Raw genomic sequence first — 72,089 nt, forward strand, 5'->3', positions numbered from 1 at the left:
TACAAGGCCGAGCTCTTCTTCGGCCCGCTCCAGACTCAGCTTTAGTCCGGAGACCTCCGCTGCTTGCGAGGTTGCAGCCAGCAACGACGCCTGCTTATTCATATAAGACACATTTAGTTAGTTTACTGCAAAGATGAATTGATCCTCTGTCCCGCTTTTCGCTCCGAACATCGGACAGTGTCTCAGGGGCTACTGTCTATATTGGGATTTTCTCTTTTGCGTTGCTTACCTCAAAACCTGTCTGCAGGTTGCTGCAGGCTTCGGTTAGTCCGCTCTTGACGGACTGAACCCTCTCAATCACCGTACCCATAAGGATACGGTGTTCATCCACAATGGAAGCGCCGTGTAGCGCTTCCAGCAGATTATCCGGTGCCTCTGGTTGGACAGAGGTCACCGACGGAATAGGCACGCCTCCTTCTCTCGAAGGAGGCTGCACGCTGGATTCCGAAGCCGTGTAGGTCTCCGGAACTTTATCCGGTTGGGGGCCGAATTGAACACGGCCCCCATCGCCAGTCTCCATGGGGATCTACTCCCCCATGTGTCCGGCGGCCAAGGTTTCGCCCTCTGGCACCACCCTGACGGCCTCCTGAGATTCTCCCTGGCCTGGGAAGGTCCTTCGTGACAGCACCTCGGCGTCGCCCTTGGTCGTGGAAGAGTAAGCGCCCGGCGGTGACTCGCTGGCCATCGCCTTTGAATCCAACGAACCTCTTGATGAGGATCGCTGGGAGCTATCATGGGTCGGACTGCAATAACATGATTAACCATATTAATACCATAAAGAGGAGAGGCCGGATACATGGACGTATACGGGTTTCTAGTACTTACGATGCAGCCAGGGGCTTGCTTCGGGGGCATCGCTCTAGGCTGCGGTCGATGTCCCACGCGGAGTTATCCGCGAGGGGGCCCTTGCCCCTCTTGGGCGCCTCCGCCTCCAGATTTGTGGAGGCCGCCCTCTTCTTCCTCCCCCTGTCAGGGGGAGAGTTGCTTTCCTCCTCCTCCTCCTCGTCATCTTTGGCGGCAGAGGAGTGAGTCTTGTCTTCGGACCTCACGTCCGAAGCGCCCTTGCGGCGAGGGCCACCTTTGGCCCCCTTGGCCTTCTTCTTGTCCTTCTTATCCGGCGCCTTGTAGGGCACCGGAACCAGCATCTTCGCCAGGAGCAGGATGAATGGCTCCTCGGGCAATGGAGCCGGACACCGAATCCGCTCCGCCTTCTTCGTCCAGTCCTGAAAAATGAATGGTGAAGCCTAAGTATCTTTGCTAAACAAGCCCGTAAAAGGATGCATCTTAAAACGGGAAAAACTTACCGGACTGGCAGGACGGGCTAGGGCATGCCCGCAGTCCTTGATCGTCGCTGGTGGCGTCTCCTTGCTTGTGAAGAGCACCTTCCAGATGTCCTCATGCGTAGTTCCGAAGAACTGTTGCAGAGTGTGGTGCTTGGCCGGATCGAACTCCCATAAATGGCAAGTCCGGCTTTGGCATGGAAGGATCCGGCGAACTAGCATCACCTGGATCACGTTGACGAGCTTGCCGTTCTTGTCCGCCATGCTTTGAATGCGCGCTTGCAGCGCTATTAGCTCGTCTGACGAAGACCAGTCCAGGCCCTTCTTTAGCCAGGAGGTGATCCGCATTGGGGCACCGGACTTGAATTCGGGAGCCGCGGCCCAAGTGGCGTCGCGAGGCTCTGTGATATAAAACCACAGCTTCTGTCACTCCTTGACAGTCTCCACGAAGGTACCTTTGGGCCATGTGACATTGGGCATCTTGCTCACCATGGCACCTCCGCAATCCGTGTGTTGGCCATCCACCACCTTCGCCTTCACGTTAAAGATCTTAAGCCATAGTCCGAAATGGGGTGGAATGAGGAGGAAGGCCTCGCACACGATAATAAATGCCGAGATGTTGAGGATGGAGTTCGGGGCTAGATCATGGAAATCTAGCCCGTAATAGAACATCAGTCTGGGGATAAAAGGGTGGAGTGGAAACCCTAACCTGCGGACGAAATGGGGGATGAACACCACCCTCTCGTTGGGCTTTGAGGAGGGGATGACTTGCCCCTTTGCCGGAAGACGGTGGGCAATTTCCTTCACCAGATACCCGGCTGCCCGAAGCTCAGTAATGTCCTTGTCCTTGATGGAGGAGGCCATTCACTTGCCTTGACCTCCGGATCCGGACATGGTTGGGTGCTTCCTTGAGATGGAGAAGATGAGGACTCGGGCACTGGAGCTCGAGAATGGAAGGGCAGAGAAAGAGAGAAGGCGTGGGTGAAGAAAGGGAATCCGTATCTCCTTATAAAGGCCGTGAATGTCAAGCGCCTCCCCACTCGCTTTAAAACTCGCCTGTTCCCAAGGGGTGTGTAAACGTCACGGTTGGATTACCCACGCCCGTATTGATGAGAATCCCGCAATAAGGGGACACGTTCTCTGCTTCGACAAGACGTGCCAATGAAAACCGCGTCTCGAAACATGGAACAGCAGACGAAAACGGTTCGAAATAATGACCGGACAGACTGATGTCACATTACAAAAAGTTGTCAGCGGATTGGACTCGTAAAATATTATACTCTCCGCATTGGTGTGTGGTACTTGTGTTGCAGATCCGGACACGATCATTGCGTCCGAAGACAATCTTGGAGTTCAGAAAGGGGAACCCGCCTTGTAATGCCGAAGACAATCTGCACGCCGGACACCTCGCCATTGAAGCCTGGTTCAGTGGCTACTGAGGGAGTCCTGGACTAAGGGGTCCTCGGGTGTCCGGCCTGTTAGCTATGGGCCGAACTGATGGGCTGTGAAGATACGAAGACCGAAGAATCTCACCTGTGTCCAGATGGGACTCTCATTGGCGTGGAAAGCAAGCTTGGCGACCAAATATGAAGATTCGTTTCTCTGTAACTGACTTTGTGTAACCCTAGATCCCTCCGGTGTCTATATAAACCGGAGGGCCATGTCCGTAGGACCGAAAACTGATAATCATAGTCATACAGGCTAGACTTCTAGGGTCTTAGCCATTACAATCTCGTGGTAGATCAACTCTTGTAACACTCATATTCATCAAGATCAATCAAGCAGGAAGTAGGGTATTACATCCTTAGAGAGGGCCCGTACCTGGGTAAACATTGTGTCCCCTGTCTCCTGTTACCATCGACCCTAGACGCACAGTTCGGCACCCCCTACCCGGGATCCGCCGGTTTTCACACCGACACCTGCCGTTCGCTAACGCAACCATGTAGCGCTGGACGTGCACATTCTCCTCCGTGACACGGTGCTGTACCACCTGCGCTGGGGACTCAAGCCTCTGCACCGATGCAGGCCCACGTGACCGCCACCAAAGAAGCTCTGGGTCGAGGACGGGCTAGCTCCTCACTAAGCTGCGCTCACTAGAAAGTAGCACAGCCCAGTACCAGCCCGGCGGAGCCCAGTCCCAGACATGGCCCCTCGGCTCAAGCAGGAGTCCTCCGCCGAGTCGACGACGAGGATGCGGGATAGGCATCGTCGACATCGAGAACAAAATGCTTAATGATGAAAACAAAATTAATAAACACTTAGAAATATTTGGCATGACCTTTGCTAAAAGTAGGACATATCGAGCGCCTGAAATTTGCCAGAACGTAAACGAATCGACATTTCTGGCAAAACATAGGCCACTCGGTTAAACAACTAAGATTGTAACATGTTCAAAATATGACATATATCCACTTCAAATTTGCATATAACAGGAATAATTGTTTTTACTAAAAAATAACAACAAATGTGATAGTTCAAAATATGATCCTAAGATTAACTAGCTAGGGTTCATACTACATTATCCTAAGATTCATACTACATTATCCTAAGATTAACCAGCTAGGGTTCATACTACATTATCCTAAGATTAAACAACTAAGATTAAACACCTAAGATTAAACAACTAAGATTAAAAACCTACATTATCCTAAGATTCATACTGCATTATCCTAAGATTAAACAACTAAGATTAAAAACCTACATTATCCTAAGATTCATACTACATCATCCTAAGATTAACTAGCAAGGTTTCATACTACATTTTCCTATGATTAAACAACTAAGATTAAAAACCTAAATTTTTCAACTTGCTAGGGTTCAAAAGAAACTAGGGAGGAGGAGGAAGGAGGGACGAGGATGTACCTCTCAGTGGAGGAGGGCCGCCGTGGGGGGGGGCAACCGGCGCGGGAGGAGAGCCGGCGCGGTGGTCGAGGTTGCCGGCGGGGGAGGAGGCCGGTGCGGGGAGGGCGGCCAGCGGGGAGGAAGGCCGGCGTGGGCGAGGGCGGCCGACGCAGGGAGGAGGGTCGGCGCCGGGGACGGCAGCGTGCGGGGATCGACGGCGGAGTGCGGGGGATTGTGGGAGGAGTGTGGAGTGTGTGAGTGAGCTGAGTGATGAGGCCGGGTGGCGCGAGTAGGCCGGTCGGCGCGCAGGGGAGGGAGTGGGCTTAACAGCAGCGCGGGTAATGGGCCAGCGCTCCTGCTAAGCCCACTAGCTGTAGCGCCGGCGCACATCACAGGCTACAGCTAAGTGGCCTGCCCTTTTGGCCCCGGCGGCCCGCTAAACAGCAGCGCGGCCCGCGCCAACCAGCGTTGCTGCTCTTCAGTAGCAGTAGCGCCCGATTTGGCCAGCGCTACTGGTACATACCAGTAGAGTGGGCGCCCAAACAGGCGCTACTGCTAAAATTCTATGTATATGCATTTTCCTAGTAGTGAGAGGAGGCAACGGGAGGGGGATTTCTGTGACATACAGAGATTAGAGGGGGGAAGTTAGATTTCAGAAGAAAGAAAGTGACATTCATCTACAGTACAAATATAAATTTGTATTGGCTATATACAACGTGAAGATTGGGCCATCAAATTACATGGTTACATACTAGATCATAGATGTATAGATCATTATATCATGCAAGCAGCAAGCATTTATGCTTGCACGTACGTAGACTATGTACAATATGCACATATGATACGAATAAGTCGATTCCTGCGTCCAAAGAATAGGCAGATGTTTTGGAAACGAATCTTGTACTAGTTAGGGCATCTCCAAGAGCGACCCGCATATTTTCTCCCGCATCCATCCGCGGACAGAACATGACCTGTCCGTGGACATGGATGTGTGAGGCCGCCATCCAGCACGGTCCGCATACATTTCAAACACTTTTTCAACAAACCGGATGAGATTCATGTAAACACGGCGGATTTCATACAAACTGGACGACATTCATGCAAACACAACGGATTTTTATTAGATTTTGAACATTCAAAACAAAAAAAACCGACCCGACCCTAAACCTATCCTACTGTGGCGGCGCCCGAAGTCCAAACCCTCATCCTCCATACACCGTCTCCATGAGCACCGGAGATTAGACCGATGAAGTGAAGCTGTGGTCTCTGGCAAGGAAGAGTGGAACACGAGAGATGGATTGGCCCACATGGGACACAAGGCCCTGCCGCCTCCCATGCCCTGCTCATTCTCGGAGGAGTCCGTGCCTTGTCCATCGCCGGTGGACGTTGTGGCCCGCGCTGTCGTCATCCCACCGGGCCGCTAGATAGTTCGTCGGTGGGCGTAGGACGCGCAACAGGCGTTGTTCTCCTCCACGATTGCCTGGAGCTGCGCCTCGGCGGCCGCCGCTTCCTGGTGAGCGACGGCTTGAGCACGGACTACATCGTAGATGGCACGCTGCTCCGCGACGAAGTTGGGGTTCGCCGCGACAATGGCCGCAACGACTTCCTGGCTCGCACGACCGCCGTAGATCTAGCCCTCCACCACCCGGTGCTGTTCCAGGAGGAACATCGGTACTTGTTCCTCCTGCATCTACTGGAACACCGACAAATGCGTCGGCGCAGGCTGCACCTCCGCCATGGCGGCATTGTAGTGTGTCGGTACTAAAACCAACAGATCTCGGTTACGGGGCTGTTAGAAATATGACATAGAGGCAATAATATTGTATTATTATTTTTCCATTATTCATAATTAAGAGTTTATATTTCATGCTATAACTGTTATGATCCTCGAATATGAAGTGGAAAACTCATATGCACGTGTGAATTGATAAATGGTTAAACAATAGGTTCCCGGTCTCGCCCCTAAGACTGGCTCAAATGTTGTTCGTGATCACATTTTTCGGATCTTAGGATATCGTTAAGTGTAATGGTAGTTCTAAAAAAACATTGAGGGCATGACGTTAGAAGAACGATCATATTGAATTGACCCAATACTTGTCTATTATACTTTGTGATTATATCGTCTGAAATCATCTATTATAACACGAAGTGTTAGCATGTGTTTTAGTTCCTCAGACCATAAGAGTGTCTCGGTCACTTCCTACTCGACGGTGGGCTTTGGGGTTTCTCAAACATCATCTGTAACAAGGTGGTCATAAAGGCAAATTTTAGGTTCACCGGGAAGTTTGACAAGTAACCGGATAGCTCGAGAGTGGGATTTCCTCCTCTGACGATGTAGAGATATTCTTAGGGCCCTCTCGGTGTGACGGCATCCATCATCGTCTGGCCATACATAGGTGACTACGTCACAGGGATGCCCGAACACGTTAACGAGAAAGAAGAACAAATTCAGTAACAGGAGCAATGGTATAGTGAGCATGGTGATGACTGAGGAGGATACGATGCACACTGGGTTTTGTACAGTATCACAAAGCAAAGATAACATCACATGATAACCAAAGGTTCACTCGAACATCATTCGTGTAATCATAGGTACCAATATGGATGTCCACGGTTCCGCTATTGGTCATTGAACGAAGAGGTTTTGTTCATGTCTATGATTTACCGAACCTACGGTGTCACAAGCTTAAGGTAATCATGATTTTTTGAGTGTTAGTGGTATGGGAATAATGAGAATATATTTGTGGAATTGTTTTATTAATATCCAGAATAGTTCCGAGAGGTTCCGGAAGCGTTTCGGGGTCACTCGAAGGGTTTCAGTGAATATCGGGTATTAAGAATTAACTATATATAGGTGAAAAATGTTTCTGGGGATGTTAAATTATAATTCTATGAAAATGTTTGGAACGAATAAATATTTAATTTAATATCAATGGGCCTAATTAGTCCAAGAGGTGGAGAAGGAATTGAGCTACAAGGCCCAATAGGGAGGCGCCCCCCTTCCCACAATAGGAGGTCGAATCCTACTAGGGTGGGAGTCCAACTCCCCCCTAGGCCGGCGCACCAAGGGGGACTCCTTCTGCCTTAGTGGATGCCCCCTACTCTCCCCTAAACCTATATATACTAAACAATTTCCACCCTATGTGGACACAAGTTTTGGAGCCTCCTCTAGTTGATCTAGCTCTAGTTCTAGTTGGTCCTAGTTGATTAATTAGAGCTAGCCCTAGCCACCTCTAATCCTCATAATTAGAAGCCCTGTGTGGTTCTAATCTCCTCCCTCTAATTCTTCGGTGACAATTAGCTCTGGACGGTGAAGCGCTGCCGGATCGTGAAGACCGTACGCTTACAACCAAGTAGAGAGGTCGTGCTTTCGGTCTTCCGTTCGAGGGATCGTTTGAGGGCGGTTCGCATGATTTTCATCGATGTTCGGGGGACTCCAAGTACGATCTACACTGACTCGTCTACTTCCGCTGCACTTCGGAGTCAGTAACGATCGTTGATCCAAACCCGATATGTATCTTCATATTGTTCCTCGGTGTTTGTAGGGCGGTTTTTTTGTTTTCTACTACGTTTCCCAATAGTGGCATCATGAGCGGTTCTATGAGTAGATGCAGGTTTCGATCTAGATCACATGTGATTGTGAGGGTGATGTTCTTGCTACGCTTCCCTCGAGTGTTGCTTCGATTCAGTTCATTGACGGCATGGTGTCGCTTTTCACAAGGTTCTGACAATCGCTCGGCTCTGGCTGTTGATGATCTGCTAATAGTTCCTTGGGCTTCACCATAGTCAAGAATAGTGAATCATCGCGTACGGAAGAGGGCGATGAAGATGGATGATCTTCTAAGGGGTCACGTGTATTAGACGAAGTTTAGTGTGGGGGAACAAGATTATTTTAATTAAGTCTCTTCTTTCACACAACCCGAAAGTTAATCTAACAACAAGAATTATCACTTTATGTTGTGCACGTAGGTTTCTATGTTTATCCGAAAACCCTAGAAGCCACGTAATTAAAATTTTCCAAATTGATTAGAGCACGTCTAACTTGGTTTTGCAGGGTTTACATATGATGTGGTATAGCCTTCGTCATGATAATGAGTTTATGTATGAGATGGTTATATTTGGTAATGTTAAGAGGTATGCACTCACGACATGATGGCTGGAGCCACGAGATTGCCATCGTAGAGATAGGTTACAAGTAACGGTGGCAAGATGTACACGGAGGACCCCGACGAGGAAAACGTGTACCAGGCGCGGATGAAGAGCTATAATTTCGTGCCATGGCGGAATTTCATATTTTGTTGCCACGGCAACGGTTTCTGAAACGGCCGCCACGGCAACATTTTTGAAGATTGCCGCCATGACAACGTTTTTGAAACGGTTCCATGGCAACGAAATATTGGCCATCACGTTGCTTCAACTGGAGATTGAAGACTATCATGGAGAACTCCCGGTGCCTACGTCTATACCATATCATGCTATTATGAATTGCATGACATGTTTATCCCTTTGTTTTTTTGCACACTTTGATTGTGCAGTAGTTAATTATTAGGGTGATCTCTCACAGTAAATATCAAGTTAAAAGGTGCTCTTCCCAATGTTGTAACACGTAGCGTTCCGGAGTGTGCACTAGTGCAGAACTAGGCTTTAGCACCGGTTCATTGGGCCCTTTAGTGCCGGTTCTGTAACTGGCACTAAAGTGTGGGGACTAAAGCCTCCCCCCCCCCTTTAGTACCGGTTCAACACGAACCGCCACTAAAGGACCACCACATGGCACGAGCCAGCGCCGGGGGCAGGGAGACCTTTAGTACCGGTTGGTAACACCAACCGGTACTAAAAGGTTTAGGGGTTTTGGTTTTATAATTTATTTTTCGTTTAATTTTGTGTTTTCCATTTAATTTTTTTATTTGCTGGTATTTTACGATAGTACATATTGTACACGTTATGCATATATATAAATAGAATTTCTCGTAGAACCGGTTGGTAACGCCAGCCGGTTTATTCTGCTAATATTAGCAGAATAACTATTCTGATAACACTTCCGCACTGCACGCTTAACGCAAGTGCACGTCATTGTTTGAACCAAGTGTGCTGCACTACTCACACGAGCGAACTTCCCGTCGCAAAAAAACTGCACGCTGTGTTTTCCGTTACCTTTTTTGCTCTAGTTTTTTAACCGTTTATTGGAACGAGGCGTGTAATTTACCGTTGAGAAGGTATGGATTTGGCGCAACTTCGTCATATTGAACACTTTTCGAGATTCCTCATGGTTTAATAGCAGATTTGAAATTGGTGCGGCGTACGATGAGTGGCAGCGAGCATTTTTCGCGTTTTTTTTCTAAACCGCTCGTCGGAATGAAGCAAATGATACACCGTTGGAAAGATAGCGCCGAGGCGTATCTTTTTCATATGTATTTTTCTCTAATTCGTTACAGTTTAAGAGCATTTTCAAATTTACTAAATCGCGGAATTCTGTTTTTAAATGTTTTTCAAATTTTCGGTACTGTTTTCGCTCCAGTTTTTTAACCGTTTGTCGAAAAGAGACGTGTAATATACCGTTGAAAAGATATGGACGAGGCGCAACTTTCATATGTTGAAATGTTTTTGACATTCCTTATGGTTTTTAGCTAATTTTGAAAATCATGCGGCTGACGGCGAGAGGCAGCGGCCGTTTTTCGCGAAATTTTTACAAAGCGCTGATCGAAATGATTCAAATTATACACCATTGGAAAGATATTAATGAGGCGCAACTTTTTCATGTAGAACATGCTCTCTAATTTTTTACAGTTTAAGAGCAATTTTGAATTTACCGAAACGTGGACACTTTTTTCGCGACACCCAAATCGTCATGTATGCTGCATCTGATAGCAAACCGCACTGCGTTAGACTGAAAACCGCACTGCATCAGACAGTCAAGTGAACTTCATGATTTTCTTTTGTCGGATGTAAATTTTCTTAGACGGAAAGTGGGGTGCGCTTCACATCGGGCGTAAGTGGACCTCAACACTTCCGAAAGTGAACCGCGACGCCACCGAAAGGGAACCGCATGACATTTTTGTTGACCTTTTTCATACTTAATATTTTTCTACGAACGTAGACCAAACGCATGGACCGTATGGACGAAGCGAGTGAACTGTAGTGCATCAAGAAGTGAACCACATTAATTTTTCTACCCTTTCACATTTGGGAGTAAGTGAATCACATTGCAATGTCGACCAAATCGAAAACAACATATCACACGCACTGCTTCAAATCAAAAACCGCACTGCAATGTTGACCAAGTAACTGCATGCAGGGAACCGCATGACATTTTTGTTGACCTTTTTCATACTTAATATTTTTCTATGAGTGTAGACAAAACGCATGGACCGTATGGACGCAGCGAGTGAACCATAGTCCATCAAGAAGTGAACCGCATTAAATTTTCGGCCCTTTCACATTTGGGAGTAAGTGAATCACATCGCAATGTTGACCAAATTGAAAACAACATATCACAGGCACTGCTTCAAATCAAAAACCGCACTGCAATGTTGACCAAGTAACTGCACGCGGATTTGACTGTACTGCTTTTTGCTATGATTCTTAAACGAGGCATGTGATACATGCGTTTGTTCTTGAGCCCGAGTGAGCTTCCAGAGAGTTCAAAGCGAACTCCCACACACATAAAAAGTGTACTGTGTTTTTTTGGCCATCATTCTTTTTAGTTATCTACGGAAGGAGACAACATGAGGTGAAACAATAAATTCAGCACCACCCATGAAATCCTACTACAGATCCTTCAAATAGATTTCAAGGTGAAGCTCTCCATCTCCAGCAATGATATGCTCACCAGACTCTTCAATGCTACAGAGAACCATAGGGTCAGACTTCACCAGCCGCTTCAAACCCTCAACAAGCTTAGGAAGATCAGAGGCCACCTTGCATTGAACAGCAACACGCACAACAGGGGACACAGAGAACTTCATTGCCCTGATTGGGCAGGCATCAACTTCCTTCTCATTTGTCAGGGTTGCATTCTTGGTGATGAACTGATCCAAACCAACCAAAGCAATAGTGTTACCACAGGGAACATCCTCAACCGATTATTGCTTCTTTCCCATCTAGATAACAGTACGCTGGACACTCTTCACATACAAATCCTTCTTCTGGCCAGGAATAAAGTTGAACATATTAACCACTGAGAGATGTAAGTATGGCACAACATTACAGTGCATTGAAACAAACCATGATTAAAATAAGTTCAAAAAGGACAAACCGGGTATTTAGTAACATGGTTAACAAAATCGGGTGGGACATTGCAAACAATATTAATACAAGGACATGTATTTTTGTGCTACTAAGTACAACCGTGTAAATTGTAATACATTCAACAACATGAGCGTACACCAAACTGGGGAGATTTTGAGCCATGGGATTATATGCCAATAGTTACATTTAAGCTTGTCAAAGCATAAATCATTCATAAAAGCAGTAAGAATAAGCTCTAGGAGACAGCGAGGGCTGAAACTACTTATTTTAAAACAGTGATACAACTCATTAAATTTAACTAACTTACAGAGATCCAGTTTTTGGAAATAATATGGCACAACTAAGAGCAGGCTACAAAAGGATAGAAGCTACAGGTGAGGGTGCCCACACGCATGGACGAGTTGCACTGCACGCCAGGGCGAGCTGCACTACACGCTGGTGGCACTGCACGCCAGGGAGGGTCGCGGAACTGCATGCCATCGTACGTCGTACTACACGCCATCGTTGGCCGAACTGCATGCGAGCCACCGGGGATGGACATGCACTGGACCTAGCCAGAGGTAGTTTGCGGGGAGAGGAGGAAGAAGGAAAGGAGAGAGGGGAGGGCGGCTCGTAGGGGAGGGCAGCTGCAGGAGGATCCTGCCGTATCCATCTCCAGGAAGGCTTGGGAGGAGAGGGGTGGAGGATCTTCCTGGATCCGTGACCGGCTAGCACAAGAAAGGGAGGTGTAGGAGGATCCAGCCGGCGGGCAGGCACGGGGGGACGGATGTGGAGGAGGATCCCGCCGGATCCGTCATCGGGCAGACACAGTAGGAGGCGGTGGAGGAGGGTCCTGCCGGATCTATCGCCGGGCAGGCACGGGAGGACGAAGATGGAGGTGGATCCCGCCAGATCCGTCACCGGGCAGGCACGATAGGAGGGGGTGCAGGAGGGTCCTGCTGGATCCATCGCCGGGCAAATCTAGAGGTGGGAGGTGGAGGATAGGGTGACGACCGCTGCACCGCGGGATCCAGGGCGCCAGCGAGGCCATCAAAGGAAGAAGGCGGTGGGGCGGGTCCCGAGCGGCGGCGGAGGAGGAAGGAGATGGTGGGGCGGGTCCCGAGCGGCATCACCGGAGGAAGGAGGTGGTACGGCGGGGCCCAGGAGCTGGTGGGAGAGGAAGAAAGGAGGAAGGAGGTGCCGCGGTAGTGTGGGGGCAGGGGCGGCGCTGGTGGTTACCGCGGTGGTGCGCCGGTGGGAGGCAGCAGATGCAGTGTGGTTCATGGGTTTGGTGGTTGGATCGGGGGTAGTGGGGAGCGGCTGAGTGGTTAGTTTGTAGCTACGAGTGGGTACGAGGTGTTATCAGAATAAGCGGAGGTGTTAGGAGAATAAAGTCTTAAGGGGTTTTATTAGAATAGACCCACCTTATATATATATCATCGAATGTCTCGCACCACCATTCACACATACACATGTATATATACAATTTCTCCTACAATTTGCAGATCACTGCATGGAGGCATTACTGCGGTAGCGGGTAATGGAATTCTCCTTTAGGATCTATGACCTTGTCGAGCAAAAATGCTGCTATTTCCTATTGAAGTGCTCATACGTGAGCCTTCGGTAGGAGCCGATCCCGCATCTCCTTCATCTTTAAAGAAAAGAGATCAAAATATACATGTATTATTAGTTGTTTGTATATATATTAGATAAAGATGTAAAAATTGTGGATAGTGTTTTAACGTACCCATTGGTCTCTACCAGTTCTGGTCATTTCGGTAGTCATCATGTGATGTTCTCGCAAACATAGAATGCACATAAATCAGTACACGGCTCCTGCTTCAGGGCCTTTACGAGAATATAATTCAATCAGATAATAATTAGTCAAACATGATAATTAATGGTATTGAAACTAGAATTAAAGAGATGGTAGCTAGCTGGTACTAGCTACTTAATTAATTACCTTGGGTCGGATCCATTTCAGCTCTTTTTTCCATGGGCCTTTAATCTGTTTGATGAACTTTCCCCAAGCCCTTCCCGCCGGCAAAGAAAATGAATAAAGGAGTTATTAATTAGTTGATATCAGGAAATGATGAACTAACGAGGCCAACATATATTTCGATAATGATTGAAATTACCTGTTGACCATCCCCTTCATGATTTCGTACTCAGTAGCGGGTTTAAGTAGTGAGTCCAGTACTTCAACTTTTCCCTTGTCAACTTTAATGATTAACAAGATCCAGTGGAAACTGCATGCGCACACGTTTGCATGTATAAATTAAGCGGGCATGTGCGTAACTCATCAACTACCCTAAACCCTATACACTTAGCTAGTAAGCAAAAACAGAATTTGTATTACAAGACAGTGTGACTCACCCGAAGTTGTAAGGAAGTAGTATGTCTGGATAGGTATTTAGGCGCTTCACGAACTCTAGCAAGCTCTTCTCTATGTCTGCTCGATCCCATGCACGCGTCCATGTCTCTTGATTAATGGTATTTGGGTCAATGAACCCAACGCCATAGCGTCTAGCTTTTTTAATTTCATACATCTTTATTCTGCATAATACCACAGAAAAGAATATAGTAAGGGTAAATACAAGTAATGATCAACAAGCACTACAGCTAGCTAGAGACTTCATGAAATTACAGAAAGAAATCACTTATAGTCAATAGCAACTGACGATAGATTTGTCGAGTGTGTCTTGATTGAATAGCTTAAAAATTTCTGTAAACTCAACATATAGAGCATTTTCATGGTAGTAATACTCCGGCTTGACTCTCACCATGAGGGACTCTCGATTGGTAGTCTTGGCAATTTTCATGTACCAATCATTCAGTTCATATAGTCTCGTTGAGAGCTTCTTGACCTCCTCAGGCCTGACCATAGGTTCGCTGCGGGCATATTTCCCTTTTAGTTGCTCCTCTTTAAACGTTTCCATGGGCTCGATCTCTAGGAGTTGTTCTATATTGCATCCGATCTCTGCAGCCTGCCTTCTATGATCTTCGGTTATTACCAGTTGGTCGCCGCTGGTACTCGCATGTGTTGGTACAATGAGCGGGGGATCGATTGCACCGCCCATTCTCCCAGCTGGGGAACAGTTTTCCAGCTTTTTTTTGGCAGCTGCTTGGCTGGAGCTCGAGCTCGACTCATTCTTTTGTGCTCTATATGCCTTCCTCAATTGGCGCTCATAGTCTGAGTCCCTAGGCTCGGGAGCTGGTGCTCGAGCCATATGAATGAAGTGGTCAATGACATGCTCAGGCACTTTCTCCTTTGGCGGCGGTGGCGGTTTTGGCCCCAGCTGGGCTCTCACTTGGGATTGGCATTCGGCTTCGTTTTCCTCTGGAGTCATGTCGTAAGGCCTCTTCAGAAGAGGCGTGAGGCTTGGACCAAATTGAAATCACTTTCCTCTTGTACCTTTACTTGTACTGGTAGGCACCATAGCTGCGGCGGCTCTCTTCCACTGTTGCTTAGGCGGCGGAGCCCGCTGAGGTGGCGGAGATGGGTCACGTGCCTGACTTGGAGGAGGAGGAGTGGGCTGACGTGGTGCCGGACTTTGAGGAGGAGGAGTGGGCTGACGCGGTGCCGTACTTGGAGGAGCAGGAGTGGCCTGACGCGGTGCCGGACTTGGAGGAGGAGGAGTGGCCTGATGATGTCGCTTAAAGCTACGTTGGTATTTCCCCAAAGAGGAACGGATGATGCAGCACAGTGGCGGTAGGTATTTCCCTCAGATATGAAACCAAGTTTATCGAACCAGTAGGACAACCAAGCAACACAACTGTCGGTGTGAAACGACACCTATGGGATCAAGGGGATCCCTTCTATAGTTGCGGGGCGCGGGAGTGGTGAGGAGAGCAGGATCAACAGTCAGTGCAAACACACGGGTCGTTTACCCAGGTTCGGGCCGCGAAGATGCATAATACCCTAGTCCTGCTTTGGTGGTTGTATATCTGAGCTCTTGAGGAGTTCGAACTAGCTACAGGAAGCGTAACTTGTCCAAAGGTCCGAATCCTGCTCCTGGATACCTTGGGTCTCCTTTTATAGGCAAAGGGGTCGCCACAGTGGCACCAGGAGGTGGCATTGAAGTACTGTGGCTGAGCTTATCGCTAGCCATTACGGGATAAAGCGCATTTAATGCGCAGCTTAGGTGTCCCCTCACTTTATTGAGGACGGGGGTGAGGCCCGTCCCGTCCGTCGCCGCTCCTCCTTGCTTCGACACGCACCCCAGCCAGCGATGCATGCCGCGCCATGTAGGCAAGCAGGAAGCTGAGGTGACGTGGTGGCGGAGCCTCCAAGAAGATCTGCATGCCACCACGTAAGCATGTGATGAGTTGGCGAAGGAGCCTTTCGTTGACACGCAGGTGCCTACCCGGCTGGTGGGCTGGCAGCTGCATGGAACCGGCGGTAGAAAGCTTGGCGGGAGCGGGCCTGGCTGTGGCCCAGGAGGCGGCGGAGAACTTGGCCGCCGCCGCTGAAGCTGCCCGGGTCCAGCACGAGGCCGCACTGAACTCCCAGGAGGAGGACCTTGCCACGTGTGAGGAGAAGCTCGCTGCCACGCTCCGCGGCAAGGATGAAGAGGTGGAAAAACTCGGCGTGCAGCGGACCCAAGAGCTGGAGCAGAGGCACAGAGAGGCGCTCGATGCTCAGGCTTTAGTCTACGCCGGCAGGGTGAAGGAGCTGGAGGTGGAGTGGGACGGGCTGAAGGACCAGGCCCTGCGGTTGGCCAAGGAGAAAGATACGCTCAACGGCGCCCTGACGGAGGCGCAAAGCGCTATTCTCGACAAGGCTGAGCAGCTTTCCAAGGCCAACGACTCCATCAAGGACCTGACGCTGAAGCTTAAGGCCCTTGAGGAGATGCTCTCGGAGACCAAGGCCCGCGAGGGGACCTTGGCCAAGGAGTTGGAGACCGAGAGGCAGCCGCGGAAGGACGAGGCCGCCATCCACTAGGATTTCGTGGATGGTGAGAACCATTAGATCGGCCTCCTCGAGGACATCGCCGGCCGGATCACCGCCCAGCTGGCCACCATGGGTATGCCAACTGTGAGGTATGTTCCGGAGCGCAGCGGGTCCACCCGCGCCAAGCTGACTCTGTTCTTTGAGGTTGTCCTTGGTGCCTTGGAGCAGCTCAAGTCGAACCGGGAAAGCACCTTGGCCGACGAGTCCCGACGCATGTGCCTAGGCGCCATGACCAAGGTCCTCACCAAGCCGGCCTTCCGATACCCCGACCTCGACTTCAACAATGTAGTGGACAGCTTGCCGGACGCCGTGGACCTCTCTGGGATCGAGGAGCGCATCGAGCCCGTCACCAGTCGTATCAGCGGAATCGAAAGGGTGGAAGGCCAGCGCCGGGACTAGCTGCTCCATTTTCTGTTGCCGCTGCGAGTTCATGACCAAGACAATTCATATCTTTAATTAGAACCACAGCAACAATTCGATGTAATATAACTCTGCAGCACTTTTGATATTATGCACGTTATTTTCCCGTTTGATCTTCCCTTTGTATGTCCACCCTACGTCGATTGGGTAGGTTTGCCGACGCGTAAACCCAGGGCAGCGCATTGAGGACGGATCCCCAACGGCCTGCCGGGTGTGCGTGCTGCCGGGCAAACCACCTTACCGCTCTCGACGCAGCCGCTCGACCTGTCGAGCTTGACTCGAGTCAGAGTCGAGAGCGTTGTCGATCACGGAAGGCTACCCTGCCACTTTCGACGCGGCCGTTTGAGCTGTTGAGCGGACTCGAAACAGAACAAAGGCGTTGCCAATCGCGGAAGGGGCCCCTTTGTGTGCGGGCTTCCATACATAGGACAGGATCTTCGGGGATGATAACCTTATATGTAAAAAAGGAAGTGTTTATAACTCTGAACTACTTAGCTTTTCTGCCGTCACGCTGGCGTCCTTCGTGTTGGCAGGCGGCGCCTTTTTCCTTGATCGCCCCCTTTCTCTTTGGAGCCATGGCGATGAAGAAATGTGTTACTGGCTGTAGAACCAGATGCTCGCTACTCCGCGCCCCCTACCTGGCGCGCCAAAGATGTCGGTGTGAAACGACACCTATGGGATCAAGGGGATCCCTTCTACGGTTGCGGGGCGCGGGAGTGGTGAGGAGAGCAGGATCAATAGTCAGTGCAAACACACGGGTCGTTTACCCAGGTTCGGGCCGCGAAGATGTGTAATACCCTAGTCCTGCTTTGGTGGTTGTATATCTGAGCTCTTGAGGAGTTCGAACTAGCTACATGAAGCGTAACTTGTCCAAAGGTCCGAATCCTGCTCCTGGATGCCTTGGGTCTCCTTTTATAGTCAAAGGGATCACCACAGTGGCACCAGGAGGTGGCATCGAAGTACTGTGGCTAAGCTTATCGCTAGCCATTACGGGACAAAGCGCATTTAATGCGCAGCTTAGGTGTCCCCTCGCTTTATTGAGGACGGGGGTGAGGCCCGTCCCATCCGTCGCTGCTCCTCCTCGCTTCGACACGCGCCCCAGCCAGCGATGCATGCGGCGCCATGTAGGCAGGCAGGCAGCTGAGGTGGCGTGGTGGCGGAGCCTCCAAGAAGATCTGCATGCCACCACGTAAGCATGTGATGAGTTGGCAAAGGAGCCTTTCGTTGACACGCAGGTGCCTGCCCGGCTGGTGGGCTGGCAGCTGCATAGAACCGGTGGTGGAAAGCTTGGCGGGAGCGGGCCTGGCTGTGGCCTCGCGGATGCTTCCGGCAAGGGCCTTGCCGGGGCCCCGGCAAGGGTCTTGCCGTGGCGTCGTGGACGTCCCCGACAAGGATCTTGCCGGGGGCCTTGTGGATTCCCTCGGCAAGGATCTTGCCGAGGCTCGTTGCATCTTACTCTTCTGATCAAGAGTGTTATTCTTTGTCTTCACAAAGATCTGCATCCCATCGCGGAGGTGCCTCCCGAGCCCTGGCCCAACGCAGTTGGAAGCCGTGGGCTCTAGGGTGGCTCGCTCCGTTGGTGATGGGGCGGGCGACCCCGGCAAGGGTCTTGCCGGGGCTGCGGAGGCCGCCTCGGCAAGGACCTTGCCGGGGAAACCTGATCCGTCCCTCTGCTTCTTGTGTCTTGGTCTTGGCGTTGCTTTTGCTTCTGGGCTTACCTCGGTTCACCTCCCCAGCCTTGCCAAGTGTGGCTGCGGCGTGCAGCTCCGACTGTCCGTGCACAAGTAAAGGGGTCAAAAGGAGGGCCCCTACTTTTGTACACCGACAACAACATAAACAGCCCCTGCACACAGATAGCAAATCCTTGCAACTCGACATGTTAAAGGGGTTGTCAATCTCTTCCGAGGTACGGCGCCTCAAGATAGGCAAACAGACGTGAGATAAATTGTAGTAGATTGATAGATCGAACGCAAAACAAAATAAATAGAAATAAAATGCAGCAATGTATTTTGTATTTTTGGTTTAATAGATCTGAAAATAAATGCGAGGGAAAAGTAGATCGCAAAGGCAAATATATGAGAAAGAGACCCGGGGGCCGTAGGTTTCACTAGTGGCTTCTCTCGAGAAAAATAGCAAACGGTGGGTGAACAAATTACTATTGGGCAATTGATAGAACTTCAAATACTCATGACGACATCCAGGCAATGATCATTATATAGGCATCACGTCCAAGATTAGTAGACCAACTCCTGCCTGCATCTACTACTATTACTCCACACATCGACCGCTATCCATCATGCATCTAGTGTATTAAGTTCATGGAAAAACGAAGTAATGTAATAAGAATGATGACATGATGTAGACAAGATCTATCTATGTAGAGATAGACCTGTCATTTTATCCTTAGTAGCAACGATACATATGTGTCGTTTCCCTTTATGTCACTGGGATCAAGCACCGTAAGATCGAACCCACTACAAAGCACCTCTTCCCATTGCAAGATAAATAGATCAAGCAGGCCAAACAAAACCCAAATATCAGAGAAGAAATATGAGGCTATAAGAGATCATGCATAAAAGAGATCAAAGAAACTCAAATACTTTCATGGATATAAAAAGATAGATCTGATCATAAACTCAAAGTTCATCGATCCCAAAGAGTTACATCATATGGATCTCCAAGAGACCATTGTATTGAGAATTCAGAGAGAGAGAGAGAGAGAGAGAGAGAGAGAGAGAGAGAGAGAGAGAGATTAAGCCATCTAGCTACTAACTACAGACCCAAAGGCCTACAAAGAACTACTCATGCATCATCGGAGAGGCACCAATGGAGGTGGTGAACCCCATCCGAGATGGTGTCTAGATTGGATCTGGTGGTTCTGGACTCTACAGCGGCTGGATGAATATTTCGTCGACTCTCCTAGGGTTTTGGGAATATTTGGGTATATATAGAGAGCAAAGAGGCGGTCCGGGGGGCACCCAAGGTGGGCACAACCCACCAAGGCGTGCCTAGGCCTCCTGGCGCGCCCTGGTGGGTTGTGCCCTGCTTGAGGCATCCCCCAGGCGCAGCCAGGGCCCATTATGTTCCTTCTGGTCCAATAAAATCTCCGTGGTGTTTCGTTGCGTTTGGACTCCGTCTGATATTGATTTCCTGCGATGTAAAAAACATGCAAAAAACAGCAACTGGCACTTGGCACTATGTCAATAGGTTAGTACCAAAAAATGATATAAAATCAATACAAAATGATTATAAAACATCCAAGATTGATAATATAACAGCATGGAACAATCAAAAATTATAGATACGTTGGAGACGTATCGGCATCCCCAAGCTTAACTCCTACTCGTCCTCGAGTAGGTAAGTGATAAAAATAGAATTTTTGATGTGGAATGATGCCTAACATATCATATCATATTCTTTTCTTTATAGCATGGACATTTGGACTTTTATGTTGTTCAAAGCAATAGTCTAGTTTTGACATGATAATTTAAATACTCAAGCATGTCAACAAGCAACCATGTCTTTCAAAATATCAATGCTAAAATAAGTTATCCCTAGCCCATCATGCTCAACCATTGATCCATTCATGAAACACATTCGCATATTAGTTACACCCAATACTTAAGTACAATCATATTGCCTCCTAGTTGGTGCTTTTGTAAGAGAAGATGGAGACTCAAATTCAAAATAAAAATTGCATAAAGTAAAAGAAAGGCCCTTCTCAGAGGGAAGTAGGGATTTGTAGAGGTGCCAGAGCTCAAAGCGAAAAAATGAGGGATAAAAACATTTTGGGAGGTGTATCCATCCCACCAACAAAAACGACTTATAGTTCCCAACATTTTCCATGCTAGATATATCATAGGCGGTTCCCAAACAGAAAATAAAGTTTATTCCTTTTTCCACCATATATACTTTCACTTTCCATGGCTATCTATATCCACAGTTGCCCTCCATACCAACACTTTCCAAGGAATTTATTATTTGACAACATAAAGTAAATTCATTTTTCATTGCGGGACTGGGCATCCCTAAAACCTTTGCCTTACTCTCGTGCAATGACAAGTGAATAAACACTCATCGTGAGAATAACACATCTAGCATGGAAAATATTAGCCACCCTTCACCGCTCCGCGAGCGGAATGAACACACAAAAGAAAAGTTTATTTTTGAAAATTAGAGATGGCACATGCAAATTTGCTTAGAACGGCAAAAGAATACCGCATATAGGTAGGTATAGTGGACTCATGTGGCAAAATTGGTTTAAAGGATTTTGGATGCACAAGTAGAGATCATACTTAGTGCAAATGAAGGCTAGCAAAAGATTGAGAAGCGACCAACCAAGAAACGGATAATCCCATAAGCAAGCATTAAGCATAAATAACACCGAATAATGCACCACAAGTAGGATATAATTTCATCGCATGACTATTGACTTTCGTTCTTGCATAGGGAATCACAAACCTTAACACAAATATTCTTACTAAAGCATAATTACTCATCAACATAACTCACATATCACATCATCATATCTCAAAACTATTACTACGAATCAAGTTTATTTTGTCCAATGATCTTCATGAAAGTTTTTACTATATCCTTCTTTGATATCTATCACTTTGGTACTAATTTTCATGTGTTGCTTTTCATAAGCTCAAACAAATATAAGTTAAGATCATGAGCATAATTTTTTGTTTCTCTCAAAATAATTTAAGTGAAGCAAGAGAGAATTTCTTCAAAATTTTACTAACTCTCAAATAAATCTCAGTGAAGCAAGAGAGCATTTCTTCAAAAATAATAATCACACCGTGCTCAAAAAGATATAAGTGAAGCACTAGAGCAAGTCCATAGCTCATAAAAATTTAAGTGAAGCATAGAGAGCAATTCTAACAAGTCATGACATAATTTTGGCTCTCCCAAATAGGTGTGTTCAGCAAGGGATCAAGACTTAAAACACAAAATAAAACAAGCAAAGACTCATATCATACAAGACGCTCCAAGCAAAGCACATATCATGTGACGAATAAAAATATAGCTTCGAGTAAAATACCGATGGTCATTAGAAGAAAGAGGGGATGCCACTTGGGGGCATCCCCAAGCTTAGTTGGTTCCTCATTTTTGGATAATAGCTTTGGATGCCGGGGCATCCCCAAGCTTAGGCTCTTCTATCCTTTATTCCTTCATCCATCGTAAGATAACCCAAAACTTGAAAACTTCAATCACACAAAACTCAACAAAACCTTCGTGAGATCCGTTAGTATAAGAAAGCAAACCACTACTATAAGTACTGTACCAAACCAATTCATATTTTGTTTTTGCATTATATCTACTGTATTCCAACTTTTCTATGGCAAAAACTCATCAAAGAAAACCATAGAGCCATCGAAATAAGCAGACAACGCAAAGAAAACAGAATCTGATAAAACAGAACAGTCTGTAGCAATCTGACTATTTTGAATACTTCTATAACCCCAAAAATTCTGAAAAACTAGGAAGACCTAGGTAATTTGTATATTAATCTTCTGCAAAAATAATTGATATTTTATCACGTTCTGGTGATTTTTAACAATTATTTTTGTGAGCGCAAAAGTTTTTGTTTTTCAGCAAGATCAAACAACTATCACCCAAGAAGATCCTATCGGTTCTACTTGGCACAAACACTAATTAAAACACAAAAAACAAAATCATAACAGTAGCATAATTGTGCTAACACTCAAGAACAAAAAGCAAAAAGCAAAAATAAAATTTATTCATTGGGTTGCCTCCCAACAAGCGCTATAGTTTTATGCCCTTAGCTAGGCATAAAGCAAGGATCTGAGTTTTGTCATCCTTGTCCAACTCTTCAATCAAACACTTAGAATCCTTCAAAGATTTAGCATAAAGATCTTCAATAATAATGCTCCTACGAATAAATTTAAAGATTTCATTCTTGCAAAAAGGATCCCTTATCACTTCAACAAAATCCGGGTGAATACTAATCATCTTAAGATCTTCTTTATTATTATTACTAGAAGTTGCACCCTTGTTCTTAGTAACTTGAGTAACTTTTTCCATTCTTTACGGGAGTTTTTCAATAGTTCTAGCAGAAGCAAAAGCCGTGCTTAGATTACTAAAGATTTCTTCTAGTTTATCAATCCGAGACGGGCTTTCTTCTATTCTTTCACGGATTACGGTACCCTTTTCCTTTAACAACTTAGGATGTGTTTGGTAGCCTGCATCATCCTGTCATGGTGTTCCCCCCTGAGCCATGTTAAGTACAGACATGCTGAGTACATACATCTGCAGTTGTTTGGTAGCCTGTATGTGTACAGACATGCTGAGTTAAGACTCTGTTTGGTAGCATGTATCTGTCGGGACATGCTGGGCTCAGACTTTGTTTGGTAGGCTGTATCTAAGATGGTGAGGATACCATAGTTACGAATACGTGATAAAATAATTGTGTGCACAATTCAAAGGAGTTTTCAGTGGCATACATCATTCGCAAACATTTCGACAATATGTAAATATGGAGAAAAAAATACCACTTAAAATATTTAACCATATATATTTGTCAGCAATTATTAATTTATTTTTAATAATAAATACATAATATTGTTCAGACAAAAAAAAATCTGTGAATCAACATGACATCTTCTCGCAAACAAAAAGAATAAACATGTGACAATTGGTAGGTGTATTTTATATTGAGGCAAAATTGCATAGCATGCGTGCATGATTTTTTGTGAGACGGATACAGAAACACTTGAATAAATCTTGTGGCATGGAACGACAACAGACATGTTGAACCATTTAAGCACCATTTAAACAATATATTAAGAAAAGTAGCTTGGTTGAACCAATAAATCTTTAGATCCATATTACATATAGTCTCATTCCAAATTCAACTTATTAAGGGGATAGTTCCCAAAATGCACCAACAAACATCAACTCAAACAAGATCAGGATTCTTCTCCAAGATACGCTTGAACGATGCTTTGCGGACTTCCTCATCCATCTTCACGAAATTAAGGCCTTTTCCCTTATGTTCAGTCAGATAATCTAAAACAGCCAACCGCTCAGCAAGATCATACTCAACAAGGTCCATTAAAGCCTTGTACAACTCAGGGTGTGTTTCAGTATGACATGTGTTGTTGGTAGCACTTGCAATCTCACGCACAGCATCAGACATGTTGTTAACCTGGATTGAGTCTTCTTCAGTCATAACAAATGTCCTCTTCCTCTTCTTAGTTGTACTAGGAGAAGGATCATTAGTTTCACTAGCACCAACAAATACGAAGTCAGACCCAACAGGACCATTCACAAATTCCTCGCCACTTGTTCCTTGCCCCTCCACAACAATGGGTTTTCCTTTGCCCTCCACATCAACAGGTTTTCCCAATGGCACACCAGAGCCCATTGAAAACCTCCCAGTGGCGAGCTTATCAGCGAAGCAAAGTTCCATATAATTGTAGTGCTCAAGCGGTGTGTTCAGTAATTCAGCATCCGTTGGATGGTCCTACAGAATTAAACAACATTTCAACATTTAACCAACATAAGTAACTAATTTCAGCACAAATAGTAACTTGTTTCAGCACCATTTTATCAATGAAGTAATCCATTTGAGCATTTAAAAAAAGATATGCAATCATACCTGAGTGTGGCCTAAATAGTGTTGCTCTTCTAGGACTATCATTTTCATGTCATCATCCCAAAGTGCACCACTTAAGCCACGGAGATGAACAATTCTTTGCCACCTAGTGCGCCACTTGCCAAGATGATTGTGCACCTGGGTGTTACTCACATCATAACAAACAAAAGCGGTCAAAGCCTTTGCAACTTTCATTTTATCGGCCTCCTTGAATCCTTTGTCAGTCCTAACACCTTTTGCTGCTACCTCCGAAAGACCTTTCAACATGATAGCAGACATAGGCGGGGTCCAATTCATGACCTTTGGGGCCTTCTTGGCTTTAGCACCAAGATCCCGAATCTCTTGCACGTCATTATCCATCTACAACATATATTCTAGGAATTAGTAACATATTCAAAATTCTAGGTTTGGATTTTTTTAACATTTTGTTATAACATTCCAACTCTACAATATAACATTCTAGCCATTAAAAAACAAATTTCAGTACATCAATATAACATTCACAGATTGTTTCACAATGCACCACTCAATTCAAATAGAGGAATTACAACACGAGTCACAACTCAATTATGAGGATTACAAGGTCAAGTTTCAACATGATACATCAAATGTGTGCTGCCCCCCTATTCGCCCACATTTGATTTGCTAACTGGTCTCTCTTATGAGCCTAAGAATTATTGTCATGGACTATATCATTGTGATCTTCGTCGGTGGGTTCCGCGTCCCAAGTTTCTCCGGAGGGAAATATTCATCCTCACCAAATTGAAGTACCCAGTTGTGGAGAATTGCACAAGCAATGACTACTTTTACTTGGGTCTTGAAAGGATGAAATGGCTTATTGTAAACAAACTTCCACCGATTTTTGTACGCGCAAAAAGCCCTTTCGACTGATGTCCTCAAAGAAGAGTGTCTTAAGTTGAACAACTCTTTCTCATTTTGAGGATGATTCCCTCGCCCATACTCCTTCAAGTGGTACCTTGTGGCACGGTATGGTGGAAGAAAACCCGGTCTCACAGCATACCCCGCATCAACGAGGTAGAATTTCCCTATGAAACAACAACTATTAGCTACGGGAGAAAAATATTAATATATTTAGCTACGAGTCTAGTTTATTACCTGTAGGAACTTTCAACCCATCATCCCTCTCCAATGCATTTGCAAGTATAAGGGCATCATGGGCTGAACCCTCCCATCCCGCAAGTACATAGGTAAACTTTAGATCAAAGTCTACCACGGCCATGACATTTTGGGTAGTCCCTTCTTTTCTACCCCTAAAGGCAGCCGAGATCCTTCGTGGGACTCTAGCAAGCACATGAGTTCCATCAATTGCTCCAACAGAATCCTAATTAATGAAGACAATTTTTAGTTATTCATAAGTCTCATTAATTGTTTGACCATATTTGGAAACAAGATAATTTACCTTGAAATATGGATTGAAGCGGGTGCTTTGTTGTATTTTAGGGTGGCATCGATTGGAGGGAGGGCGAATCATCTCATCTCGCAACTCTCCAACAGCATAAAGCACCGCCTTAAAATACCTACTAATTACTTCAGTGGATCTTCTAAAGATCGGTTGTAGTGTCCTAAACCTTTGGTTGTGCCCGACCACTAGAAGAAACATGGCTACTTGTTCCTCAATAGAAGTATGGATGCTATCCACCAACAATTCTCTCTCTCTAAACAAAGTACACAAACGAAAAAAGGGAGCTTTTCTCATTCTTAGCTGATTTGAGCAATTTATGTCGCTAGAGTGATAAATGTATCTCAAGTTGGACTCCCTAGCTATGGCACGTTTAGCCATAGTACCCACAATTTTCCCCGGGGTTTGTTCCCTAGCTCTTCTTAACACAAATGTCATATAAGCACACAATGCAACTACTAGACTGGCTCATCTCACAATTAGTTGGCATCGTTTTCTAGCCAAGTCATCCATCTAAACAAATAGAAATACATGAGTGTTCCATGTTTGAAGAAAATAAATGGTAGATAAAGAAAAAATTGTGATATCTTGCAAATTATACCAACTAACAAATAAGCATGATTCACAGAAAAAAAAACTAGCAAATAAGCAAATCAACACAATGATGAATGGGAAAAATGATCTGTATTTAGTAAAAAAAATCAGTGCTATATAAACTAGCACTATCTCTCTCAAATGATACAACCTGGGCATCTAGCAGTCAAGTCGTACTAGGAAAAGACATGTAGCAAAACATCTTGGACATCTACTGTATTTAAAAGATCAATCTGTTATTAGTAAAAGAGTACGCCGATGCAACCTGGACATCTAGCAGTCATGGCGTACTAGGAAAAGACATCTAGCAAATCAACTTCATCTATGGTATATGTAAAAGATCATTCTTTTCATATGAAAAGATCAGTGCAGATGCAACCTGCACATCTAGCACCAAACGTAGACATTTTTTTAATCTACTTTCTCTTTGAAGACCCATCTATATCTATTTCTCATTACGTGCTAGCTGATTATAAGTAGGAGGGTGGTAGATTGAGGGAGGAGTAGGAACGGGAGGGAGGACAGTGGAACGAGGAACAACAGGAAGGAGGGAATACCTTGCTGGGCGGTGGCGATGGCGAGTTGGAGCAGCGGCGGTGCGCGGCGACCAGAAGGAGACGAGGCGGAGAGGAGAGAACGTGATCGCTCGGGAGTCGGGAGAGTTGGGGTAACCCTAGCGTTCGTGGGTCCAGATGGGAACCGGTGGGTTGGGCTCAGATTTTTTCGTGGGTTCGACCCATGCACGCTGACCAGCGAACCTCCTTTCACAGGTTCTCTCCTGAGCGTGGCTACGGGGGTATTCGGGGTGAGCAGAGCATAGCTGAGGAGATCCCGTGCAGGCTACCAAACAGCAAAAAGTGGGTCGAGTAGGGAACATACAGGCTTATGCAGGCTACCAAACACATCCTTAAAAATTTCTCCCGCTCTTGACCCAATCTTAGTGGCAAAATTATGCATCTTTTTATCTATAATTTTCATATGATCTTCGGTGAGCATTTTCTTTTCGATAGCATCTAGTCTTTCCATAACATGCTCAAGAGTCAAAGTTGTTTCGTTAATCATGAGAGGTGATGAGCCCACTAAATTTCCCATAGCATTAAAAGCATCAACAGAAGGACACATCAAGAAATTTCCACCGGTAATCGTATCAAGGACGAATCTATACCAAGTAGTGATGCCAACATAAAAACAACAAAGAAGAACAACGGTAGATTGCTTACAGATATTATGAGCATTGCAAATCCTATACCAAGCATCCTTTAAACTTTCTCCTCCCTATTGTTTAAAGTTGAGAACCTCATTCTCGGGAGTGCAAGCAATAGAGGAAGAACTATCCATGATAATAACGGCAAACAAGATTGCACACAAAAACAGATCTGGCAAGAAAACGGCGAACAAAAAAGAGAGGTGAATAAAACGGCAAATTTTCATGAAGTGGGGGAGAGGAAAACGAGAGGCAAATGACAAATAATGTAAATTGCGACGAGATGAGATTTGTGATTAGGAACCCGGTATATGTTGAAGATCCTCCCCGGCAACAGCACCATAAATTCCTTTTGATGTCGCTTAAAGCTACGTCGGTATTTCCCCAAAAAGGAAGGGATGATGCAACACAGCGGCGGTAGGTATTTTCCTCAGATATGAAACCAAGGTTATCGAACCAGTAGGAGAACCAAGCAACACAACGTAAACAGCCCCTGCACACAGATAACAAATCCTCGCAACCCGACGTGTTAAAGGGGTTGTCAATCCCTCCCGGGGTACGGCGCCTCAAGATAGGCAAACGGACGTGAGATAAATTGTAGTAGATTGATAGATCAAACGCAAAACAAAATAAATAGAAATAAAACGCAGAAAGGTATTTTTGGTTTAATAGATCTGAAAATAAATGCAAGGGAAAAATAGGTCGCAAAGGCAAATATATGAGAAAAAGACCCGGGGGCCGTAGGTTTCACTAGTGGCTTCTCTCGAGAAGAATACCAAACGGTGGGTGAACAAATTATTGTTGGGCAATTGATAGAACTTCAAATACTCATGACGATATCCAGGCAATGATCATTATATAGGCATCACGTCCAAGATTAGTAGACCGACTCCTGCCTGCATCTACTACTATTACTCCACACATCGACCGCTATCCAGCATGCATCTAGTGTGTTAAGTTCATGGAAAAATGGAGTAATGCAATAAGAATGATGGCATGATGTAGACAAGATCTATCTATGTAGAGATAGACCCATCGTTTTATCCTTACTAGCAACGATACATACGTGTCGTTTCCCTTTCTGTCACTGGGATCAAGCAACGTAAGATCGAACCCACTACAAATCATCTCTTCCCATTGCAAGATAAATAGATCAAGTTGGCCAAACAAAACCCAAATATTGGAGAAAAAATACGAGGCTATAAGAGATCATGCAGAAAAGAGATCAAAGAAACTCAAATACTTTCATGGACATAAAAAGATAGATCTGGTCATAAACTCAAAGTTCATCGATCCCAAAAAACACACCGCAAAAGAGTTACATCATATGGATCTCCAAGAGACCATTGTATTGAGAATTCAGAGAGAGAGATGAAGCCATCTAGCTACTAACTATGGACCCGAAGGTCTACAAAGAACTACTCACGCATCATCGGAGAGGCACTAATGGAGGTGGTGAACCCCATTCGAGATGGTGTCTAGATTGGATCTGGTGGTTCTGGACTCTACGGCGGCTGGATGAATATTCCGTCGACTCCCCTAGGGTTTTGGGAATATTGGGGTATTTATAGAGCAAAGAGGCGGTCCAGGGGGCACCCGAGGTGGGCACAACCCACCAAGGCGCGCCTGGGCCTCCTGGCGTGCCCTGGTGGGTTGTGCCCTCCTCGAGACACCCCCCAGGCACAAAAAAAATCTCTGTGGAGTTTCGTTGCATTTAGACTCCGTTTGATATTGATTTCCTGCGATGTAAAAAACATGCAGAAAACAGCAACTGGCACTTGGCACTATGTCAATTGGTTAGTACCAAAAAATGATATAAAATGACTATAAAATGATTATAAAACATCCAAGATTGATAATATAACAGCATGGAGCAATCAAAAATTATAGATACATTGGAAACGTATCACCTGACGCGTTGGCGGACTTGAAGGAGCAGGACTCTGCTGAGGCGGTGGCTGATGACTTGGAGGAGTGGGAGTCTGCTGACGCGGTGGCAGACTTCAAGGAGGAGTCGGCTGACGCGGTGTCGGTGGCCTTGGAAATATGATGCAATCCTTTCTTCATAGGATGATACGATGTATGGCCTCTCCCAGTGTGTGCTCGTCGTCACCTCCAGGAATGTCAAGCTCTAGCCTCACTACTAGAAAAAAGGTTGTTAGTGGCGCACCAGTTTTTGCTATTAATGGCGCACTATAGGTGCGCCACTATTAACACGCCACTGGTAACAAATAGTAATGGCGCACCTCTGGTGCGCCATTAGTATCCCAGATAATACTGGCGCACCACATAGTGCGCCATTACTAGGCCTAGAAGTGCGCCATTACTATCTGACTTAGTAATGGCGCACCACATAGAAGTGCGCCATTACTAACAATTTTTTTTCAAATTTTTTTTCAGAATTTTTTTTCAAATATGTTTTCCAATTTTTTTCAGAATTTTTTTCGTTTTTTTCTTAATCTCGGGTCACTATGGCTTAATCTTGGGTTAATATGCTTAATCTCAAGTCAAAACGCACTCCGTGGTCAAACTTCCCGGAAGGTCACCCATCCTCACACTACTCCAGCCCAAGCATGCTTAACTTCAGAGTTCTATCCAACACCAGCACCAGCTCACTTAACAGGCACTTGTTGGTATATCTATCATATCAATCCTATTAAACCTTGTTGATGTATGGACTTTGTTCATGTTCATGAGTGTGATGAAATTTTGACAAAATATTTCGAACTTCCTGGTCATATTACGTATCATATTTTGAACATTTTTTCCAAAAAAAAATCGAAACCAATTTTTTCTTCTGTTACTAGTGGCGCACCTAGCAAATGGTGTGCCATTACTAAGTTCGATTTTTTCCATTCCCCCCCTCTAGATCTTAAAAGCCCCGTATCTTTTATTCTGTTAGGTTTTTGGGGATCCTAAATATCTTCAACGGGGTTCCCCTGGTTGAATTCGGATGTAACTTTTTGAGTAGATGATTTTTCATATAAAAAACTTTTTAATCCGAATTCGTATGTAAAAGTTATGCCCATTTTACTAAATTCCAGAAAGATTTTGCAAATAAAGTCGAAATTCATATTTGTAAATTTTCCCAACAACTAGACCACATATAACATGGGAAACTTATTTTCTTTTATTTTTTTGACATTTCCATCATTTTCTTTTATTTTTTTTAAATGAAAAGGCTGTCCACGGGAGGGGGGTGCATTTGGTGAAATTTTTCAAACTTCCCGGTAGTGCGCCATTACTATGTGTATGACTTGGTCAAACCTTGGTCAAAGTTAGTAATGGCGCACTTTCTATAGGTGCGCCATTACTAAGTTTGACATAGTAATGGCGCACCTATGCAAAGTGCGTCATTACTAAGTTTGACCAAGGTTTGACCTAGTCATACACATAGTAATGTCCCACTTTGTGAAGGTGCGCCATTACTATGTCAACTTAGTAACGACGCACCTATACAAAGTGCGCCATTACTATGTGTATGACTGGGTCAAACCTTGGTCAAACTTAGTAATGGCGTACTTTTCGCTAGGTGCGCCATTAGTAATACTAGTCGCTAACCCGTGCATTCGCACGGGCTAGTTTATTGAATAATACTCCCTCCGTTCCAATTTAAGAACCGTGGCTTTAATTCAATTTTGAACTAAAGGCATGACACTTATTTTGTGACGGAGGAAGTATATATTAAATTTTCTTTTTTTTTGTAGATTTTGGATCTAGTTTATGTCCAACACACGGGAAACACCTTGTAATTTTAAGTTTTGGTATTGATATATTAAAAAGCATTTATATTTATGTTGTATATTATTATTTTTATTTTGTGTATATTTGCGATGCCTCACTAATTTTAATTTACTTTCATTATGATTTCATATTGTTTTATGTTATCTAACATATAGAATGATTCTATGCTTATGCACTTTATGAATCTTTATAATTAGTACTATATTCTGAAGTATGTCAATTTCTTCCTAGCTGATTTAGCTTAGAATATAAAGCTTGTAGTACCTTGTTTCCCTGACAATAGGTTAGTGAGCACTTCTATGTACAGGTTTACATAGTTGTTTTATACATGAAATACAGTCAATGGCAAGAGAATTCCTACCAGGAAATCTATTTGGTGAAATAAAGTGAGTATCGCAAGATCATGGAATGCTTATAAACTGTAGCTGCGTCATCTAGTTAAGTTTCCTTTGGCTGGGAAATAAACCATTGTGATAGTATAAATTAATAAAGTAAAGTGAGAAAGGAAAAAATATGCCAATGATAAATAGAATAAAGATTAGCACTTAGTTAGAAAAAAAGCTGTAAGAAGGTATATGTGTGATATTCTATAACATTACACAATCTTTCAAATATACGTATAGGTCAAGTATGATCAAGAAGTTGTCTTTGGATGAACCACACATATTTCTTATGAATGCAAGAGATTTACAGGATACAATTTATTTTACCCAAATGTATAATATCATATACTACTGGTTTAATTGACGGTAGATTTTCATGATAAACCCCCTGGAGGGAGCTAGGTGACCTGAAATTATCATGCCACAATTTAAATGGCACCAAGGCCTGATGCCCACACATAGTACGTGAGTAACTTCCAACAATTCCATCGAAGGCCTGATTATTCATCACAATAATTACATGTCACCACTGACAACCCCTTCCTCTCGTGTATTCCTCTTTGGGATTTCCTATGCCAACTCAGTTCAGCTCTTGAAAAGGATAGAGGATACGCCAAAGGATCATAGTACCCGTAATATGATTGAATGTGCTCTTTTTCGTTTTTGTTCCCATGAAGTATTACATTCCTGTCACAAATATCTATTATTTCATTACCTTCAATCCACGCTGCAGCTACCTCTGAATTGATTAGGCGTTGATCAGAAATATAATGCACAAAATTAGAATGCAAGTGGTAATAATATATAAACACATTATTAAGCAGTATAATATATCAAATAACATAAATATTTAAACATATTTTATTTCTTTTTTAAAACCCACATGGATGTATTATTAATTAAGAAATAGTATATATATTACATACTACTTCCTCCGTCTGGAAATAAAAATACCTTACAGTACACTTTATATGGATGAATTATTCTTTACTAAACCGCCACAATTACCTTGCAGGTAAAAATGTAGGAGATGCATCATTTAGTTAAAAAGCAGACACGTACCAATATAACCTGACACTGACATTACCAGATATCAAAATACACTCGCCGAAGAAAACAAAAGTCAGGGTTCATATATATATTCTAAGTTGCACTTAATGCAAATCAACTTGGCATACTATTTAGAAGGGAGTGAAAGACGTGCTTTAGGAACCCATAGTTGATGTTCAAGTAAAATATCAAGTTATATAATTTAATCCAAGTCTTAGGTACCTGGTCTTCTGTGCATAGCTTCTGCATTTATATATCTTTGAGTCTAGGATATATCAGCATGCAAGAGATAGACACCTGGTCTTCTAAATGCCAAATGAGGAATTCTCCTTCAGATCTGTTAGATTTTGTAAGCAGATAAATTTTGGAAGACAAATACCAAATGGATGATCCATGAGATTGTGCAAGTAAATATGCTACACCATTACACCTTATGACAATACACTTGTATTAAATAATCAACAGCAAGAACTCACGATGACCAAAAATGGTAAAAATATACAGCTATTGCAGTAAACATAGATGTAACACCTGATTAATTATCTTGGCTCATGTAGAACCTATGCACAGAAGCCAACTCTTGTAGATCAATTGCCGAGAGAGGAAAAAAATACAGTACTACTATATTCGAGGAGAATCTGTTAGAATTCATTCATCACAACTACAAAACATAATAGGATAGTGGAGAGAGAGAAAATGCGACGGAGTAGAAACAAGGGGACTCCGAGGAGCGAGGACGGAGCGAGGATGGGCGATAGCGTGGGCGACGCGCCGACTGCGGTGTGGCAGCCAGCCGTGGCAGGGAAGACGGGCTGGCCCGGGGTCCGGCGCAACGCGAGCGTGCTACAGGTGAGCGGCGGGGAGGGCCACGCCGGCTCACCGGCAGTGGGGGTCGCAGGTCGCCACAATCGCTTCTGGGCGCTGGCGGCGGAGGACTCGGAAGAGGAGGACGAAGGCGGGGAGCTGGATCCGGAGCGAGGCCTGTGCGCGGCGCCGGCAGGGCCGTCGATCGGCGACTTCGTGGCCTTGGCTGCGAAGCAGGGCGGGGTTGCTTCGCGCTCGGGGCGCAGGAGTCGCTTCGCGCCGGGCGGCCGTGGCTCCAGATCCATAGCTTCTCGCATCTGGCAGCCGCCGCGGGAGCTCGACTCGGGCTCAGGTGCTGGCGGTTCGTCGGGGGCGGCGACGTGCATTCGAGCCAAGGCGGCGGCGAGCCTGACGGTGTCGCAGACGGAGCTGTCCAGGGAGGACTGGCCGCGCCTGCCGGCGTCCCCCGTGGCGGCGGCGGTGGAGGCGGCGGGGGCGCCGTGCGGTCCGGAGCCGATGAGCTTGGCACCAGGCCCTAGGGTTGGGCCGGGTGGGCCGTTGGTGGGGGCCCCTTCGGGGTCGGCGACGTGCGTGGGGTTGACAGCGGCTTCTGGGCCTGGGCCGAGTGGACTAGGACTGGAGACGGCCTCGGAACCGCGGCCTCAGGCTTCCCAACGGCCCAACGCGCCGCGGCCCGACTCTGGCCCGATCACTGGATATAAATGGGTGAGACGGGGCTGCCTGGATCCCCGTTTAGGTTTTCCAGCCACCACTCGCGAGGTGCGGCGCTTTGCCCACTCCGCTCGCTCGATCCAGATCTGCCCCCCTCCTCCCCCCTTCTCCAGTCCTTCGCGGCGGTGGTGATGGGAGATCGGCGTGCGGACAAGCGGCCGATGGAGGTCTCAGATCCGGAGGCGGAGCAGCGTAGGGAGCGGGAACTTCGTGACAAGGCGAAGCGTGTGATGCGCGAGCGCTCGGGTGGACGCGAGGCCAGAGAAGAGCGAGGCGGATCCCGCGACCAGGGCGGGCGCGAGGGGGATTGGGGTCCTCCTCCCCCGTGGTGGATCCAGCAGCAGGAGCGCAAGAAGAAAAAGAAGGTTCAGCAGCGGCGTCGAGAGCTTGAGAGGAAGCCCGAGCCGTTCCCCAGCGGTGGTGGGGGCCACGGGGACCCAAAGGCCATGAAGCCGAGGGCAGTTTCACTGGCGGTGGCACTGCCCTATGCTCCCAAGGGTACGGCGGAGGAACCCATCCCAGTGGAAGTGGCGGCGGACGTGGAGTGCTTCAAGTGCGGGCGCCCCGGCCACTTCCAGTCCCAGTGCAAGTTCTTGCCCCTTTGTGTGCTCTGCAAGGAAGAAGGGCATGCGTCCGCACACTGTCCAACAAGGGGCCGGCAACTCCACCTCCAAATCATGGGCAGCGCCATTTCTGGGGAAGGTTTTTTCTGCCTGGAGTTCGAGGACGTGGACGAGACCGAAGCACCCATAGATGCTCGCATCAAGAACGCGGCCATCTTATCTGCGGAGCCGGGGAAACTGAACCTAAGGATTCTCAAGCAAGAATTGAAGCACATGGTGACAGGCGACTGGGACTGGCAGGTATCTCAAGTGGGTGATGATGACTTCGTGGTGGTCTTTCCTTCTGCAGATCTGTTACACATGGCGAAGTCTAGTGGTAAGTTGTTTCTATCCATCAATGACATCACTGCGCGGGTGCGCGACATGTTACACGAGGAGGTCCAACCCATGGTGATGCCGGAGACTTGGGTGCGTCTCCATGGCATCCCAAAGAAACATAGGCGTGAAGATCGCATCAGGGAAGGGTTCCGGATGCTGGGCAGGCCAATTGTGGTCGATGAACTTTCTCTGATCAGGTTGGGGCCTGTTCGGATGAAGCTTGCGTGCAAAGCCCCGGAGAAGCTCAATGGAATTGTCGAGGTGTGGTTCAACCATGAGGGATACCAAATCAAGGTGGAGCGCGAGACCCTGCCCAAAAGGGGTGGTGAGCGGGCCGTGTTGGGAGCGGGCCCTGCCAACCCTCCTGACAAGGACGTGAATCCGGGCGCTCGGACGCTGGGCACCGAAAAGCACGGCAGGGCCGAACCAGGCAAGGAGTCGCAAGGGTGCGAGGGCGGCCCTCGTGGTGCGGAGAACCAGGATTCCAAGATGACAGACAGGGGAGAGGACCAAGACGACAGCATTCAGGACACATCCATCGACACGGAAACTTGAGACAAGCTGGGTGCGCTGTCGGCCGAGATTGGTGCCATGGGGGTGGCGACCCAGGACACCGCGGTCAGTGGGCCCCTGCTAGCCAGGTCGCTGGAACTTTCCTTCAACGAGTACGGGTCCAACCTTGGCCCATCCCAGGTGGCGACGATTATGACTGGCGCGGGCGGGGTCTCCTCTGCTGTCCCTCCCTCTCTTCCAACCTCTTCCTCACCAGTGACTGTGGGGGCGGACTATGGTGGCGTGGTGAGCGAGCCAGCTGACAATACGCCTGCTCCGCGCCGGGGTTCCAACAGTGGGGGCAGGCAACCGAAGAAGACGGCGGGGAGGGAACCGGCGAACAAGCAGGCGTTGGTGGTGGCGGAGGCGGAGAGCTCTGACCTTGGTGGTGAGTTGGGCGCAGCGCTGGGGACGACGAGGACTATCAACAAGGCCAGGCGCACCAAGGCGATCCCGGTGGTGCAGCGCGCCCCGAGCGTTCGGGCCAAGGCCAAGCTCGGCGACCTCTCCTCCTTGGAGAGCGCCAAACTCCGCATCGCTGACAAGAACATGGACGCCGCAGGTAACCCCTTGCCCTCTTTTCGCATTCTTAATGCCTTCTCGGATGAGCAGCTGGTGAGCATTCTAGATGACTGCGGGGTGGAGACTTGTGGGGCGCAGTCCGATATTGTATCTCTTGTGCGCGCTAGGGAAGAGGCGCAGGCTACGCTGGCGGCCGCTGCTGTGCGCTGTGCTAACAACAGCGAGTTAGCCATTGTGCCAGTAGAGGCTGTTGCTGAGAGAGTGCCCGACGAGGTGTCACTAGCTAGGGAAGCTGGTGTCCTTCCTTCTAATGGCCGAACGACGGCTAGGAAGAGAGTGGCGAAGGCGGTGACCTCTAGAGGTGTGCGCCTACGTAACAGGGTGATTTAGATGCGTTACATGTTCTGGAATATCCGTGGTTGTGGCCACGGTGGTCGACGCACGCAGCTAAGGGAATACATGGTCAAAGAACATATAGACGTGGTTGCGTTACAAGAGACGATTAAATCTGATTTTACCTTCAGGGATTTGCTTGCTTTTGATCCTCTTCAACGTTTTGAGTGGCAGTGGGTTCCCTCTGTCGGTCATTCTAGTGGCATTCTTTTGGGTTGTAATAAAGATGTATGTGATGTTCTGCATTGGGATGTTGGTGTGTTCCTTTTATCTGCTACTATTAAGCATCGTGTTTCTGGCCTGTCGTGGGTGGTCGTGTGTGTCTACGGGCCGGCTGACCATTCCAGATCGCCAGCGTTTCTGCTAGAACTTACCACCCTGGTCGGGGCCAAAAGGGATATCAACCTCCCTGTGGTGCTAGGGGGAGACTTTAACTTAATTCGCTCGGGGGCGGATAAGAATAATGCTCATATTGACTGGACAAGGGTGTCCTTATTCAATAATGCCATTGCGGCAGCAGCATTGCGGGAGGCCGCACGGACTGGTGCCAGATATACCTGGACTAACAAGCAAATGCAGCCGGTTCGTAGCGTGCTAGATAGGGTCTTTCTTACTCCGGAATGGGAGGTTCTGTTCCCCATGTGCTCCCTCGTGGCGGAGACGCGCATCGGATCAGACCACGTCCCGCTCATTTTCTCCTCAGGGGAGGAGCTTATCTGCCGTAGCCCTAGGTTCTACTTCGAAACGGCGTGGTTTGAAGCAGAGGGATTTGCCCAGATGGTGGTTGAACGTTGGGGCGTGATTTGTGCTCATCTGGGACCTCAACGCGGTCCAGCAGAGTGCTGGGTCGCGGCTGCTGGCAAGCTGCGCGCCTACCTGCGTGGGTGGGGCGCTAATCATGGTAGCGAGTCCAAGAAAGAGCGCGCGCGCTTAGTTGCGACGATTTCGCTGTTAGATTTGGAGGCGGATCGCCGGCCTTTCTCGGAGGCCGAGTGGGCGCATAGGTACGCTTTAGAAGAACAAGTGATGGCGAATTTACGCGCGGAAGAGGAATATTGGCGACGCAGGGGCGGAGTCAAATGGGTCACGAAAGGAGACGCAAACACTGGATATTTCCATGCCTACGCGAACGGGCGGAAAAGGAAAAGCACCATTCTGCGTCTCCAAACAGACCAGGGTGTTCTGTTGGCGCAGGACCAAATCGTGGCCCATATCTACGAGTTTTTCATAGGCCTTTTGGGGACGGCCGCTGAAAAACCATTATGCCTTCGCGGTGATTTGTGGGATACCGCGGAGCGTGTCTCGCAGGAAGAGAACGATAGGTTAGCCCTTACATTCCTTCCTGAGGAAATAGACCAGGCCTTACACGGCATGAAAACGAGCACGGCGCCTGGGCCGGACGGTTGGCCGGTGGAGTTCTTTAAGAAATTTTGGCCCTGCCTTAAGCACTTGTTTTACGATATTGTCAATGGCTTCGCCTTAGGCACGGTGGATCTCTCCCGGCTGAACTACGGAGCCATTTGCCTTATTCCTAAGGTCAAAGGGGCGGATAATATTAAGCTTTTTAGACCCATTACCTTGATCAACGTCCCGTTCAAAATTTGTGCGAAAGTGTATGCATCGCGCTTGGCTCCGGTCGCTCAACGAGTGATTAGCTCTAGTCAAACGGGTTTCCTCAAACACCGTAACATCCTCGAGGGACCAATTGCGTTACAAGAGATCGTTCATGAGTTGAAAAGGACCAAGGCACAGGGAGTGCTTCTCAAATTAGATTTCGAGAAAGCGTACGATCGTGTGAACTGGGAGTTCGTGCGAGAAGTCCTCCTCAAAAAGGGTTTTGAGGCAGGATTCGTACATCGCATCATGCACCTCGTGTGTAGTGGGCACACGGCGGTCAATATCAACGGCACAATGGGCAAGTTCTTTCGTAACAAGCGTGGTCTCCGTCAGGGAGACCCAAGCTCCCCGCTCATCTTTAACTTTGTTGCGGATGCCTTGGCGGCCATGATTAATAAAGCAAGGGCAGCGGGTCACATTAAAGGGCTCGTTGCGCATCTGATTCCGGGTGGGGTCACGCATTTGCAATACGCTGACGATACGATGCTCTTATTCGAACCCGACGACCAGAGCTTAGCTACCACCAAGCTACTTCTGCTTGCGTTCGAGATCTTATCAGGGCTTAAGATCAACTTTCTGAAAAGCGAAGTGATCACCATTGGGATGGATGATCTAGCTAGCTCGCGGGTTGCGAATCTCCTTAATTGCAAGCTAGGGAGCTTTCCAATTAAATACTTGGGCCTCCCGATTTCAACCAAGAAACCTACCATAGCGGAATGGGAACCGCTTTATGGGAAGGTCGCTAACAGAGTGAGCCCTTGGAGGGGTAGGTTTATGTCCTCGGCGGCGAGCTAATCCTAACCAACTCGAGCTTATCTTCCCTCCCCATATTCACTATGGGGATGTTCCTACTAGCGGATGGGGTTCACACAAGACTCGATACCCCTCGCTCCCGGTTCTTTTGGGAAGGAGCCGGGACCAAGCGCAAGTACCACTTAGTGAAATGGGCAGCAGCGTGTAGGCCAAAAAAATTTGGCGGCCTAGGTATCACGAATTCTAAACTCATGAACGTGGCGTTGCTAACTAAGTGGTGGTGGCGTCTTGCCCAAAACGAGTCGGGGCTCTGGGCAGACATCCTTCGAGCTAAATATTTCCCGGAGGGGAATTTGTTCAAGGCTAAAATCAACGGTTCGGCCTTTTGGAACGGGATCCAAGCGGTTCGACCGGCGTTTTCAGTTGGTGCGCAATTCCGGGTAAACAACGGCAAGTCCACACGGTTCTGGCTCGACCATTGGTGGGGTCAGGAGCCGTTATGGCATTCTCATCCGGAATTGTACCAATTGGCAACGGACACTAACATTTTCGTGGCCGAAGCTTTACGCGTCCACCCTCCAGCCATTTCGTTCATCAGGAATCTAGAGCCCAGGGAGGCTGCAAGCTGGGACGCTTTGACGGTCGACTTGGGTGGTCTGAACCGTAGCACTGGGGCGGACACGATAGCGTGGAAGTTGACCGCTTCTAAGAGATTTTCGGTCAAGTCCTTATACGACAAGTTATCTTCGGGACCTACATTAGATATAGCTAGGGGGCTATGGAAGGCTGCCATTCCTCTCAAAATCAAGATCTTCTTTTGGCAAATGTTTCGCAACCGCTTACCTACGTCGGACAACGTTGCCAAACGAAATGGGCCGGCGGACGGCACGTGCACCACTTGCGGTTTAGGGGAAAACGCGAACCACGTTTTCTTTGGTTGTGTGCTTGCTAGATTTGCGTGGAGTGCGGTGAGAGACGCATTCAATCAAAATTGGAACCCTCAATCTAGCCACGACATGCTGTCTATATTAATGGCGCAAAGAGGGGCCAATGCTAGGATAGTTTGGAGATGCGTTGGGGCGCTTCTTTGGTCCCTCTGGACGGTTCGTAACAAAATTACGATTGAACACAAGTTCCCGACCCACCCCGCTGATATTATCTTCAAATGCCATATTTTCCTTCAGGTTTGGGCTCCACTGGGGAAGAAGCGTGACATCGAGCGCATGAAAGAGGCCATGGAGCTGATCAAGACCACCATGATGAAGGCGCGGCACGGGACGATGGCTGCCCCATGATCCTCCTCGTTGTGCTAGCTCTGGCCTTGATGCTCCGCTTTTGTGTTACCGATCCTGTGGCTGTGTGCTACTTAGCTTCATCTTGAGCCATGGGCTCGTTGGACTTTATCTATTTGGCTTGTAAGACTTTATCTATTTGGCTTGTAAGACTTTATGTGTGGATTCTGCCTGGTGGCTTTATTAAGTTAAAGTCGGACGCTGCTAGCGTCTATGTTCCAAAAAGAGAGAAAATGCATGTGCACAGAGCTTGCTGCTTCGCCTCGTCGCTTCATGTCGCCTTGCCAATATGGTTGTACTTGTTCTGGCTGGTGTTCTTTCCAACCATCAACTGGTTCTGATGCTCAGGACTCACCTTGAGCACTGAACTATCATAATTCCTCGGTAGGTTGCCTGCTGCTCCCTTCAGTTCCTGGTGTATAGCGCTTCATAACATCTTCAGCCGCGCCCCCAACAGGCCCCCCCGGGCGACTTTTTCAGCGCCGGCGCCAAAAAACGGCCCAGTCGCACCCCCAGGACGACGAAAAGCGCCGGTTCGGCCCTTTTTTCCGCCCGGCGGCCGCACGCCGAACCCGGCGTGCTGGGGGGGCGCTTGGGGGCTCCGGCGCAAGGGAAAAGCGCGGTTGGCCCACGCCGTCAGGTGAAAAGTCAAGATTTTCTTCCCCGACTCGCCTCCCACCCCCCGCGCTCTCGGCCGCCACTAGGTATATCCCGGCGCCGCCCTGCCGCCCTTCACCGGTAGATAGCCATTCCCCGCCGGAAAAATAGTAGAGGTTCGCCGCGGCAGCCCCTCCGACACCAGCTGGGCGTTTCCGGCCGCCGTTTCCGGCCGCGGAGGGGCAGTTTAGCGGCGGGTGCACGCCCACCGCGCGCAAGGTGTTCGGCGATTTGCCTGCCTCGGCGATGGACTCGGATGACGAGGAAGTGCTCGCCGCGCTGCTGGAGGAGGAAGCCGAGGCCGACGTCCAGGAAGAAGAGCATCTCATGGTGCTCGCCGCCCTCGCCCAGCTGCTGGCGAGCAATGAAAAGCCGCGGCGAGGTGGCTCGGCGCCGGGGCGGGTGAAAGCAAAGAACCGGCATCGTCTCTAAGGCTACTGCATGCTCTACTCCGACTACTTCGCCGATGCTCCACTTCACGGCGATAGAACATTTTGGCACCGTTATCGGATGAGCAGAAAGCTTTTCCTCAGGATTGTGATTTCCAACCAGGAGTTCGACAACTACTTCAAATGCAAGATGGATTGCACCGGCAAACTTGGATTCACCTCCATCCAGAAATGCACGACAGCGATGAGGATGCTTGCATATGGAGCTCCCGGTGACTCATAGGACGACTATGGGTGCATGGCCGAGTCCACCAGCATAGAGTGTTTCTACAAGTTCTGTCGGGCAGTGGTGGCAGTGTTTGGACCGCAATACTTGAGAACACCCAATGCGGAAGACACTGCTGGGATCCTAGCACAGAATGCAGCAAGAGGCTCACTGGTGCATCATCAACTGCAGCAAGATCTGATAGAGCACCTATGGAGGCTCAAGGGCGACACCGGGCGCGACGTGTGATGAAATATGAGTTTTTATTTGTTGAACTATATAATTTGTATTGAACTATTTGTTGTTGTACTATTTTGTTGAAGTATTTGAATTTTCTGTGATGAAATATGTGATAAAAAATATATTTATGTTGATAATTGAACGCCGAGCCACGGCGAACCACGCTGAATATGGGCCTATTCTCGCCCATATGGGCCTTTTTGCCGAAATGGGGCTTCAAAAGTGGGCCAAAATCGGCGACTGGGGGCGAGCTGGGGGCGACGACTGGGCGCAAAACCGCCCCCAGCGCCGAACGAATCGCCGGCTCGCCCCCAGGGGCCGATTTTTATGCGTCCTGAGGGGCCAACGGCTGGAGATGCTCTCAGTTTGTGTGAGATTGGGTCAATCTGCTACCTTGTGTTTTTTGTTGTGTGCTGCCTGCTATGTATCTCTGCCTCCTATACCCCAAAGATCTGTAACTTTGCCTAATAAAGTTTCAGCTGGGGCAGAGACAAACACTTGATCCCTCAAAAAAGAGATATATAGTCAATTGAATTTCGAATTTCTAGTGCTTCCATTAACCATAAATGTACTGAGAATTGTCAAGCAATCAACATTATTTATGCATTGATGCAATGGTAACTGAAAGAAGATGACGCACTACATAGGAAACACCAAATCCAAGAGCTATCTTGATTGGTTCAGCAAATACTTGTATGGGAAAATACACATATGAAGCTGTGTGGGCATATGCATAAGTGGAAGAATGTGAGCTGAAAGTTGAAACCACTCAGTGTTGTTGCCTGGTTTGGTAACATATATTATGATTAAATCTGAATATGCAATTCAAGGAGAGTAATTTTTCAGAATCATTCTACATGTAAGTATCATGAGCTAAAATTCCAACATATACCATTCCTACTTAAGACACTTTGAAACCATTCTTACCCATCATTAATATTGATCAGAAGCTCTTCACCAGATTGATTTCTTCACGTCTTTTATTCTAGGACACTGCATGCTAATATTCTTCAGAAATTGCATGCACCAATAATATGTCCTCCCTGTCCATCAATGCACATTTGCAGTGTTAGATCCATATGTGACGACAATACCAATTTTCATATAGCATCTTATAAAAAAGCTGTGCAGGGGGACATCAGCAAAGGAATTAACAACGACATACATGTTCTCTCACCTCAAACATGGATGGATCAAGATTGGAGTTGGACAAAGGGCCACTTTGCATACGTTACTGTTGTGGTGGAAGGATTACTTTTGGATCGATTTCATCCTTTTAGGAGTCTAACTACTGGGCACATGCATCAGCATCTCACAGCTTCAGGCAACACTTGATGTTCGAGCTCCCGCGTTGAAGAATCCCCCCTGTCATCTCCGATGATGCCCTGCTACTGAACCTCCTCCATCGGGCATCATATGTCATTGGCATCACTGACGTCTTGGCTGGCAGCCATACGTGCCGCTCGAGGCAAGGACACCCTGCAGGCCTGCAGCAGCTCACGACGCGGTGGGCCATGGGCACTCGGACATGCATGGCTCTGTTGTTCTGCCGTCCTCGATGGTGAGAACACCAAGTGGCTAGGCAGACGGCGATGGGTCTTTCGGCTGCTACTGTAGCTAGCAGAATATGCCGTACAATACAATATGACGGCTCCCTTTTCTTCCTCTTACTTCTGCTATTAATTGGAACAAACAACTAAAGAAGAGAATAATCCCATGGCCGTCATCTCCTGCACAACAGAAATTACCATCCATTGCCTAATAAAAACATCAGACATGAGCTTTCCTAATGTTGCCGAGGCCAGTTTGATCAATCTGTGTATGTTGTGTCTTGTGTGGTGCCATGCCAAGCATATATAATACTATGAGATTCCCCTTGCACAAACCTAAATTCTTAAAAGCAAAGCTTTGCTGTTTAGATGTCCCGAGCACACACCCTTCGGCGCCGTTTGATCGAAATCGCGGCCTCCAGGTGCTGGGCGGTCGGGCCGACACAAACGAAGCCATTCTGCCCGTGCGGCTGTGCGCCCGTTCCCCACTCCTCTCGAACTCACCTTCTCCCTCTCCCTGTGCACACATTCCTCCACGCCCGACGAGATCTGCTGCGCTCGCCTCCATTGCCCTGGCCCTCGCGCTCGCCGGCCTCCACCGAGCCAAATCCTGCGCCGGAGCCCCTCCTTCCTCAACCTTCTTCTCCACCGATGTGCCCCCACACCCCGACCGGCAACGAAGCACCCCGCATGAGCGGACGCGTTCCCCTGCTCCAGACCGGCGGCGAAGCGACCCCGCGCTCTGCTTCTCCCTCCCCGGCGTCATCCTACACCCCGCCGCGTCGATCCCTCGCTAGATTGATGCAAACCGTGGCTGGGACCTTTGCTTCCTGTTTGACCCAGTCCCTTCTCATCCAACAACAACAACAACAAAAGGAGGAAGCGGCTGCTCCGGCCGCCCCCTGCAGATTCCAACCAACGACGGCCCCTTCTGCTCACGCGCCCCTTGGAGATCCCCTACAGTTCAATTCCCTGGCTGCACAGTATAGGGAGGATTCTCTTGAAGCATTTCCTCAAATTCTTCGTCCACAACCATGCCTGCAGGGGTCATGTGGACGGCGACGAGAAGCACGGAGCAGTGGATGCGGTGCAATACCTCACTGTAGATTTCCCTCCCGCTCTTCGTCCACAGGGTGAGCCGTTCTGAACCAATTTTTGGATTTGCCAAAGTGCATGTGTTGAGTTACGCTAGAGTTTGCAGTATGAGTAGTCCATGAGTAATTGCCAGGTCCTTTCCCACAGAACATGCCTTTTTTGTCGTACAAAACTTGCCTAACTATTTATCTGTAGTTGGCTCAAATGTTAGTCAATTTTGCCATCTCATTGAGGTGCTATATATCTGAAATAGCAAGTAACATACTGAAATGTTGTCTGCTTGGATGGTTAAACATTTCTGTTGATCATGGTATCCATATCAGCCTAATGATTTGCTTGCCTAATGATTTTGTTAGTTGATTGCATGATATGTCTGTCCGCCTAGTTAAACATTACTATTGAATATGGTGTCCATATCAGCTAGACTGAAACTTGTACAAGAACACATTGGTTCAATAATAAAAAAGGCGTACTTGGATGGTTTATACATTTACAAGTCCGTTGGTTCTAAACTTCTAATACTACAAGATATGTGTAGAAGTATAGGCACATTAGTGCGTGTTGAATAATGCCGCCAGAATCAAATTGATTTTTACAAAGGATTAGCACATATTACTATTGTTATGCTATTTTTAGTACACATTAAAGTAAACTCTCCTAGGGGAAAGCAACACTGCATCTGAATGAAAGATTCTCTGTCTTCCAGTGGTCGTTGATGCCACACACAAGATGTAGTTAACAACAGGATATTGTTTTGATGTGTGCACTGACAGTTCCATCTGTTTGAACAATTCACTAGCTCTCCTTCCTTAGTCGGAGCTGAACCAGTTCCCCTGTTGGCACTTTTGTTAGCCATTAGTACATCACTAAGCAAGGAAAAGTAAGAAGTTGTGGACTGTACTTCAGACCGAGAAAGTCATGACAAATAAACATGTTTTCTTCTAGTCAATCTATAACCTTTTTGGACACTGAGTTCTAGCCAAACACCCTTTTTGGACACTGAGTTCTAGCCAAACACCATGCTTCCTTCTAGTCAATGATTTCTACACTAAATTGCCTAATAATGTCAGAAAGTTGCCTACAATATATATTTTGGCATATGATTTACGACAACCAGCAAGCGGAAGGGAGGAGAGAGGTGTCGGAGTATCGGTGACCAGCAAGCGGAGAAAGAGGAAGAGCCAAGGGGGCAGCGCTATTTGTACATTGTGGCCACCTAGTGGGGTGGAGCTAGATCCGGGAAAGCGTTGTCTCGAGTGGTCGAAGAACTGGGCTGCAAATCACCGCTAAGTATCCCAAAATCGACACCCCTAAGCATGTGTTTTTCTACTCACATATATAATTCTGTGTGATAGAGGCGGAATAGGGAGGTTGAAGAGGGGTGTGTGTGTGTGTGGGGGGGGGGGGGGGGGGGGGGTCCCATCTTCATGGGAAAATCAATATTTTTGAGCGCGGGGGTGAGACTTGGGATGCGGGAGCTGGAATCGTCGATGACTCGAGCCGAGATTGTCCAAAACTTGCCTAACACATGTGAATCAGTTGCCCAAGAGATCCACTCCTAAGATGCGGGGGCTGGAATCGCTGATGACTCGAGCCAAGAGTATCCAAAACTTGCCCAACGCATGAGAGCTAGTTGCTAGAGATGCCGGCATGAGTTGCCCAAAAGATCCGCTCCCGAGATGCGGGGGCCGGAACCATCGATGACTTGAGCCGAGAGTGTCCAAAACTTGCCCAATGCATGATAGTTAGTTGATAGAGATGCTGGCATGAGTTGCCCAAAAGATCCGCTCCCGAGATGCGGGGGATGGAATCGTCCATGACTCAAGCCGAGAGTGTCCAAAACTTGCCCAACGCACGATAGTTAGTTGCTAGAGATGCCGGCATGAGTTGCCCAAAAGATCCGCTCCCGAGATGCGGGGTCGGAATCGTCGATGACTCGACCCGAGAGTGTCCAAAACTTGCCCAATGCATGATAGTTAGTTGCTAGAAATGCTGGCATGAGTTGCCCAAAAGATCCACTCCCGAGATGTGGGGGATAGAATCGTCGATGACTCGTCCCGAGGGTGGCCGAAACTTGCCCAACGCGCGATAGTTAATTGCTAAAGATGCCGGCGTGAGTTGCCCAAAAGATCCGCTCCCGAGATGCGGGGGTCGGAATCATCGATGACTCGAGCCGAGAGTGTTCAAAACTTGCCATACACATCATAGTTAGTTGCTACAGATGCCGACGTGAGTTGCCCCAAATATCCGCTCCCGAGATGTGGGGGCTTGAATCGCCGATGACTTGAGCCGAAAGAGTCCAAAACTTGCCCAACGCATGATAGTTAGTTGCTAGAGATGCTGGCGTGAGTTGCCCAAAAGAACCGCTCCCGAGATGCGGGGGCTGGAATCATCGATGACTCGACCCGAGGGTGTCCGAAACTTGCCCAATGTATGATAGTTAGTTGCTAGAGATGCTAGCGTGAGTTACCCAAAAGATCCGCCCCTAAGACGCTAGGTTTTATTTCGCCCAAAACTTGCCCAACACATGTTATGTAGTTGCTAAAAAGGCTGGCGCGAGTTGCCAAAGATATATATTTTTTTAGCAAAAAAAGTGATTTTGTTTGCACAATTTTTTTTATTTCCATAGAATAAGTTGTCTACATATAAAAAATACTTTCCTAAATCACCTAAGTTTACTCTAAAAAAATCAACTGAGTTTTGTAAATATGGTTTCGTAGATATTCATGCCTAAACAAATTGTTTGTTTTGTTTGCAGGGCCTCACTAAATTCTAAAAGGATGTCAAAGCAATATTTTTGAGGTTTTGTGCACACGCCCAAGCAAGAAGCTTCAAGGTCCACTTCTAGGTACTCACAAAGCTATCCATCTTTTTTGTTTCAGCAAGAAAATAGGAGTTGCCTCAAACACACAAGAGTTGCTTATTGCTAACACTGATTTTGCATGGGATGAGGTCGATATGCATGGGACGAGAGGGAGGGGGAATGGGTTTTGATGGCGATAGCATCATCATCAGGTTTGTGACAACGGGCAATTTTTGGGAGGGCTCGAGCTGGAAGTTGCCTGGCAGAGGGGCATGAGTTGCATGCTCGATTGCTCGTGTATATGTAATCTGGGAAACTGATAAGCAGAGTACACGAGTTGGACTGCCTCGGAAAAGTGCCGAAAATTGCCCAACACAGAGTAGACTGTTGCTACATATGCTGGTGTGAGTTGTTGGAAGAATTTCTTTTCTTTAGAAAATGATAGGCAGTCCATGCTTGGTTTTTTATACTCCCTCCGTTCCATAATGTAGTGCCTATAGATTTTTGCAAAAGTCAAACATTACAAACTTTGACCATATTTATAGAGAAAAGTAGGTACATCTAGAATACCAAATGCACATCATTGAATACATCATGAGTTATATTTTCAGAATATACATGTTTGGTATTTTAGATGTAGACAGTTTTCTCTATACACTTGGTCAAAGTTGACAAAGTTTGACTTTCATAAAAATCTATAGGCACTACATTGTGGAATGGAGGGAGTACAAATGTGTCGCTAGGTTTACATGAACTTTGATCATGTGTTTAAACTTGCCTAACCATTTTTGTGTACGTACTATTTGCCTCAAAATGATGCAGAACTTTGTCCTCAAAATGTAGTCTCTTGATAGTTCAGAAAACACACACATATCGGGGGCTAGGCAACTTCACACAGCTAGACCAAGCAATTGACACACACACACACACACAGAGATCAAGCAACTTAAAAACTATTGGGGTAGGAAGGTTTTTGGGTGTTAGACATTTTACGTGTGTGTAAACAGAGAATTCACAAATCTTTTTGTCCAAACAATAGGCAAGTCATAGATAAACTCATAGCAAGTCCCACATAGTAGTCAAGAAAGTCCTGCCTTTTGGTTGTCAAGCATCCAAAAACTTGCCTAGCCAGTTTGTCTTTTTTTTGTAGGTGCCTAAAAAATGATGCAAAATTTTCCATCTCTTTGTGTTTTCTCTTATATGTGGGGCTTGGTTCATCGTCGTGTGTTTGAGATGCACCCAACACTATTATTAGCTATTTGTCTACGAGCACTTTTTTCGCTTCGTTATTTTGGTTGTTGGGGGGCGTGGAGCACCGTAGCTATTTTTTTGCTACGGAAACCCACACACCCTTTGTGATTTCATTTCATTTTATATTTTTCTCAGGAGTCACCTACAAAAATCTCAAGCTATCAAAGAAATGCCCAAGAAAAGGAAACCATCACCAAGTACTCTCCGGTAATTTTCACATCCTGTTCCGGGGCTTAGTTCCTTACTATCTAGGGGGATCAACTGTTCTTGATTACCTGATTTTGCATTTGAAATTGCCTAAAAAAACTCAGAACTTGCCTACATTTTTTTGAGTGATTACATTAAAAATGAATATGAAGAGCCTAGTAGGTCTGTTAATGACACAACATATCACAAATTGCTTAATGGTATCACTAGGTTTGCTTAAACAAATCCATAGAAGTTGCTGCATTTTTTCCAGGAAGAACCATTTTTGTACAAAAGAAAACTAAAAACGATGGGCTTTTGTGATTTTGCTTTCTCCCACCCATTTCATTTTTGCTTAAAAGCGCCCCAGTAGTTGCTCACCCCCCCCCCCCCCCCCCCCCCCCTCACATCAAGTTCTAGCATGCAGAGCACACATAAGTTGCTTACTGGCAACACTCATTTTTTGCTTAAAAAAACCTTAGAAGTTGTTGCTCTTTTTTGTTTTTTCAACACTCTTCTAGTACATAAGGCAACTTAAGAAAAAAACATCAAGGGGTTTCTCTGGATGTACAACAACCAATAGTTGGACAAAGAAAACTGAAATAGTTTTCATGTCCTGACTTGACTTGTTTATTGTCAATGATTGATTTGCTTAAAAAACTGATATAGTTGCTCACACTTTGCCCCCCTACACATCAAGTTCTAGCACGCGAGAAACACACAAGAATTGCTTACTGCCAACACTGGTTTTGCTTAAACAAACCCTAGAACTTGGCTGCTCTTTTTTGTTTTTTCAACACATTTATAGTACAAAAAGCAACCTAAGAAAAGCATCAAGGGGTTTCTCTGAACGGACAACTGCCAGCAGCTGGATAAAGGAAAACGAAACACTTTTCATGTACTGGCACTTGCTTTTTGTCAATACTTTGATTTACTTAAAAAACCGCTATAGTTGCTCACTAATTCCTTTTTACTGTTTCTTGCAACAGGTGCAGTACAAATCAATACTAGTTGCTCATGCAGATGGAAGAAACAAGGGGAAAACATTGGAAAGGGAGTTTGCAATCACGATGAACAAGGTGAGGAAAAGTCAAACCTTCTATCTCTTTCCTCTTATACACCATGGTTCACTTTTTTATCTCTCCCTTTTGTGTTTAGATTCTTATAGATCTCTTTTTCAGTTCTCAAGCTATATGTGGCAGCCATTACAGGGACCTTCAGATGAGGGGCAAGGGAGGAGAGGGGCGTGGGGAGAAGAAGCAGAAGGGCGTGGGAACGGCGCGTCGAGAGCGCTCCCTCTCGCTGGGTGGATGAGAGACGCAAGAGACGGTGGACCCTCTCACTTTCCAAATCTGGACAAGGGGACCGAAACCTACTTAATACGGGAGGCTGCCAGGAGGCGCTAGCGGGCAGACGTTTGCCCGCTAGTCGCGTCCTTGCACAAATAGGTGTTTGATGAGATTCCCCTTGCACAAATAGGTGTTTGATTTGTGAGGAAAATTAAGGGAGAGTGAAGAAAGCCATTAGATTACCTGGCCGGGGCCATGCCGCGCACTCGATCTTTGATGAGCTGCACTCCGCCACGGTGTAGACCTGCTGCTAGCTGATGCCGACAAAGACGCTGGCGCTGGTACTGGCGCCACCCTCGAGCTACGTGAAGGCAACGTCCCAACTCATCTTAAAGTCGTCGGCCCTGGAGTTGAGCTGGATGCATTGCCACGGCGCTGCCGCCATAGAGGACATGACAAGAGACTGCAGCAGGTCTGCGGTTGCCGGATCGTGACACCGCGAGATTGGGCGAGATGACAATTAGATTAGATTTTTTTCTTTGTTTTTGGAAGGAGACGGTTAGAGTTTATGAGTAGATAGAGTTTTTAAAAAATTGAAGATATATAGATTGGTTTTATCACGGGAGGAAGAATCGGTAGATTAATGGAATGCTTTTATTACGGGAGGAAGATTGCTTTTAGAATGGGAGGAAGAATCGGTAGATTAATAGCATTTTTTTTCACAGTTGAGAAATGAGCAAATTTTCACCGTAATAACTCGGTCCCACCAGATTAACGACTCATAATTATTGATTAATGTGGTAATTTCTAGTGAGTCTGTAATTAGTATATGTATGTATGTATGTATGTATGTATATGTATGTATAGATAGATGGCCATTAATGGCGCATTCATATCTGGTGCGCCACTGCTATATAGAAGTGGCGCACCACATGCATGGTGCACCATTAATGTCCATATTAGCTATAGCCGTTTTTCTAGTAGTGCGTTGAATATTGGTCTACCACTTCATCAACCACGACACGAGCATAGCCAGCTGGAATCGGGTTGTAATGGAATGTTGCTTCAGGGGGATTTGTATAAGCAACGGCGTCCGCCACCTTCATGGATATGTTCTTCATTTTGAAGTGTAGCTCACAATTAGTGTTCTCCATGATGTCATCCACAGGGTACCTATCCAGAAGTGCCTCGCCCGGGGCGGAACCCACGCTGCTTCTCGGCATGGATGGGACGGTGCTATCCAATGTTGGATCCGCTAGCTGTTGCCGCTGCTGAGACCCCCTTTCTTGGCTAAGTGAGTTGATCTGCTGCTGCCGCCGCTGGAATTGGAGTGCCAACTCCGCGTGCGCTGATTCTAGGCCTTTAAGGCGTTCTGGTTCCCGCTTCCTCTACTCCTCCTCCAGCTTCCTCTTCTTCTCCTCCTTCATCTTCTTTCTCGCACGGCTTCTGTAGTCGGCGTTCCAGTCCGCAAACCCCTCATACCACGGAACTACACCTTTGCCTCGTGTTCTTCCAGGGTGTTCAGGATTTCCCAGGGAGTGCGTAAGATTGTCATTCTCTCTGTTGGGCGTGAACACCCCCGTTCGAGCCTCTTCTATTGCAACAAGAATTTTGTCGTCGGCTCCTTTAAGACTTGCCTTCTTCAAAACCTGGCCTGTCTTTAGGTCCAACGCCCCCCATGCGCATAGAACCAAGTCCTGCACCTGGGGGGCCAGCTCAATGTAACTGGAATGACCCCTGCATCCACCATCTGTTTCTCATACTTATCCCACTTAGGCCAGGCCACCGCGTAGCCACCTGGCCCCTTTTTCGCGGCATTGATCTTGTTTACTCCCGACCGTTCCTTAGATAATTCTGATTCCTTGAATTTCACGAAAGCGGGCCAGTGATCTCTTTGCTTCTCCAGTGTTCCCATGAATTCTGGAGTCTTCTTTCCTCCTTCGACGTACTTAGCCCATATACTTTTCTTGTGGTTGTTGAATGCAACCGCCATCTTCCTAAGAGCAGCTTCCTTGACTTTCTGCACATCTGCATCTGTGAAATGATCTGGTAGGGTGAAATGTGACATGATAGATTCCCAAAGCAGAGTTTTTGCTCTTTGGTCGACAAAAGTAAGATCTGGACGTTCCTTTGCTGGCTTTTTCCATTATTGAATGGAGATCGGGATTTGGTCCTTCACAAGAACTCCGCACTGACGAATGAACTTGCATGCATTCTTCTTAGGCTTGCTTGGTTCGCCATTAGGTTTGATGGCATCGATATTGTACTTTACGCCATCCTTCAACTTTTTGGCCGGGCCTCGCGCTGTCCTGCTGCATGTAGAATATTTGCTTGATCCGGAGGGCTGAAAGAAGAAAGATCGATTTGTTAATATATATACAATCATTTAAAACATGTGATGATCACCAGATGTCTTCTTATATAAATATACCTCGGTGGTCTTTGTTATTTCAAGATCAACATTTTCTTCGTCATCATAATCATAGTTCTGGACTTCATCTATTCGTTCGCCTTCATCAAATATCATACCCTCACCGGTACGGTTCAGATATTGCGAGCCGTCATCTTCTTCAAACTCATCTGGGCGAGGGGATGAGCGTATGATGTCGAACAGGGCCTCCTCTCCTTCTCTGCCGGTATTGTCCATAGCTTTTATTTAACTAATCCAGAAGAAATATAAAACAATTTAGTATTCAAATTACAATGCATGCATGCAATCAATAAGTAAAAACTGAATCATAGTACATAATATGCATCATCGAATATAATCTCGAATACATCGTCTCGAATATTATCAAATAATATATATAATCTCGAATACATCGTCTCGAATATTATCAAATAATATATATAATCTCGAATATATCGTCTCAAATACATCACTAGCTAGCTAATATAGATCGAATACTACCGAATAATCTAGTTCACTCGCGGTTCCTGAGGCGTGGGTGGTGGACACCCAAAGAGAAGGAACCATCACAGGATCATAGCTTGGGTGAGACCCCGAAGAACCTGCCTGGTATTGGAGAACCTGACGTCCATAACAGCCATGTAGCGACGGACGTTGTCGGCGTCCTGGGAACGGGGTTCCCCAGACTTGCCTGCCTGCGGCCCATGGCGTGGCTCCACCAGCGGCCCCGTACGGCCCATCTTCACCAGCAAACACTCGATACCCTCGCGAGGGGCCAAGCCTCGCGAGGCGGACGACGCAAGACCTCCTCGGGGGTGGCCTCACCAGGCTGGCTCGCGAGGGGCGGAGAGATCAAGGCAAGGGGCACCTCGCGAGGTTCCTGTGACGTAAGCCATGACGACCGGGGCCAGGCGGGCGCCAGCGCGCATAATGTCCTCGTTTCCTCTTTGGTGCTAAAGAGGCAAGCACAGGCGAGGAGTCCCGAGGCATCAGGCAAAGGTTTCCATATCGGTGCAACAAGACCAAGACCAGCAGGACGACAGGATGGAGGTCACCGTGGAGCCCAAGACGGCGTCACCACCAGAGCCTTTGGCAGGCGAAGACCACCTTTAGTCAGGATAACTTTTACTAGTTGTCTCCCTTCAAATTTGGCCGTTGTGGCATCCCTTCCCGCTCAATATTTGGGAAGAGGACCAGGGCCTCTATAAATAGGGCTAGCCACCACCATAGCAACGGACGGATGATTCAGGTCACCCTCAACCACACAAGCTCACCAAAACACAAGAACACCACTCCTCCGGAGGTTGTTCTTCCATTGTAACTGTTCATCCTCCGCCCAAGAGGCAATCCACCACACCACTTACACCACATCGATGGCCCGAACCAGTATAAACCTTGTGTCTCTTGTTCTGTGAGTTCAATGTGCTAAGCTTTGAGATCGCCGTGAGGGTGAGGGCGTGAGTTAGGTGGAGGAGAGATCTTCGTGCGCACCCCAGTGTTCGAACCTCAAGGGTTTTGCCGGAACCCGAAATAAGACATTTGGCGCGCCAGGTAGGGGTGCGCCGGAGCTTTCCTTTCACCGATCCACGTTCCATCGCTCCACCGCATCCATGGCGGACGCGCGTCGAGCCCGCGCTGAGCGCCGAGCCGCCCTCGCCGCCCGTGCGCTCAGACAGCCCCTATCGGTGGGCCTCCCCGTTGTTCCCCGTCGCCCGCCGCCAACGCCGCCACCGGTCCGGCGGGAAACGAGCAGCAAGCGTCCTCGCTGCACCCGTCGGTGCGGCGGGACGGCCGCACCGCCACACCGTCGCTGACCCCAGCCGGCTCGTCGTCTCACGCTCGTCGCCCTCCCACGGATGCACAGGCTGCGCTGCTCATGGCACGCGATCTCCTGCGCTACTGCCCGGTCGATGACCTCTACGAGGACTGGTTGGACCGCATCACCGAGCTCGTCAGCGCCGCTGGGGTTCCCCCGCACCGTCTCTCTCGCTGCCTCGCCCTCCGCCAGCTGCGGGTGACGTAGCTCACGGAGCACCTCCACCACCTCCGCACCAGGACGGCGCTCTGGCGCCAAGGCGCGCGGCCCCCCAGCGTGATCCATCGTGTTGGGCGCCCGCACGAGAAGAAGGAAGGTGCCAAGAAGTTCCCCGGCCGCAAGAGAATTCTCCCGCGCTCCCAGCGCCACCGCGACAAGACCGCGTGCCTCCTTCGGTGGCGGCGCGCGGGTATCAAGGGCGGGCTCAGCATCAAGAAAGGGCCCCGGTGGCCACAGCGGGCTGCCGCGCCTTCACTCCGGAGCTGCGTAGTGTCGTCTGGCTGGACAGGTTCAAGCCGGACCTGCCTCCTCGCTACGACGGCACCCCCGACCCTGTGGAGTTCTTGCAGCTCTGCGAGCTGAGCATCGAGGCGGCCAACGGCTACGAAAAAGTCATGGCGAACTGGTTCCCCATGGCTCTCAAGGATGGTGCTCGCTCGTGGCTGCTGAACCTGCCCCCGGGCTCGATCTCCTCCTGGGATGAGATGCACCCGCTTCATCGCCAACTTCCAGGGCACTCGCGACCGCCCTCCGGCCGCGGGTGACCTACGCCGCATCAAGCAGAAGCCAGGAGAGACCCTGCAGAAGTACATCTAGCGCTTCAACAGCGTTCGCCTCAAGATCCCCAAGGTGACGGACGAGGCCATCATTTCGGCATTTTCTGATGGCGTCCGCGACATCAAGATGAAGGAGGAGCTCGCCATCCACGAGGAATTATGCACGGCTCTGGAGCTGTTCAACATGGCGACCAAGTGCGCAAGAGCTGAGGAGGGGCGTCTTTCCCTCCTCGAGCTCCCAACTGCCGACCCAGAGCAGAAGAAAGCCAAGGCCAAGGACGTGAAGTGCAAGGGAGTGGCCGTGCTCGCGGCGGAGCCATATATGAAGCGCGGCCGGGACCAACCCGAGTCGTCCAAAAGCAGCCGGCCGTTCTGCGCCTTCCACAATGTTCACAACCACAACACCAACAACTGTCAAGAGCTCAGGGCAGTTTGAGATGGACGCTTCGGTCGACGCCCCGAGCACAACGACCGGGGCTACGACCGAGGAGGAGGATGAGACAGAGGACGCTGGGACGACCACGGCCCCGCCAGGAGTGGCGCGACCGGCCTCGCGAGGACCGCTGGCAGGACCAGCCTCGTGAGGGTGCCTGGAGGGATCAGCCTCGCGAGGACCGCCCTCAGGGCAACGCTGGCCTTCCTCCGCTGCCGCCACCACTAAGAAGGAACGACGACCACCTTCAGGACGAGGGGGCTGGGGGCTTCCAGGAGCCGCGAGCTATCGCCTGCATCTTGGGCGGAGCTCAGGCCCCAGCATCTCAGCGCATCTTCAAGCAGTTTTGCTCGTGAGGTGAACGCAGCCCTTCCCAGGCTTGAGGCCACGCGCCCGCTCAGGTGGTCCAAGTGCGCCATCACTTTCAGCTCGGCGGACCAGCTCAAGTGCGTGGCCACTGCTGGCGCCCTCCCGATGCTCTGCTCGCCCGTCATCAGCAACGTACAAGTCACCAAGACCCTCATCAACGGCGGCGCAGGGCTCAACGTCCTGTTCGTCGAGACATTCGACAGCCTTCAAGTGCCATACGATAAGCTTCTGCCCATCAAGCCCTTCTCAGGAGTGACTAACGGCTTCACCACCCCGATAGGGCAGGTCCGCCTCCCTGTCACCTTCGGACAGCGCGACAACTACCGCACCGAAATCATCGACTTCGACGTCGCTCACATCTGTCTGCCGTACAATGCCATCCTCTGGTATCCGGCCCTGGCCAAGTTCATGGCAGTGACCCACCACGGTTACAACGTCCTCAAGATGCCAGGAAGCAGCGGGATCATCACAGTCCCCTAAGAAGAAAGAGATGCGGTGTGCTCCCTCGAGCGTGCCTTCCAAGCCGTAGCAATCGAAGACCCTGACAACGATGGTGCGCAATACCCTCCTACGGCCATCCCCAAGAAGAATAAGAAGCAACTACTCCGTACTGGGCCTCAGGGGAGCGGCGCCTCTAGCGGTGCCACATCAGGATCAGCGCCCGCTCCTGGGGCGCCTCCCTCCCTTGCATAGGAAGGTGCGCCCGGCGCCCTCCTCGGGCAGGGCTCGGGGGCTCTCTTCTGGAGGGCTCCAGACCTATCCAACATCATGAGGGAGGCGCTCGGGCGCCATGTGGAGGCGTGCTTTGCGGCACGTTTCCCTCAGGAGGACACCGGGCGAGTAGCGCCGGACGCTCAAGAGTTCATCACCGAGACCACTCAGGAGCTGCAGGATGCAAGGGCCATGCGCAGCGATCGCCGCCCACCTAGCGCGGCTCCCCATCCAGGCGAGGATGGTGGGCTGCGCGTCTGCATCGACATCCCAGGGATCAACAGGGCCGCATCTCAGGAGCTCTTCTGGCCTTCGCGCGTGGGATGTTGCGAGGGCCCACCTCACAGCTTTGTTCGCATGCCATTCGGCCTGCCAAGCATGGCAGCTGCCTTCCAGCGTAACTTGCGGAGCGTCCTAGCAGCTCAGGAGGCCAGACATCATGCAGTCCTGGCGGAGATGGAGACGGTCCTCAAGGAACCGCCTGGACCCCTAGAGCCTCCCGAGGCTCAGGGCCCCGGTGGCTCGTGAGGAGCAACCCCTTCACCACGCATCTTCAGCTACCCCAACATCCCTTCGACAACGGGACCAGGTGACATTTTTCAAGTTTATTTAACTGGGAGCGCCCCCGGGCTGCATCATTCCCAGGCCACGTGGGCCTGTCCCTGTGGCACGTATCCTTTCTATGTCTTTAGCTTACTCTGCTGGGGGCGCCCCTCGGGCTGCATCATCCCCAAGCCGCATGGGTCCGGCCCAGTGGCATGTATCGTTCTTGCATTTACCTAATCTAGTTCACTTCCCATGCATAATCTATCTATGGTTATCACCTGCTTGATTGTCACCCATCATGACCGCCCGCATCGCCGGTTTGGCCCATGCTCATCCCGCAACGGGGTCTACTCGCGCTGGCACGACGCTTGTGCTCGGGTCCATCCCTGCAACGCCGACAAGTCTGAGCGGTCGAGATCTGACTCGCGGCACGCCCCGCGCACGTCACCTCACCAGGCCCTCAGTGCCTTCATCTTCTTGTGGAGCGACCAGTGGCAGACCGACAATCATAGTGGCAATCTGTGTCCCTCCTCGCGCTAACCTGTAGGAACCTCCTGAGGGCAACGGCAGGCAGTACCATGGGCTCCGTAATCTCCCATGCAATTCTCTTGCGCGTTAAAAGTGGGGCTCCTGAGCATCGCGACTCAGGAGCTCCTACTGGCTCTCCAGCCCTCACCCCCTGGCCTTGACCACAGCATCGCGACCTGGCATACCAGTGGCGGCTAAGCCCGCTCGAGGGCCGGGACCTGAGGACGTAGAGCACATGGAAGAGCGTGGATAAGAGGAGGAGACTCGCACGGGCCCAACCTAGCTACACTACAGCCGTCGACGCACGAGTCTAGCGTAGCACAAGGAACCGACTCTCGACTGCCAAAGCTAAGTTTCGCGCCTGGATCGACCAAGCGCTACGGCATAGGATTCTCACTTGTTGCAGCCTTGTTACGGCAGCGTCGCCTCCCTTTCCTACCTCTCGGTGGCTGCTTGTGCGCTAAAGGGGACCTCTTGAGCATCGCGCCTCAGGAGCTCTTACTAGACCTCGGGCCGCTCAGCTGCTGGCCTTGACCACGGCATCGCGACCTGGCATACCAGCGACGGCTGCAGCCTGCCTGGGAACCGGGACCTGTCGGTGTAGAGCACCAAGCTACCGAGGGGTTGAAAAGGGTAGACCGAGCTGAAACAGGACACGTGTTTGCAAATTTTCATAATAAGGATAATATCAACAAAAGACATTACAGACCCTTTACAAGCCCCCGCGGGGCCCATCTCCCTTCCTCGCAGGGAACAAAAGAAGGGAGTTTTTAGGAGCCCTATCTACATGCGCCGGCGCGGCCGACGCCATCATCAACAGTGGGCCACAGGAGGCCGGCGCCAACCCCATCAAGATCAGCGACGACGGCGGCCGGACGGTGCGGCCTTGCTCCGGGCACGGCGAGAGCTCGGGGGCACATAGCTGTCGTCGCTCGTCTCCGGGCCTCGTAGGGCTCAGGAGAGTCGCTAGACTCCCAAGCGCCGCCGCTGCTGCTAGAGGAGCCGCCGGCGAAGCCAGCGACAGGCTCATCGACGGCCGTTGCGCCGTCCCAACGACCCCCTCCGGGGCAGCACTCCAGGCGGCGGCCTTCCTCGTCGAAGACTTTGAAGAGCATCGTGAGGCGCCGTCGTATTCAAAATGGATGGCGAGGGTGCCTTCCGCACGGCAGACTCGAGCAACCTCGCCGCAGCCACGGGTCATGAAGATCTTGCCGGGGGAGACGGCATCAACCTCAGCTCCTGTCGTCGGGGCGTCGCAGTCGGCGTGCTGCAGCCAGAGCTCGAGGGGGCCCCTCGGTGGCATTTTGGCGGAGAAGAACTGCGGAAAGCGAACCCAAGTGTGCGGAGGCATCGCCGCCCACATCACGAGTTCGCGCGAGGAGTCCGCAGCGTGGGCTCCTGGGACGACGGTGTGCGTCACCACGGTGCGGAGACCACGGCCACGGCGGGGGCGACGTCGCTCGCCGCCTCTTCCTCCGGAGCCCTCCGCTTGGGCGTACAAAGGCTGCAGATACCCGGGAGGTGGACGCTCGCACCAAGGCCTTGACACCTCCGGCCTCACTAGTACGCCACGGCGGTGGGCCAGCCTCTTCTTTAGCGGAAGTGGACTGGGGTCGTCGCGGGGTTTTTTCCCTTCTCCGCGGCCGAGAACCTCCGTATCGGCGCCATGAGTGTTGCGGCTAGTAATGAAGCAAGGGAGGAGAAGCAAGTGGACCAGGAAGAGATGAGCGACAGGGGCTCCGCCCCCTCCTCATTTATAGCGGGACAAGGTCAACCGGCGATCCCCATGATCACAGGTAATGATGATTTTTCTCTGCATGCAGCAGGGACTCGTCAAGTCGGGCAGTTGCGGAGGCAGCATGGGGAAGCGGAGACGCCCACGTCCAATCAATCGCCACGCGTCGACCAAGGCCGCAGGCTGTGGGTCCCGCGGCGCTCCGCACTTGCCCCTTGGCTTCGCCTCGAAGCCAAGTCCGAGCATGCCTTGGGCCCGGGGGCTAATGTCGGCATCCTGGGAACGGGGGTCCCCAGACTTTCCTCCTTGCGGCCCACGGCATGGCTCCACCAGCGTCCCCGTACGGCCGATCTTCACCAACAAACACTCAAGACCCTCGTGAGGGGCCAAGCCTCGCGAAGCGGACGATGCAAGACCTCCTCAGGGGCGTCCTCACCAGGCTGGCTCGCGAGGGGCAGAGAAATCAAGGCAAGGGGCACCTCGCGAGGTTCTTGTGACGTAAGCCATGACGACCGGCGCCAGGCGGGCGCCAGCGCGCACAGTGTCCTCGTTTCCTGTTTGGTGCTAAAGAGGCAAGCGCAGGCGAGGAGTCCCGAGGCATCAGGCAAAGGTTTCCATATCGGTGCAACAAGACCAAGACCAGCATGATGGCAGGATGGAAGTCACCATGGAGCCCAAGACGGCGTCACCACCAGAGCCTTTGGCAGGCGAAGACCACCTTTAGTCAGGATAACTTGTACTAGTTGTGTCCCTTCAAATTTGGCCGTTGTGGCATCCCTTCCCGCTAAATATTTGGGAAGAGGACCAGGGCCTATATAAATAGGGCTAGCCACCACCATAGCAAGGGACGGATCATTCAGATCACCCTCAACCACACAAGCTCACCAAAACACAAGAACACCTCTCCTCAGGAGGCTGTTCTTCCCTTGTAACTGTTCATCCTCAGCCCAAGAGGCAATCCACCACACCACACTGGAGTAGGGTATTACACCACATCGCTGGCCCAAACCAATATAAACCTTGTGTCTCTTGTTCTGTGAGTTCGACGCGCTAAGCTTTGAGATTGCGGTGAGGGTGAGGGTGTGAGTTAGGTGGAGGAGAGATCTTCGTGCGCACCCCAGTGTTCGAACCTCAAGGGTTTTGCTGGAACCCGAAATCCAACAGACGTGCTCATCCTCCTCCCTGGCATGGTGACGTACCACCTCCGGCGGGGCCGGCTCCCTCCGCACCAAAAGTGGCCCACGCGAACGCCACCAAAGGAGCTCCGGGTCAACGACGGGACCCAGGGCCGGGTTCCTCACCAAGCGGCGCGCCCTTGAAGGTAGCACCTCCCAGTGCCAGCCCGGCGAAGCTCAGTCCCGGACATGGCTCCTCTGAAGAAGGACGTCGTCGCGAACGGGTCGACAGCGAGAACAAATACTATATGCAAATGTGACATACATATGATATCTAGCTAGCTAGCTAATATAATTCATCTAACATTTTACAAAAGTATAAAAAACTAATTCATCTAAAATTAATATATCTAATTCATCTATAACTAAAAGTATAAAAAAGTAACTCATCTAACATTAATATCTAGCTAGTTCATCTAATTCATCTAACATTTGACATTAATATCTAACATTTCTATCTAATTCATCTAACATTTGACATTAATATCTAACATTTCTATCTAATACATCTAACAATTTGACATTAATCTAACATTTATATAAACTAAGAGTATTAAAAACTAGAAAAAAAACAGAAAATAATTAAGAAAAATATGTCTCTGTGTGTGTACTGTGTGTGTGAGGGTGGCCATGGCGCGGCAGGGGGCCGACTCTTACAGCGGGGCGACGGCCGGTGATGCGAGGCGACGGGGGGCGGCGATGGGTTGGGGCGGCGATAGGGACGGGCCAGGGAGGCGACGGGAACGGGTCGGGGTGGCGCGCGACGGGGACGGGCGCGGCGATGGGGCGACGACGGGGACGAGCGCGACGATGAGGATGGCGACGGTGATCGCGCGCGACGGGGGCGGCGACAGGCCAGGGCGTCGACGGGGACGGGCGACAGCGACGAGGTTGAAGGAGAGGAAGAAGAGAAGAAAACTAAAAATTTCGTAAGTGCTGCTTATATAGGATGGACCTTTAGTACCGGTTGGAGCCACCAACCGGTACTAATGGTCAAATTTGGCCAGGCCAAACGGCGGGAAGCGACCCCCTTTAGTACCGGGTCGTGGCCGCAACCAGTACTAAAGAACCCCCCTTTAGTACCGGTTGGAGCCACCAACCGGTACTAAAGGGGGTGCGCTGGCCAGGTGCGGTGCACAAAGTTTAGTCCCACCTCGCCGAGCGAAGGGCAGCCGCACTGGTTTATAAATCCAGACGCGGCTACTCCTTCGAGCTCCTCTCTAAAGCAGGCCTTCTGAGCCTACCTGTGCTGCGCTGCCCTGATGGGCTTACTGGGCTTGCGGGCCTGCATCCTGGCCCAACTACAGGTTGGGTTTCTAGTCGTATGCAGGCCGCTATGGCCAAGTAGGCGGGCTTTTTTATTTAGTTTCTTTTTCTTTTTTTTCTTTTCTGCTTTATTTATTTTCTTTTATTTATTTCTAAGTTGTTTTTTGCTGCATCTAGAATTTATTTGTGAATATTTTTGCTTTAGGTACAAAAAATTACAAACTTTCTATTAGTGCCAGTAGTTTTCAAATTTGAATAGTTTAAATTTGAATTATTTGAAATTTGTGTGAATCACTAGTTTGGGAATAACTTTACTTTAAAAATAGATTTTTCAGTGATTCTTTTTTCTTATGTTTAATATTAGTGTGTTTTGTCATTATATTCAAGGGATAATTGTATTTATACCCTTAGTTGTGTCCCCCTCAACCGAATTGCCCCTAGTTTTGGAAAACACGTGGTCTTGCCCGACCCACTTTGTCATCTTGTGCTTTTGCCCTTTGACCGTTTGACCGTCACTTTGAAAACTTTATAACTAATTCATACTAAATCAGAAAAATGCAAATAAGATACCAAAATGTTCTGAAAAACATCACATGTATGTCAATGTACTTGCATTCATGATAGAAGTGTTGGTAAGTGCCCATCCAAGTTTTAGCTCTTATCATACCACCATGAACAGTAAACTCTAAAAAACTTCAAAAAATTCAAGAAAAAATTGGTGGAAAAGAATTGTAAATGTTTTAAGTGCTTGCCAATTTCACGAGGGAATGACATTCGTCGAAGTCATGGCAAAAAAACAGTCTATTTTTGAGTGTTGACTGTTTTTTTGCCACGACTTCCACGAATGTCATACCCTGATGAAACTTGGCAAGCACTTAAAACATCTAAAATTCTTTGGCACCAATTTTTTCTTGAATTTTTTGAAGTTTTTTTAGACTTTCCTATTCATTGTGGTATGATAAGAGATAAAACTCGGATGGGCACTTACCAACACTTTTGTCATGAATGCAAGTGACATTGACATACAGGTGATGTTTTTCCAAACATTTTGGTATCTTATTTGCATTTTTCTGATTTAGTGTGAACCGGTTATGAAGTTTTCAAAGTGACGGTCAAACGGTCAAAGGGCAAAAGCACAAGATGACAAAGTGGGTCGGGCAAGACCACGTGTTTTCAAAAAATAGGGGCAATTCGGTTGAGGGGGACACAACTAAGGGTATAAATACAATTATCCCTATACTCAATTTGGTAATACTTAGGTTATTAAAAAATGAAATGCCTTTGTAACAGATGAGTTTTAGTCCGAAACCCTGATACTTCGAAAGAGATTGTCCATTTTGTACACGAAGTGGATCCAGTTTTTGCCGTAACCCTCTCTACTTTTTTTCACATGCTATGTGGGTTAAATGATGATACCATGCCAACTTTCAACCTTTTAAGAGTTCATTTGTAGTGCTTTTCAATTTCAAGGTCATTTAGCTCAAAAAATCAGTAAATGCATGAAAAATCACAAATGATGTCAGAAAGGGTTGAAAGTTTATGACGTGGCATTGAATGGTGCATACTGAACGCACAAAAAGTCTGGAGTTATAATAAGTTAAAAAATGAATTGCCTTTGTAACAGATGAGTTTTCGTCCAAAACCCTGATACTTCGAAAGAGATTGTCCATTTCGTACACGAAGTGCATCCAGTTTTTGCCGTAATCCTCTCAACTTTTTTGCACATGCTATGTGGGTGAAATGTTGATAGCATGCCAAATTCCAACCTTTTCAGAGTTCATTTGTAGTGCTTTTCAATTTCAGGGTGATTTAGCTAAAAAATCAGTAAATGAGCTGAAATTAGCAAATGAAGTCAGAAAGGTACACGTTTGTCCGAAGCACAAAAGTACACGTTTCAAATGCAAAACACATAACTATTACAAAGATTCCCTACTGTCTTTGGGTGTGAACCTTTTTCTTCGCGTGTGTCCCTTTGCGCCGTAACCATGGACAATCTTCATCATTTAACCGGATGCTCGGGTCAATATTTACTGTGAAGGGATCAATTTCATCAAACTTTTCATAATCTTCTGACATGTCTGTCTTGTGATCCACTCCCATGATGTTTCTTTTCCCTGAAAGAACTATGTGGCACTTTGGCTCATCATATGATGTATTCGCTTCCTTATCTTATCTTTTTCTCGGCTTGGTAGACATGTCCTTCACATAGAAAACCTACGCCACATCAATGGCTAGGACGAATGGTTCGTCTGTGTATGCAAGACTCTTGAGATCCGTTGTTGTCATTCCGTACTGCGGGTCTTCCGTTACCCCGCCTTGTGTCATATTGACCCATTTGCACCAAAACAAAGGGACCTTCAAACCACGTCCATAGTCAAGTTCCCATATGTCCTCTATGTAACCATAATATGTGTCCTTTCCCCTCTTGGTTGCTGCATCAAAGCGGACACCACTGTTTTGGTTGGTGCTCTTCTTATCTTGGGCGATCGTGTAAAATGTATTCCCATTTATCTCGTACCCTTTGAAAGTCATTATATTCAAAGATGGTAACTGGGGAAGCAAGTACAAGTCATCTTCAACAGTGGCGTCATGCATGGCATGTGTCAGCAACCAACCGGCGAAAGTCCCCGTTTGTTCACGTGTAATCCAGTCGTCAGACTGCTCCGGGTGTTTGGAGCGTAGAATATTCTCGTGTTCCTCCATATACGGAGCCACCAAGGCGGAATTTTGTAGAACTGTGTAGTGTGCTTGAGTGAGAGAATGCCCGTCCATACATATTATTTGTTCCGGTCCTAGCGTGCCATTTCCACCCAGTCTGCCCTTATGTCGCGATTCAGGAACACCAATCGGCTTAAGGTCAGGAATAAAGTCAATACAAAACTCAGTGACCTCCTCATTTTCATGGCCCTTGGAGATGCTTCCTTCTGGCCTAGCACGGTTATGAACATATTTCTTTAAGACTCCCATGAATCTCTCAAAGGGGAACATATTGTGTAGAAATACAGGACCCAGAACGTTAATCTCTTCACATAGGTGAACTAGGACGTGCATCATGATGTTGAAGAAGGATGGTGGGAACACCAACTCGAAACTGACAAGACATTGCACCAAATCATTCTCTAACTTTGGTATGATTTCTGGATCGATTACCTTCTAAGAGATTGCATTGAGGAATGCACATAGCTTCACAATGGCTAATCAAACGTTTTTCGTTAGAAGCCCCCTCAATGCAACTGGAAGCAGTTGCGTCATAATCACGTGGCAGTCATGAGACTTTAGGTTCTAGAACTTTTCCTCTGCCATATTTATTATTCCCTTTATATTTGAAGAGAAGCTAGGCGGTACCTTCATACTGAGCAGTCATTCAAAGAAGATTTCGTTCTCTTCTTTGGTAAGAGCGTAGCTGGCATGACCTTGATGTATGCCATCTTTTCCGTGCATACGTTGCTGGTCCTCATGTGCCTCCGGTGTATCTTTTGTCTTCCCATACACGCCCAAGAAGCCAAGAAGGGTCACACAAAGATTCTTCGTCACGTGCATCATGTCGATTGCAGAGTGGACCTCTAGGTCTTTCCAATAGGGCAGGTCCCAAAATATAGATTTCTTCTTCCACATGGTTGCGCGTCCGTCAGCGTCATTCGGAACAGATTGTCCGCCATGACCCTTTCCAAAGATTACCTTCAAATCCTTGACCATATCATGTACATCATCACCAGTATGGTGGCGAGGCTTCGTCCGGTGACCTGCCTCACCTTTGAAATGCTTGCCTTTCTTTCTTACGGGATGCCTGCTCGGAAGAAATCGACGATGTCCCAGGTACACATTCTTCCTACAATTATCCAAATATATAATGTCGGTATCATCCAAACAGTGAGTACATGCGCGGTATCCCTTGTTTATCTGTCCTAAAAGGTTACTCAGAGCTGGCCAATCATTGATGGTCACAAACAGCAACGCATGTAGGTCAAATTCTTTCTGTTTGTGCTCATCCCACGCACGTACACCTTTTCCATTCCACAGCTATAAGAGTTCTTCAACTAATGGCCTTAGGTACACATCAATGTCATTGCCGGGTTGCTTAGAGCCTTGGATGAGCACTGGCATCATAATGAACTTCCGCTTCATGCACAACCAAGGAGGAAGGTTATACATACATAGAGTCACAGGCCAGGTGCTATGGTTGCTGCTCTGCTTCCCAAAAGGATTAATGCCATCTGCGCTTAGACCAAACCATACATTCCTTGCATCACCTGCAAAGTTCTCCCAATACTTTCTCTCATTTTTTCTCCACTGCGACCCATCAGCGGGTACTCTCAACTTCCCATCTTTCTTACAGTCTTCTTTGTGCCATCGCATCAACTTGGCATGCTCTTTGTTTTGGAACAAATGTTTCAACCATGGTATTATAGGAGCATACCACGTCACCCTGGTAGGAATCTTCTTCCTGGGGCGCTCGCCCTCGACATCACCAGGGTCATCGTGGCTGATCTTATAGCGCAATGCACCGCATACCGGGCATGCGTTCAAATCCTCGTACTCACTGTGGTAGAGGATGCAGTCGTTAGGGCATGCATGTATGTTCTGCACCTCTAACCCTAGAGGGCAGACAACCTTCTTTGCTTCATACGTACTCTCGGGCAATTCGTTGTCCTTTGGAAGCATCATCTTTAACATTATCAGCAACTTTCCAAATCCCTTGTCAGATACACCATTCTCTGCCTTCCATTGCAGCAATTCCAGTGTGGTGCCCAGCGTTTTCTTGTCAGCTTTGCAATTCGGGTACAACAATTTCTTGTGATCCTCTAACATGCGCTGCAACTTCTTCTTCTCCTTTTCACTTGCGTAGTTTCTCTTTGCATCGGCAATGGCCCGACCTAGATCATCAGCGGGCTCATCTGATGCCTCTTCTTCAGCTTCTTCCCGCATTGCCGGCTCAGCTTCTTCCCCCATTGTTGTACCATCATATTCAGGGAACCCATGGCCAGGATAGCTGTCTTCCTCCTCTTCTTCTTCATTGTCTTCCATCATAACCTCTCTTTCTCCGTGCTTGGTCCAAACATTATAGTGGGGCATGAAACCAGACTGAAACAGGTCCCAGTGAATGGTTTTTGACTTAGAGTAATTCTGATCATTCTTACAGCCAACACATGGACAAGACATAAAACCATCCGCACAATTGTTTGCCTCAGCCGCAAGCAGAAAAGTTTGCACGCCATTAACGAACTGGGAGAGCATCGGTCATCGTACATCCATTGTCGTCTCATCTTCATTACACAGCACCAAATAGACCAAATTAATACAAGTTCATACATAAAGTTCATACATAAATTTCATATATAAAGTTCATACAACACTTATTCTCATAAAACAAACATATAAATAACTCTCTAGCTAAAGCATTTAAATGCAACAACAAATGCGATCAAGATCGCAACTAAGGTAACAATTGATCCAACAGCATAATGATACCAAGCCTCACTATCAATGGCATATTTTCTAATCTTTCTAATCTTCAAGCGCATTTTCTCCATCTTGATCTTGTGAACCGGTACTAAAGGTGCATCTCTAGTCCCGGTTCATGGCATGAACTGATACTAAAGGTGCTGGTAGGGCCCCAGCCTGACAACAGCCTGCCACCACCTCTTTAGTACCGGTTCGTGGCACGAACCGGTACTAAAGGTTCGCCACAAACCGGTACTAATGAGCGCTGCCCGCCTAGCCGTTGGAACCGGCACTAATGGTCACATTAGTGCCGGTTCAGTTACAAACCGGGACTAATGTGCTTCACATTAGGCCCTTTTCTACTAGTGGTGTCATGTCCACATGAGTACAAACAATACGTGAGGTGTAAGACGGGGATGGTCAGACCATGTATGCAGATAGCACTCAGTTCTCTTGAAGTTCTAGCAGAATCATTCTGAGCTCGGAGAAGAAGCATCAAAAGATGAACAAGAGTCATATGGAGGTATGATCGACAAAATTTTACCCACCGGTCAATATTTTTGTCATCAGTGATGTCCACATCAATGTCTAAGAACTATGCTTGGATCTTGAATCACTCACTATTAATTATGAGAGATATTAATTTGAGTGGGAGTGCACTTTAAATTAGAAAATTAATAACTAGTGCAATATTAATTATGAATTGTGTCTAAAATTATTTGTGTGTTTATCGTTGTAGATTAAATGGCTCGCAATATGTTCAAATTAGCCCTATGCTTGAGAAAATAAAAGTTGGTTGCAAATGGTAGAAATTATGTGGATTGGGTCCAGAACCTGAGATTTGTTCTCAGGAGTGCTAAGGAGTACATGCTGGATCAGCCCCTGGGTGATGCTCCCACAAAGAATACACCACCAGAAGAAGTTGTTGCTTATGTTGCTCGTAGTGATGACTATGAGGCGGTCCAGTGCCTCATGTTAACTTGCAAGGATCCTGAACTACAGAAGCGTTTTGAACGATCTACCACTCAATTTGTAATTGGTTCACTGGAAGTTCTATACAGGAAACAGGCAAGGGCCGAATGGTTTGAATTAACCAAGGCCCTGATTGAGTGCAAGCTGAAAGAGGGTTCCTCAATGAGTGAGCATATAATGAAGCTTGTTGGCTATGTTATGGAATTTGTAATTCCGCCAACACTAGGTACAGATATTGTGCTTACTTCACTCCCCTCATCTTACGATGGCTTTATCATGAATTACAACATGAATAGGATGGAGAAAAGTGCAAACGAGTTGTTTGCTATGCTCACAGTGCGGAAGCTAGGATGCAGAAGAACAAAGAAGTGTTGATGGTCAACAAGATTACCAGTTCCAAGAAGAAGGGCAAGTCCAAGAAGAAATCTACTGGTGCCGGTAAGACCATCTCTCAGAAGAAGAACAAGGCTGGAGCCACTAAGGAGACTAAATGTTTCTATTGCAAATAGAAGGGACACTGGAAGCATAACTGCAAGAAGTACTTGGCGGATATGAAGAATGGTTCTTCCAGCAAAGGTATAAAAGTTATACAAAGTAATGTTGTTTTCCTTGTTTCTATATGTCACATGTATTTGATACTGATCGATTGCTCTTGTTTGCAACCCGATGCAGGGACTACACAAATCTCACAAGTTGAGAATAAATAAACACGTGATGCTAGTCAAGGATGGTACGTGATGGGATCGCCACTTGAGACTGATGGAGTCTATCTTCAAGATTTATCTTAGGATTGAATAATAGTTATTACGTTCCAGAGTTGTGCAAGACATTATGTTTGGGATTATGCAGTGGATACTTTTATAAAGTTTTGAACAATAGTTGTTGAAGTGGTCATAACAATATGTTTGGATTTACCTCGGATTTTGAGGGTTTACTCGTGAATCTTGATTTGGAAAATTTATAACATTAATGCTAAATGTCTTGAGAAGAGTGATGAGCTCCACTTAAGAGTGGCACTACTTGGTTATATCAGGAAATAATCTTCATATAGATTAAGTATTGAATTATCTTGATTGAAAACTCAAATAAAAGAATACATAGTGATGTATAAGGTCCAATGAATAACACAGGGAGTGGTGGAAAGCCGCGGGACAAGCAAGTCACCGGGGACGATTGATACGTCTCCAACGTATCTACTTTTACTAATGCTTTTCCTCTTGTTTTGGACTCTAATTTGCATGATTTGAATGAAACTAACCCCGGACTGACGTTGTTTTCAGCAGAATTACCATGGTGTTATTTTTGCGCAGAAATAAAACTTCTCGAAATGGAACAATACTTTGCGAGGATTTTTTATATCAATAAAGGGAATTTGTGGAGCCAAGAGCCACCGGAGGGGGCACCTGGGTGGGCACAACTCACCAGGGCGCGCCTGCCCTCCCAAGCGCGCCCAGGTGGGTTGTCCCCACCTAGTGGCCCCGCAGACCCTGAAACTGATGCTATAAAATCCTATTTTTCCAGAAAAAATCAGGAAAAAAGAATTATCGCGATCCACGAGACGGAGCCGCCGTCACCTCCTGTTCTTCATTGGGAGGCGAGATATGGAGTCTGTTTGGGGCTCCGGAGAGGGGGATCTTTGTTCTTCGTCATCACCAACCCTTCTCCATCGCCAATTCCATGATGCTCCCCACTGGGAGTGAGTAATTACTACGCAGGCTCGCTAGTCGGTGAGGAGTTGGATCAGATTCATCATGTAATCTAGTTAGTTTTGTTAGGGCTTGATCCCTTGTATCCACTATGTTCCGAGATTGATGTTGCTATGACTTTACCATGCTCAATGCTTGTCACTTTGGGCCCAGGTGCCATTGAGGGAGTCCTGGATTAAGGGGTCCTCGGGCGTCCGGCCCGTGTGACGTGGGCGGACTGATGGGCTATGAAGATACAAGACCAAAGACTCTCTCCCGTGTCTGGATGGGACTCTCCTTTGCATGGATGTCAAGCTTGGCGTTCGGATGTGTAGATTCCTTACTCTGTAACCGAATTTGTACAACCCTAGTCCCCTCCGGTGTCTATATAAACCGGAGGGTTTAGTCCGTAGAGGCAATCACAATCATACAGGCTAGACTTCTAGGGTTTAGCCATTACGATTTTGTGGTAGATCAACTCTTGTAATACTCATATTCATCAAGACCAATCAAGCAGGATGTAGGGTATTACCTCCATAGAGAGGGCCCGAACCGGGGTAAACATCGTGTCCCCTGTCTCCTATTACCATCGACCTTAGACGCATAGTTCGGGACCCCTTACCCGAGATCCGCCGGTTTTGACACCGACATTGGTGCTTTCATTGAGAGGCTCCGCCGTGACATCGAAAACAGGATGATGGCTCGCCTTGTCATCAAGGACAGTATCACCTATGGAGGAGCCCTGGCGTCAGGCCAAACCCTCCGGCTGGGCGACTTTACCATGATCGCTCGTTCGGCCGTTAAGCCGACGATGACTTCTCGGGTCATCGAAAATCGCCTCCGTGTTGACTCCGAATACTCTAAAAGTATGGATCCGGCGGAGTTGTCGTCTTTAAACGAACTCCTGGATCGCATCGCCGCCATGGGGGTCGCTACAGACTACGATCGGATTGGGCTTAAACCCGATCACAGAGAAATCAAATCTCTGCCGATCACCCACCAGATAGCGGTCGTAGAAGAGCAGAACAACAACTCTCCCTCTATGCTGAAGACGAGCTGCGTTCAGACCTCCGAGCTCGAAGAGCCGGATACCTGTCTGCGGAGCAACACTCCCAGTCCCCCGAACTTAGAATTGGGCGTAGGGCCGGGAGAATCATTGGACATCCCGGAACCCGAACTAATAAGTTCGGAAGTTTTTCAAACTCCAGACTCCAAATAGGGTCAGGGTTCGGATTTAAAGCCACCCACACACTATAAGAAATATTCGACAAGCAATTCCGACTCTCCGGATATATGCGACCTCATGCACGTACGACAGCAGTCTCAGGAAACAGTCCATCAATTTTGGGCCAGATTCCTCCTTGTCAAAGACAAGATTATAGATTACTGCGACGAAGACGCGATTTTAGTATTCTGCAATAATTGCACGGACGAAGGAATCCTCAACGCCATCAACCGCCATCGCGTATTACACTTGCTGACTTGGCAACCGTAATATAGAAGTAAGGTGCAATGGAAAGCGCCTGGAAAACTCAGGCACCTCGTTGGGAACCACCGGTTTCCACTCAACCCCTTGGGCGGGCGAAAAGGGTGCACCCTCGCGTGGCACCCGACCCCATATTGAAGAAACCTAAGCCCATTACGGCGCGCGGAACCGTTCTGGAGGGATGGCTCGACAAGCCATGCAAAATACACACGACACCGGATACCATACCAACCCACAGCCTTAGAGCATGTTGGATACTCCGGCAAGTGGCCAAGAGCGGCGAGGATATCCTCACAAAAAACACCTCAGAGCAACACCCTCCGGAAGATGACGACCTGAGAGTATTGACGGTCTTCGAGACTTTCACCAAACAATCAGCGCAAAAGGGCCCTCCGCGACCTCGCCGAAGTCTGCCAAGTCGCAGCAATAAACCCCTGGAACGACACGGCCATCACTTTCAATGCCAGTGATGAACCAAAATTGAGGACAGTCCGGGCACCAGCTGCCTTGGTCCTCAATCCAATTGTGGACAGCCTTCGGCTCACCAAAGTGCTCATGGACGGCGGCAGCGGACTAAACCTCATCTATGAGGACACACTCAACAAAATGGAAATAGACAGGAGCCACATCGAGCAAAGTAGCACGACCTTCCAAGGAATCATTCCCAGTT

At 48.0% G+C, this 72,089-nt stretch overlaps 1 long non-coding RNA gene and 1 pseudogene across 2 annotated transcripts; one reads left to right on the top strand and one right to left on the bottom strand.

Annotated features, from left to right (window-relative positions):
- Positions 1-23,644: 23,644 nt before the first annotated feature.
- Positions 23,645-26,316, bottom strand: LOC141040753 (uncharacterized; annotated as a pseudogene).
- Positions 26,317-43,880: 17,564 nt separating this feature from the next.
- On the top strand, positions 43,881-50,903 carry LOC109735585 (uncharacterized). 2 transcript variants are annotated; one of them, XR_012201808.1, is made up of 6 exons: positions 43,881-44,578; positions 47,299-47,388; positions 48,730-48,801; positions 49,770-49,859; positions 49,962-50,352; positions 50,399-50,903. It is a non-coding gene; the product is annotated as an uncharacterized lncRNA (long non-coding RNA). The 2 variants fall into 2 exon arrangements; XR_012201807.1 differs by adding an exon at positions 47,493-47,555 and having other exon boundaries at positions 49,962-50,752.
- Positions 50,904-72,089: the final 21,186 nt, after the last annotated feature.

The sequence above is a fragment of the Aegilops tauschii genome, chromosome 2, assembly GCF_002575655.3.
Source record: "Aegilops tauschii subsp. strangulata cultivar AL8/78 chromosome 2, Aet v6.0, whole genome shotgun sequence".
Taxonomy (NCBI): domain Eukaryota; kingdom Viridiplantae; phylum Streptophyta; class Magnoliopsida; order Poales; family Poaceae; genus Aegilops; species Aegilops tauschii.